At 36.1% G+C, this 66,013-nt stretch overlaps 3 protein-coding genes and 1 non-coding gene across 11 annotated transcripts; all 4 read left to right on the forward strand.

The window, feature by feature from the left end:
* Window positions 1–4,380: 4,380 nt before the first annotated feature.
* On the forward strand, window positions 4,381–7,021 carry LOC110438634 (uncharacterized). Its single transcript, XR_015942509.1, has 5 exons — window positions 4,381–4,547; window positions 4,647–4,792; window positions 4,934–5,127; window positions 5,241–5,405; window positions 6,534–7,021. It is a non-coding gene; the product is annotated as an uncharacterized LOC110438634 (transcript).
* A 3,632-nt stretch (window positions 7,022–10,653) lies between these two features.
* Window positions 10,654–26,011, forward strand: LOC148680255 (uncharacterized). The gene is made up of 3 exons (XM_087245731.2): window positions 10,654–10,703; window positions 11,140–11,283; window positions 22,886–26,011. Exons 2-3 carry the CDS (start codon window positions 11,199–11,201, stop codon window positions 24,184–24,186), a joined length of 1,386 nt encoding a protein of 461 aa, XP_087101857.2. The 5' UTR covers window positions 10,654–10,703; window positions 11,140–11,198; the 3' UTR covers window positions 24,187–26,011.
* On the forward strand, window positions 16,079–22,057 carry LOC148680256 (uncharacterized). Its single transcript, XM_088650017.1, has 2 exons — window positions 16,079–17,400; window positions 17,482–22,057. Exons 1-2 carry the CDS (start codon window positions 16,953–16,955, stop codon window positions 19,848–19,850), a joined length of 2,817 nt encoding a protein of 938 aa, XP_088506143.1. The 5' UTR covers window positions 16,079–16,952; the 3' UTR covers window positions 19,851–22,057.
* A 10,935-nt stretch (window positions 26,012–36,946) lies between the features above and the next one.
* Window positions 36,947–65,159, forward strand: znf1140 (zinc finger protein 1140). 8 transcript variants are annotated; one of them, XR_015481707.2, is made up of 4 exons: window positions 36,947–37,021; window positions 37,463–37,612; window positions 62,093–64,044; window positions 64,517–65,159. XR_015481707.2 is itself a non-coding variant. In XM_088649656.1 (4 exons), exons 3-4 carry the CDS (start codon window positions 55,905–55,907, stop codon window positions 63,097–63,099), a joined length of 1,134 nt encoding a protein of 377 aa, XP_088505782.1. In that variant the 5' UTR covers window positions 36,947–37,021; window positions 37,463–37,612; window positions 55,833–55,904; the 3' UTR covers window positions 63,100–65,159.
* The last annotated feature ends 854 nt before the right edge of the window (window positions 65,160–66,013 follow it).

Here is a 66,013-nt window from a genome sequence, read left to right on the forward strand (position 1 = left end):
AGAATATTATATGGCTATCAGCCAATCAGATTTAAGAACCAGACAGAACTGTTGAATATGGGAAAACATTTTCAATGATAGTGGTGACAATTACACCAAATCTAATAGAATCTCTCCTGATGCTCATGTGAGAATACATATTTTTCTTAGTTAATCATTTCTAAATGATTCTTCTTTATTGTCATACACACATTAACAAGTTTTCAATTCTTTGTTCCCATATAACCATACATATCTCACAGGAAAACCTTTCTGATGATGAAAATGAAGTTGTTACCGATGCTGATGGGAACTTTTCAGAGGTTGATGTGAGAATTAATTTATTTTTCTTTAAAACTCCAAGTGCTGTCTTTTGAAAAAAAAAACAAAAAAAAAAAAAACATACTATGTTTATATTGCAAATATGTGTTTTTGTTATGCACCTTGTCCTATAGGAAAGCTTTTCTGCTGATGAGGGGGATGTTTTCAGCACAGCTTATGAGAACTTTCCAGAGACCCATGTGAGAACATTGTTTATTTATCTAGATTTTCTTGTCTTAAATTTCATTTGAAGCACATTTCTTTACGTGTCAGCAAGTAATTATTCCAATATCATTTTAGATGCTCAGAAACAACAGTGCCGTTTGTGAGGGAAGCACAGAAGAAACAAAGAGGGAAAAAATATCCAAATGCCAAAATCACCTGTTAAGAATCCCTACTGTGCATACTTGCCAACAGTCTCAGGCATACAACATCAAAAGTGGCTTTGAGTGACTTGTTAAATCTTATCAATCTCCACTGTCCTGATTTAACCAATGGCGTACCTGATAGTTTATACAAGTTTATCAAATCCTTTCACTGTGACACTTTTGGAGTCCAGTATATTTGCCCATCCTGCCAATATTTCTTTGGTAATGAAATTCCTACCCATTGTGCTTTATGTGATGTTGTCCCAGGGAACACTGAAAACTTGATAAAATAAAGTCTTTATAAAGATATCTCTTTGAGATCAAATACAGGGTAAATTTAAGGATTACAAATAGCAACTCACAAAGTGTTAAAGACATATTCGATGGCACTATGTACAAATCAATTAGTGCCCTAAATGACCCAAAACTGGCAAATATTTCAGTGTCATGGAATGTTGGTGTTCCAATTTTCAAGTCTTCTCTTTTTCACATCTGGCCACTTCAGATCACAATCAACAAGCTCCCCCCTAATTTGAGGGCAAAGCATGTCATTCTTGGTGGACTGTGGTTTGGGCCTAGAAAGCCAGAAATGAATTCATTTCTAAAGCCATTTGTAAATGAGCTTCAAAGTCTTGAAAACCAAGGGTTGTCTTGTCAGTGGAAGGGAAAAACCACAGTAGTACGTGTTTACAGTTTGCTTTGCATTTGTGACTCTGTGGCTTGTTGTGCTGTACAAAATGTCAAGCAGTTTAATGGTGAGCATGGTTGTAACTGGTGTTACCAAAAGGGTGACATTGTTGAAAAGGGTAATGGGTTTACAAGGGTGTATCCTTTACAGTCAGTGGAGCCAGAGGTGAGGACGCATGAAGAACATACTAAAGATGCTCAGTTAGCTGTTGATTCAGAAACATACATGGAGTAAAAGGCCCATCTCCTCTAATGCTGCTGATGTTTTTTTAACATGGTTACTGGGTTTGCATATGATTACATGCATGGCATATTACTAGGTGTTTGTCGCCAATTGACTACTCTATGGTTTGATACCAGATACCACACAGAGCCTTGGTATATTGGGAGAGAAACTGAACAAGTTGAAAGGAGGTTGCTTGCCATTCAACCACCCGCAAGTATAACAATACCGCCACGTTCAATTTCTTTGCGTAAATATTGGAAAGCTTCTGAATATAGAAACTTCCTCCTATTTTACAGCCTTCCCTGTTTGTTTGGCATCTTGCCCCAAAAATATCTTGACCATTTACCACTACTAGTACGGGCCACATACATTCTCTTTCAAGATTCAATTTCCCCCCAAAACATTGACACAGCTGATGCCCTTCTAAAAGCATTTGTGGGCCGTTTTGAATCTCTATATGCTAAGTGCCATGTGTCTTTTAATGTCCACATACTTGTACATGCAGCAGCATCTGTAAAACATTGGGGTCCTTTATGGAGTCACAGTGCATTCTTATATGAAACTCAGAATGGACACTTACAGAAACTCTTTCATGGCACGCAAGCTGTAGCAGAAAAATTTGTTAACATATTCAACCTTTATCAGCATGTTCCACGACTCATAGCTGCTGTATTTAAAGATGAACAAACACAACAAAACAAAAGTTTTGTTGAAAAAATGTTAGGAGGCAGCAAAATTGTGACAAAAAAATCTTGGTAGGTCTAGTGTTATGTTTCTTGGGTGTCCACATGTACGACAGCCAACGTCAAGAGAGTTTTATCTCCTTCAGTGCAAACAAAGCCTTCAGTTATTACACTTGAGACCTTGGAGCACTTCGAAAGTTTTTAGAGGAACTCAAATTCCAAAAAAGAGGGACTGTAAAATCTGTAAACTTATAAAATGGTTCTTGGTGGATCTCTATTTTAAAAGCCAGCACTTAAAAGATCCAAAATATTTTGTGACAATCAAATAGGACAACGGAAGACTAGAAAATGATGAGATACATGTTTACTTAAATATTTTCTTTTTAAGTTTATTTACTTTTTATTTTTGCTTCTAATGGTATGACATTTTGTTTTTATTGTGCTTACTGAAGTCTAAATGTTTTAAAAAAATATTAAACTTACTTAAAAATATGAAAATGTTAAGTAATTCTGGAGCCACAACAGAGAACAAAAAAAATGATGTACAAGCACATACAATTATGAGGATAATTATTATAGAGGACTGATAAAACCTCATTGGACACTTGCATTTTTAAATTTAAAACATTAATAATAACACATGCAGCAGCAATAATAATAATAATTAATTAATCTTAATAATTATTAAATAATAATAATAATTATTTATTATTATTATTAGTAGTAGTTGTGGTGGTGGTGGTAGGCTATTATAAAATAGACCTAACACCAGACCTCCAAAACTCACTCATAAAAATAGTTAATATGTTACTAAACTTAAATAGCCTATAACCTATGGGCACTGGTTTATTAATAATAAACAAATATTCATCCAGTCTGTTTTGACAAACCAACAATTTTAATTAATGCAGCATTTTGTGCATCTTTAATTTTCTGAATTAAATGTTTTGTCATCTGTTTCATCACATACTGCATGAAATGTATAATAGATAAATGAAATAGAATTAATTGTGTTACTAATGTGGCTAATACTACGCGCAATGGGATCTTTTAATCATCGTGTACGCGCATACTGCAAGAGCGATTTTAAACATCGCTTTTGTAACGGCTCCTCTCCTCCCCTTCACGGCGGTAGTCATCTCTATCTTACGGAAGGTGAGTAAGTTCCCAAAGTAAATATCCAAACTAGACACTATTTGCACACAAATTTCTACCCTTACACAAATAAATATGTGGTGCAACCAGTGATCTATAAAGATGTAGCCAAACTATCCATTTTGTGAACGTCTGAAGCGATTGCTGTTGTATGAGATTGATTTATTTTGCCATAACAAAGGCTGGATACAAACATACACTATATACATACATACTTGTGTGTGTGTGTATAAATCCCTCAAATAACACTAGTACTTCACACAAATATAATATATAAACAATTTGTCAGTGAACACAAAGCTTCCCTGCCTTTGCATAGAATCGTTAATTTTAAAATAAACGTTACAGTACATTCAAATTCATAACATTGCTTATTAATATAACTCGAATTTCGTTAAAACTTTACATCACAAACTGTGATTTTATTATTCTTTTCACATATTTTTTTGTGAGAAAGATTACGTATTTGCTATCATTTGCGTTTGTTTAAGTTTCCTTTGTGACAAATTGTGCCTATGTACTTCAGTTCATTTTTTATTAATTCACACAAATACATAAAGCCTGCTTCTTTCTCCTCAGAACATCCACCTAGAAATTGTTCAGTGTTCTATCTCGAAGAACTGTTTGAGTCATCTCAAATGTAAGTATTTAATTTCTTTAAGTAGCCTAACTGGAAATGATAACGTTAACGTTAGGTAACAGCAGCTCGTAAAGTTAGTTTTAGGTCTGATATTCACCGGACATTTGCGCACAGAATTTAAGGGATCATCTGTGAATTACATCAACAGAACCAAAACGCACAGTAACGAAAAGAAGAAAAAAGCATTTCAGATTCCAGTAAATGGTTAGAGGCCAGAGTGATTTACTACAGACAACAAGGCTAATATTTACCTCTAACTATACAGTACATAGAAGGCAGAAATAGGCAATATCACTTGCATGTCATAAGCATACAGTGCAGTTTCTGTAATTCAAAGGCCTCTTAAAGTAAATATACAAAAACAATATTTGACTTTCATGCTTTCATTCATTTCAGAGCGTATGGGTGTTCCCCAGTGACCTTCTTGCTGTGAACGTGCTACCCACTGCGCCACCATGCAGCCTTCGTATCATGTAATGATTATAAAGGTTTTTATGAATTATGAACAAACACCCCTTCAAGTAAAGGGTTTCCAATCTTTCCTTTTAATACTGCTACTGCTATTAGATGTTTTGTTTTGCTTGCAGGATTCTTGGCATGGAATGATAAATAATAAATTAAAAAAAGAACGAAAGCCTCTTGTTGACAGGAATTTCATCAATGAGCCAGAACAATATTTCAGAAAAGGGAAAAAAAACAAAGCCTGGCTGAAAACGATACTACAATTGTAGATGCAAGTTTAATACACTTGCATTTAAAATGTTCTTCTTAGCACTTTATAACACTTAAAATTTTGAGTTGTGCGTTATGTCTCAGAGTGCTTTTCCCTCTCTTACTTATGACTGCAATTACAACAGTTTTTTCTTTTGCTTAGATGACTACAAAGGATGAATTTAGTATTAACCAGCACATCATCAAGACGAAGGCAGAGTGTGAAAAAACCCCCCGAACATTTTCATGCTCGAGGATAAAATGAAGAGAACTGAGACGGAGAGAGAGGTCTTCATAAAAGAGAGGACCACTCAAGAAGTTCTAAATCGGTACCCTGCCTTGCGCTTGCTGGCAATTGTAAGAAGCTTAATAATATGCTTAACAGTGTATTTCAAGCATTTTAAGATTTTTAGAAGCATCCATGGCAAAATAAGTTTCAATTACATCTTTACCTGATCAGTTTTTTTCAGAAATGAAATCAAAATATAACATAGATGTAGACAGGAGAATACTGACTGGATTTGGGACCAGGGTAGAGAAAATACTCATTGAGGTACAAAGAAGAGGTGTGGCAAATGAAATACTGGCCATGTACAACAATGCACTAAAATCACATGTAGAAGAGGCACATAAAGGTAAGCACTATTATCACTATTATTATTTTAATCTTAGTATGTAGTAACCAAATCATTAATAATTTAATTAGCAGAGTAATCGCAGTTTTGCTTAAATATTGAATTGCCCACAACATTGTAAAGCACGTCAAAAAATGGCTTAATAATATTTAGCTCTAGTGACTGGGCAGGCCATTGGCGATGAACTTCACTTTCATGTTCATCAAACCACTCTGTCAAAATCTTTCTGTGTGCATTAGGGTATATTCATCCTGATACATAGCACCACCTTCAGGATACAATGTTTGACCTGTTGGGTGCACATGGTCCTCCAGAATGGGTCGATAGTCCTTGGCAGTTACCCAGCACCCATCTACCACAAATACGAATGCCATGATATTGCAGCCCAAATCATCACTGATGCTTCATTATAGGCATCAAGAGTCTGGGTGCTACGCTACTTTGGGGCTTCTCCACACCATAACTCACCCTGACTGTGGGAAAGACAGTGAAGGTGGACTCATCAGAGAACAAGGTTTCACGTTGTCCACAGCCCAAGATTTTCACTGCTGTCATCACTGAAACCAGCGTTTGACATTGGCACGAGTGACAAAAGGCTTGGCTATAGCAGCTGGCCATATATATTAACCCTGTGGTGCTCCAGACCAACAGTTTTAGTGTGACAGGAGAGTTGAGCTGCACATTTTATTCTGCAGTGAGTCAGGCAGCTGTGGTTTTGTTTTTTAGATACAATCTAGGTTCGCACTTAGACATCCCTTTCAGACTGCTTCCTCTTGCGTTCACTGCAACTCCTATTGGATGTGGTTCTTCTTGGTGGTTTGCTAATATTAGTCTGATTACTGTGGCTTTTTATCATGACAAATACTTTCAAAGCCATCAAACCTCCAACACTAATTTGGCCAGTGTTTCAGTTTCATTGTCCAATCCCTGTGTGTATAAATAATATAATTGTATAAATGTAGATTTTTATGTGGGTTTCTTCAGTAGTGCCCTGCAGAAATACATCATAAGCCGAAAATGTAACATGCATTTCTTTAAGTCTACCAAATACTAATTTTCTATACTAATTAATTACAATACTAATATATTTTCTATGCTAATTTGTTGGTCTTATGGTCTTTGTTGCAGTTCTTGTGTTGCCATACCTGCTCCACGAAGATCCATCAGGACTTTGTTATAAATGAGGTATGTTTAGTCCCACCCTCCTTGTTAACCCATTATTAGTTAATTATGTTCATCTGTTTGTGTTAATTTCCTACAGTTTATAAACCCCTTGTTTGCTGTCCTGTGCCAGTTTGTCATCACATGTTGTTGATTAAAGTCTTGTCCTGTCATGTTTCCAGTCCTGATCCTTGCCAGCCTGCCCAGTCCAGTTTGTTTGTGTATGTATTTGTTTTGTTTATGTTTTCCCCATCGGGGTAGTTTATTTTGCATTTTTTTTTTATGTTTATTATTTAATAAATTCCCCATTTTCCTGCACTTGAGTCCTTGCTCCTTTTTCCCCATTTCCCCTCACCAACCCTGACACAACTGTTAACATAATTAACATAGAAAACACTCAGCAAGAATGTCCACTTTTGTGTATTTTTGTGTTTACTAACAATAAAAACAATATTTAAGAAGTTGTAAATGCATTTTATGTTAACTGACATCACGTAGTGGGCATTGAAGCTTTTACGGTTCCACTAACCAATGGAATTACAGGTGGGCGTGACTGAATGTGCAGCCCCACCCTAGATTCATTCCCGCCCAGATCTGTAGGCTGCAGACAGGGGCTTCTCCAGGAGACAGGTAAATTTGGTTAGCTCTGGATGGTTGTGATTCTTTCTTGAGTCTGGTGTGAAGAGTCTCTTTAGAATCATGAATGTTACTAAAAGTAATAGAAGTTCAGTTGCCTTGTGGATTAGGCCATCTGTAATGTCCTTTAGCCAGGTTTTCACATCTTCTCGAGCAGTGGGATTTGTAGTCGGTGACATAATGGCTTGCTGGGAGGTGAAGACTGATCCAGATCTTTGTGGTGTTATCAGCAGGGCCAGACGGAATCTGCAGACATTTTTTGCTATTTCTGCAGAGAATTTTGGTAAAAATCTGCGGATTTCTGCGGAATTATTTTGGGAGTATACAGCGGAGGATCATAACTAAAACCTTAATATATTAATATAATATAAATTGCTGAATAAAAACTGAATAAATTCAGATTTACACATTTACTCAAGTGAATAAACAGAATTAATAATGGGCTAGAAATCTGCAGAATTCTGTGGAAAATCAGCGGAAACCGTGTGGCCCTAGTTATCAGCCTATATATTCTCTCTCTCTCTCTCTTACACACACACAGACTCATTTTTAGTATTTGAAGTTGATCAAAACCTTTATTCTAAACATTTTAAGGCAACTTTGAAAAACGTTTTTAGGGTCATTATCACTATTAAAAAAAAGTTTAAGATTTTTAATTCAACAACATAGTTGTTGTATTAATTAGACCTAGGCTGTAAGAAATTGGTCAAGCTCCTGCACTTTTTACAAATAAACTACAAACAGAAAAACAGCAAAGAAACCTTGAATTGTTTCAGCCCTGTCATGGACAAATTCAAAGTAGTATAAGTATATCTTTATTGAAGTGTGATTATAAAATGTGTATTTTCAGAAAGGTCATGTGTCCCTTTACCAACCCAACTTTATAGATTATGAAAAAAGTCTATTTATAAAAATGAATTAATGGACAAAACATTGATTTCCCAATAAAATATGCAATCGTTGCACATTATTTTAGCAAATATTTTATCAAACTTTCAAACAATATTAACTGGCCCTTATTGGTTAATTAAGAAATCACACAAGATGTTTTGCTGAGGTTATTACTAATTTGTTCCTTTTCATAAAATTTGAACATGATTGGAAAAAAAGATGACAGAGTGGACATTGGGATGACAAGATGGACAAAGGCTTTATTTAGTGAACTAAATATGGAGAGAGAAAAAAAAAAAACATTTAAAAAACAACAAGTACAACAAAAAATATTAAAGGGTTCATGTAAAAGGATTGTAAACATTTTCAAGAATTCAACTTCTGTTTTAACTAATACTACAAACCACTGAGCCACCATGCCGCCTCTTCTGTTATCAATTAGGTTTTATCAATATGAAACTAATGGGAAAATAAACAATTATTGTCCTTTAAATAAAATTTGCTAATGAATGTAAATCTTTATATTGTTCATTGTATTAGAGGACTGAAGGGAATGTTGGAGACAACTCAAGTAAAACACCTTAATAATATTTTTTTTTAGATTAAGGTAAATACATAGATTACAGATGTTCACATAAATGTACAAATACTTAGGGCTGTAGTTTTATTTTAAACAGTCAATGAGCTTCATTATATGGACTTTAAAATGTTATCCTTTAAAAATACTGGGACAGATATTGGCAAAAGGTTTGTCTTGTCATGTATCACATCTACTGGTGCAGTATGTAAAACATACATAAAAACATTCACTAATTAGCAATAAAATATTAAATAAATAATTAATTAATTAAATAAATAAATAAATAAATAAAGTGTTAAAGTGTCCACCCTGTCAAGGAGGGATTTGTGACAGGGTGGACAATGACAGAGAGGACATTTTTGGCTAAAGAGAGCATTTATTCAACTCAGGGTGTTCCTGCGGCAGGTAAAGTGTTTCCTAGTGATGGTGAAATTAAGCTTTCTGACCCAGTGAAGCGCTCGACCCAATTTTATCAGAAAAAGGTTTGTTACTCGAAGCTTTCTAAATCAGAGCTCGATGAGGACCTCTTCTGGTTAAAGTAGTGGGAAAGCACTGTGTTGCAATAATGTCAAATGTTCACATCTGACAAACTCATTCATGTAGTAATACAACAACAGTTATTTAAACAAATTACTCAAATTTTGTAGTTTTTACACATAAGGTGTGTTACATTACACCACCGATGACTGTAGTAAAATCCAGGGTATTCAAAACTATTTACATTTGTCATATTCCAACTAGTCTTTCACCCACCCACTCGTTCCAAGCAGGGATCGAACTAGCGATTCCTGCATGGGAGGCAAATGCTCTAGGAGGTGGCTTTGTAAGTGATGCTTTTGGGCTGCACTCGCCAGCTGGCCTCCGTTAAACACGATATGCAGGGGCTTTCTTTAAAGATAGTTGTAAAAAAATACACTAATACACTCTAGTATGGTTCAAAACTTTTTTTACTATAACTTACTATTGTATTTTAATTTATTTACTGGTTTGTGGGACCAGTGCAGTGCTTTGAAACAGTAGAAATAATCGACGCCTAATCTCTTGCTATACACTTTACTAACCCATGAGGGTGTTTAAATCTTTTAATCAAAATTCAAAGCAGTCATGAGAGTATAGGCGAAAATGAAGCTTCAGACGTCACTGATCACGTTATGATAGCAAAAAGAATCAAGCTCCGGTACACTGCTTCATTGCGAGATGTATCGTTTTTTAAAACATGCTTCGAAGCCTCGGCGCACAACGTCACATATAGTGTTTCCCAATTTAAGCTCTTTGTACACAGATTAAAAGCTATTTTTAATCTCTGATTTAAAAAAAAAAAAAAAATTAATATTTCACCATTGTGAACATGTTAAGCTTGACAACATCAATCAATCAATCATTTAAATTGTAGATAGTTACTGTGTGCACATCAGATGTTTTAACCTCCTCTAAAGAAAAGCAAAATGAACATGAGGATGCCAATGAGTACATCAGAGGGTTTCTTAAAGGGGAATGCAAAGTAAGAATATTTCAAATTAAAAATATTTTTTATCTAAGTTTACTTAATTTTTAGACTCACTGAAGTTGTCTGAGCAGTGTGTACGACATGGCAAAATCACATACATTCAATAAAAGAATGATGCAAAAATTTACAAAAACATATTTTAAAACACTACCTGCATGTGTGTGAAGGTTTAACCAACTATATCAAAGCATCAGAGTTTCATTATTTCGCATTATGTTCATATAGGACTGATTCAATCTTGTGGGACATCAAAGACACTTTATAGTGATAATGACCCAGCTAGTGACATAATAGTAATGCGTACTTTTTACTTAAAGGGCACCTTTTTTTACCCCTTTTTCAGGATTTAATATATGTGTGTCTGTGTATGTGAGAAAGTGGAAAACGAGGGAGAAATGTATCAATGAGTCATGACTGCAATAGTAAGTGGTAATAAAAAGCTAAACAAAAAGACTTTTATTTTGGCGTGACGTGTGACGTCATAAGGCTGCGCCGCTCCTACGCTGTGATCGACTGGAAAGAGGTTCGTTTTAAAGCTTTTACATGAATATAAAGCGATTGATTAAAGTTTCAGGTTTTTCATTCTATACTAAATTATGTACCTGCTCTTTATATAACGTAGTACTAATTTACTCACAGTAATAAGGGTTGTTGTTTGATTAAAGCAACAGAAAAGGCTGTAAGTGTTTTAATGAAAGTTTAATTAATTAAATAGCATAATGTCATTCCATTCTAAGTATACATCACTATATATAAGAAAGGAGTACTAGTTTTGTTCAGGTCATTTGTGGCATTTTGTTTCTTGCTCGGACTTACTCTTTTACCTAATTTCTGTTTGTTAATTACTCTCATATAAAGAAACTGTTGAAGCAAGTGTTGAAGAGAAGTTATTTTGTTTCTGTTCATTGTTTTATTAATTTTTAACAGGATATTTTTATTGCGTCGTTCATTTTATACAGGATAAAGTGTCCAGAGAAAAACTCCTGCTGAAGCGACTGATCTCCACACTGTTATAAAGATGGCGTTTATTAAAGAGGAGAGTGAAGATGTAAAGATTGAAGAAACATTTACAGTCAAACAGGAAGATCTGCAGGAACAAACAGGTTGGTTTTCATTCTCAAACACCAACTCAATCATTTGATCCTCATTCGGATGTTTTATTAAGAAGAATACAAAATTAGATCCATTTTGCAGCCCTGAGTGTGCTGCCTAGTTCTCCTAAAAGCACATAAGCACTCATTGAAAGACTGGAATGAGTTTCTTTCGTACTTGTTCTCATGTCTTTTGTCATTTTTTTATGTATTTTTAGTCCCCTATTTTATCTACCTTCTTAAGGTTATTGCTTTTCTTGTTCTCCTACTTTTTGTAAAGCGTCCTTAAGCACTGGCGCTATATTAAATAAATAAAAACAATAAATTAATAAAGTTTAGCTGAGCTGGCGATATTTGACCTACAGTATTCTGATAGAAGATATCTGCTAATACAGTGATAGTGTTGGCTTAGTACTTTCTATTTGCATGTCACGTTAATCACAATTCCCATTTTTTCATCAACTTTATGGTTTTAAACTTGTTTCTAGTAGTTGTTGCTAGTTTTCACAGATATTATCTGAGTAAGAATTACATCATTATTATAATGACTAATTTCCAGGGTTATTGTGTTTGAATAGGGTTTCCGCAGGGTCTTAAAATGTCTTAAATTCTAAAATCTTAAATTTTAGGCCTTAAAAAATCTTAAATTTACTGAAATAATGTGTTGTAGGTCTTAAATCTTGTTTAAACAAGTCTTCATTTTCCTTTGTTTATGTTTTGCTCATTTTTTATTATTTTTTCAAAGAAAGTTTATGTTTGGAAAAGTGTGTGGATACAAGTAAAGCTTGCTTGTTTTTACACAATAATTAAGATCTTTTGTAAAGAATTATCTAAAAAAAATTTTTTTTTATTATTCATTAATTATTGTATTATTAAATGTATTAAATCATAATATTTTTATAGGTACAACAAAAATCTTTTCCATCTGGGGCATTTGAAAAATTCCTTTGCCTTTTGCCCTTTATGAGTCTAAAATTTCAGTCATAATGGTCTTAAAATGTCTTAAATTTAACTTGTTGAAGCCTGCAGAAACCCTGGTTTAAAGTATGTCAAATACGTGGATACCCCCAATTTTAAACATGCTAAATAAAATGGACACTAAAGTAATTAAATATTACAAAACATTGTACAGTATTCTAAACTATATGATGTTGTTGTGGGACGACGTGAGACAAAAACAAATTATAGTGGAACAATAAGGTTTAGCATTGCACTGACTACAACTAGCCAACAAACTAGTCTAAAAATGACTTTTGCTGCTTTAGTAATGGATTATAGCATGTTGATGATATGCTAACATTTAGGTGTAAAGTTTGTCAGAAATTCTCTTAATATTGACCATAGTCTTCACGTACCAGCAGGCGTTGCCATTGGAATCATTTTGCTCGAGACTTTTTTTTTTTCTTTTATAAATTTTTGGATAATTGTTAAGCAGCTTACGCATAGGATAACCATTTTTCAGGGTATACCACAGTTTGGAAAAGTCAAGGTTTTAAAATCTTGTATATGAAAAGTTTTGTTTTTACATTTGAAGTTTTTATAGGACAACAGTATCTCCAGCAGAAAAGATATCCAAATATGCCATTTTAAATTGTAAAGAAATTTGGGTTTCGGAAACTAATGAAGACAGCAGAAGTCAATGATTCTTTTGTATGATTTAGCTGAACATGTTTACTGCTCCAATTTACTTTCAAAGCTTCTCAAAAGAAAATGTATTGTGATCAAAGGAAAAAAGATTTTAGTTTTAACCCATATGTTTAAAAAGAATACATTTTAGAGCAGTAATCACAATACTATGAAATAGTGATATTTTTATTCAAGGTTATCATACTGTCAGAATATTATACTGGCCCGTGCCTAGTGCTGCTTAATGTGGCAAAGTCAAATTTTAAATTTTTATTATTTTTCTTTGTATGAATAGTCATGGATACACTTGTTTGTAGAGCAAGTAGTGTTACCGTTTTCTGCCATTTATTACTCTTCGTCATTTCTCCAATAGTTAATTGAATTGGAAGTGCTAAAACAGTAACGTATGAAATCAGGTCACCATGACATGATTGACAATTGTCGCTGTTTGTCATTGTACTCTGTTTATCCTGAGAGCTAATGCTAAGCGTTTTTAGGGCTTTTCACACTTGAAACTGTTAACCCTGGGTCATTCTAACCCTTGATAAACAGAATCCTAGGATATCCATTATCATGTATCACACTGCTTATGCTACACCCTGGTGTTCATTAACAGATGGTTCACATTCACAAACCCAGTGTTAACATTATTATTTGTATATTTATGTTTTCACTGTCCCTGATTGGACAAACAGCAGGTCACCTTTTTAGATGGCATTTCTACATTTTGTCAGGTATATAAAATGTCGTCATGTAGGTCTTCAGCTAAGCCTCAGGACATGCACAAAGGCAAGAAAACAAAGACAAAAGTACAAATGAATGAAAACGAGTAGCTAAGTATTTCATCTTGCCATCTCCTCATCACTCCAGTTACAGCAAACGTGGCATTAAGCATTTGCACAAGTTCATTCATTTTTTTTCCTTCGGCTTAGTCCCTTTTTTCATCAGGGGTCACGGAAATGTTTTAAAGAGCGGATGTCCTTCCAGCTGCAACCCAGTACTGGGAAACATTTGCTTAGTGTGAATATTAGTGTGAATCGTGCGTACTTGCTATGAACATGCAGGATCTGTCTTAATCAGGTCTTTCAAGAAAGTTACAAATGTTCAAATCCTGTGGAAGATATAAATAAGGGAACACAACATAAGTAATCTAGAGCGATTGCATTTGATCATTTGCATTTAAAGCCACAAGCTCAAAAAAAGCTTGGTTTTCTACTGACCCCAAAAATTCAATATTCTGCAAGGCACAGTACAGATCAAAAGTTTGGACACACCTTCTCATTCAAAGAGTTTTTATTTTCAAGACTATGGAAATTGTAGATTCACACTGAAGGCATCATAACTATGAATTAACACATGTGAAATTATATATATAACAAAAACTGAAAACGTGTCATGTTCTAGCTTCTTCAAAGTACCCACCTTTTGCTTTAATTGCTGCTTCGCACACTCGTTCGATTCATGCCTAGGCATTCTATTGATGAGCTTTAAAAGGTAGTCTCCTGAAATGGTTTTCACTTCACAGGTGTGCCCCATCCGGTTTAATAAGTGGGATTTCTTGCCTTATGAATGGGGTTGGAACCATCAGTTGTGTTGTGCAGAAGTCAGGTGGATACACAGCTGATAGTCCTACTGAACAGACTTTTAAAATGTGTATTATGGCAAGGAAAAAGCAGCTAAGTAAAAAAAAAAAAAAAAAAAAAAAAAAAACGAGTGGCCATCATTACTTTAAGAAATGAAAGTTAGTCAGTCTGAAAAATTGGGAAATCTTTGAAAGTGTCCCCAAGTGTCCCAAAAACTATCAAGCACTATAAAGAAACTGGCTCACATGCGGACCGCCCCAGTAAAGAAAGACCATTGCTGCATCCGAAACCGCCTACTACTCAGTAGGTACTGCATTAGAATTTAAACGTACTACTCGACCGTTAGAAAAATTACATTCTATACAGTATGAATGTGAAAAGTATGAATGGAATTCAGACGTACTACATCCGCCATTTTGTCATGGTCATGTGACCTACCTGCGTCAATTGCGTCGCTTTACTCCCATTCATGAATTCGCTCGCGGGGCATCATGGGATAGTGCAGCGTGCATGGGATGCGCACTCTTGAATCTTGCCAGAAGTAGTAAGTCATCCGGGTAATTTTCGCATACTGATTTTCAAATTCTATGAATTCGGACATACTACTCGGCTCGCATACTGATTTTAGCATACTGTATAGTATGGAAGTATGCGGTTTCGGACGCAGCATAGGAGTCACCTCTGCTGCGGGGGATAAGTTCATCTGAGTCACCAGCCTCAAAAATTGCAGGTTTCGGCAGCTCAGATATTAGAGACCAGGGGGGTATTCCGGAAAGCTGGGTTAACTTACTATCTGCTAAACCCTGAACTCTCGGTTGATTTACACAAAACCTGCTTACTGTATGTTGGTTCCAAAACAGCTGATAAGAGTTAGTTAAATCAACCTCCTGAAGAAAACCGCAGGTTAATGCCCATGCAAGGCGCATACCTGAAGGCATTTTCAGTAGATTGCCGAATTCATGAGTTACCAAAAAAAGTCAAAGTGAGAAAAAAGGGGCAACGCACTTTACAGAGGCGGAGGTTTTAATCACAGATTACACATCTGCATCAATGAAGAAAGAAATATAAATAAGAAATAGGTAAGAAAAGAAAAAATAAATAATAAGAAAATTTGTTAGTTCATTAAATTACACATGCCACCCTACCTTTTATTGTAATGAAAAAATTTACTTCTCTTTAACATGCTTTTTATGTTATGTAACCATTCATGCATTTAATTTTCCTGCCATTAATTTCTTAAGGCCACAATGCGAATGTTTATTGACTAGTATATAAGGCTCATAGAAGTTGTAATCCTTCTATAGCTAGAAGAACTCTGTCCAAAGTCATAATTAAACACAGAAGCATTCTCTGAAAAGTTCATATTTGATTACTGGAGCTGTATTAAACACTCTAGAATATTTTTCTGTCATAAAGCTAATAGAAAGGAGGCTGAGGCTCTTTCTTTGCTCTAGCCGCACGCATCACGTGTTCTTTGTCTCTGTAATCCAGAAACTTTGCAATCATTACTCTTGAGTTGTTTTCGTGTCTGCTACAGTTTTCCACATCTAACCGATCCTGTGGGCTCTTTCTATGGCCTGTGGTTTCCTAAGTGGTTCCATGTCCAACGCCTTAAGCCTGGTTTAAACTTCTGCGTCAAGTGACCGGAGTAACCCACGGTGCATGCAACGCCCGTAGCTGTGCTTTTATACTTCTGCGCGCTGTCTCTGTTGGTCTGCATTAACACTTCCGAAACGCTTGTTGGCAGTGAGGTGTAAATGTTCCTCTGTGTCGAGTTTCTTCGCTGCTGTTTTGCTTTTCCTGAACACTTCCTGAATGTACAAGTGGCTCAAACTCGCTCATTATGAGGCAGGAACTGGCGGACGCGCAAGAACTTTAACTATGAGGTAAACACAAAACAAAACTTTCCATCCGGAGCTCCTTCACGGGACTCCAACTTGTAAACAAGCTTGGAGAAGCACTTTAGCAGCATCTAGACCAGCAGCCTGTAAGTACATTTAAGATTTTGTTTCAGTTGTTGTGTATGGTTTGAGGACTTGTTTCCAGCTGTTTGTGTAAAGTTGTAGGACATTTAAACTTGCTTTCAGTTGTGTATAATACTAGAAGTTGTTTAGCCACTGTTTCCTTGGTTACTATAAGAGCTTGTGTAGCGAACGCAGACGCGGTTTCGCGTCGTCCGCCTCAGTTTCGGCCCTTGTTTTGACTCTCGAGGCGTGTCCAGCTGAATTCAATCAGCTAGTGCTTTGGGGTTATATAAACAACTAGTTCACCGCGGCAGCGGTCGCGGCAGCCTCGTGTGAAGACCGCCTCGTGTGAAGACCGACGAGGGTAAAGACCATCGACTCTACGAGGGTAAAGACCATCGACTCTACCTGCGCGACTCCACCGAGCAAAGACACCGACAAAGCACTTGAGTACTTTACTTTATTGTTTTACTTTACACTTATTTTTTGTTGTCAGTGCACTTTTATTATGTGTTTTCTAATTCCTGTTGTTACTAACACTCGCAAAACACGGGAGGTACGCTGCAGGCGTAATCCTCACAACCTTCGTTCAATACATGTATCTACTATTTCACAACTCTCTCTCTCCGTGGGCCTCTGGAATTGTCAATCAGCTGTTAACAAGGCAGATTTTATTACCTCCATAGCTACATATTCTGACTATAATCTCATGGCTCTAACTGAGACCTGGTTGAGGCCGGAGGACACTGCTACACATGCTACTCTTTCTGCTAATTTCTCTTTTTCCCACACTCCTCGTCAGACAGGGAGAGGAGGTGGGACTGGACTACTAATTTCCAAAGAATGGAAATTTACTCTGATACCGTCCCTGCCAACAATCAGCTCCTTTGAATTCCATGCAGTCACCATTATCCACCCCTTCTACATAAATGTGGTTGTCATCTACCGCCCACCAGGTAAATTAGGTCACTTCCTAGATGAACTGGATGTTCTTCTCTCATCTTTTTCTAATTTTGCCACTCCCTTATTGGTGCTAGGTGACTTCAACATTTACGTTGACAAACCGCAAGCTGCAGACTTTCAGACTTTGCTTGCCTCTTTTGACCTAAAAAGAGCACCTACTTCTGCTACCCACAAATCAGGTAATCAGCTAGACCTTATTTACACACGACACTGCTTCACTGATCAAACAATAGTAACTCCACTACAAATATCTGATCATTTCCTTCTGTCTCTCAACATCCACATTACTCCTGAGCCGCCACACACTCCAACACTGGTTACCTTTCGCAGAAACCTACGATCTCTCTCACCCAATAGACTATCCACCATTGTTTCAGACTCTCTTCCTCCATCTCGCAAACTCACTGCACTTGATTCGAACAGTGCCGCTAATACACTCTGCTCCACACTAGCATCATGTCTAGACCGATTATGTCCTCTTGCATCCAGGCCAGCCCGTGCCAGTCCTCCTGCACCCTGGCTCTCGGATGCTCTCCGTGAGCATCGCTCAAAACTTCGGGCTGCGGAGAGAATTTGGCGGAAAACTAAAAATCCTGCACATCTCTTAACATACCAAACTCTTCTGTCCTCTTTCTCAGCTGAGGTTACTTCTGCAAAGCAGACGTATTACCGTCTGAAAATCAACAATGCCACTAATCCTCGCCTACTTTTTAAAACATTTTCCTCCCTCCTCTATCCTCCTCCTCCACCCGCATCCTCCACACTTACTACTGATGACTTTGCTACATTCTTCTGCACCAAAACTGCAAAAATCAGTGCTCAATTTGCTGCACCTACAACAAACACGCAAGATACAACACCAACACCACACACACTCACCTCTTTTTCTCAGCTCTCTGAGTCTGAGGTGTCCAAACTTATGCTATCTAGCCATGCAACCACCTGTCCACTCGATCCCATTCCCTCTCATCTCTTGCAAGCCATCTCTCCTGCAGTCATACCAACACTGACTCACATAATTAACACATCTCTTGACTCTGGTTTATTCCCCACTACATTTAAGCAGGCTAGGGTAACCCCACTGCTAAAGAAAGCCAACCTGGACCATACGCTACTTGAAAACTACAGACCAGTATCCCTGCTTCCATTCATGGCCAAGATTCTGGAGAAAGTAGTGTTCAATCAAGTCCTGGACTTTCTTACTCAAAACAATCTCATGGACAACAAGCAATCCGGCTTTAAGAAAGGCCACTCAACTGAGACTGCCCTGCTCTCGGTCGTGGAGGATCTCAGACTGGCTAAAGCAGACTCTAAATCATCAGTCCTCATTTTGCTGGACTTGTCAGCTGCTTTTGACACTGTCAACCACCAGATCCTGCTATCTACGCTTGAGTCACTGGGCGTTGCGGGCACTGTTATACAATGGTTCAGATCTTACCTCTCTGACAGGTCATTCAGGGTGTCTTGGAGGGGAGAGGTGTCCAACCTACAGCATCTAAACACTGGGGTACCTCAAGGCTCTGTTCTTGGGCCACTTCTCTTCTCCATCTACACATCATCTCTAGGACCAGTCATCCAGAGACATGGATTCTCCTACCACTGCTATGCTGATGATACCCAGCTATACCTCTCTTTTCATCCTGATGATCCCTCGGTTCCAGCTCGTATCTCAGCCTGCCTGTTGGATATTTCACACTGGATGAAAGATCATCATTTTCAGCTGAACCTCGCAAAAACGGAAATGCTTGTAGTTTCTGCCAACCCGACTCTACACCATAACTTTTCAATCCAGATGGATGGGGCAACCATTACTGCATCCAAAATGGTGAAAAGCCTTGGAGTAACGATTGATGACCAACTAAACTTCTCTGACCACATTTCTAGAACTGCTCGATCGTGCAGATTCACACTCTATAACATCAGAAAGATCCGACCCTTCTTATCTGAACATGCAGCTCAACTCCTTGTTCAAGCTCTTGTTCTCTCCAAACTGGATTACTGCAACTCTCTACTAGCTGGGCTTCCAGCTAACTCTATCAAGCCTCTTCAACTGCTCCAGAATGCAGCAGCACGAGTTGTCTTCAATGAACCTAAACGAGCACATGTCACTCCGCTGCTAGTCCGTTTGCACTGGCTGCCAGTTGCTGCTCGCATCAAATTCAAAACTCTGATGTTTGCCTACAAAGTGACTTCTGGCCTAGCACCTTCTTATCTGCACTCACTTCTGCAGATCTATGTGCCCTCCAGAAACTTGCGTTCTGTGAATGAACGTCGCCTCGTGGTTCCATCCCAAAGAGGGAAAAAATCACTTTCGCGAACGCTCACGCTCAATCTGCCCAGTTGGTGGAATGAACTCCCTAACTGCATCAGAACAGCAGAGTCACTCGCTATTTTCAAGAAACGACTAAAAACTCAACTATTTAGTCTCCACTTCACTTCCTAATCTGCAATTGCCTCTTTGAATATCACACTAACTGTACAAAAAAAAAAAAAAAAAACTACTAACACTTCCCTACTTAGACTTTACAGACCTGAAACTTGCCTTTAGTACTTATTCATTGTTGCTCTTAGTTGTGCAAATTGCTTCCTTGTCCTCATTTGTAAGTCGCTTTGGATAAAAGCGTCTGCTAAATGACTAAATGTAAATGTAAACAATCGCTTCATTGGGCTAGCGCCGCCGGTCCCGCCCAGACTCGTAAGAGCTACCAAGCCGACCAATCACAGACCTTGCGATACGCATTGTTGCGACGTGAAATTTTTTAAGAGGTGCACGTCAGTGATGCCGACGGCCACGGCGAAGGGCTTTGCGTCAACGCCGTAGCATACGCCGGCGTTTGACGCAGAAGTATAAATCAGCCTTTAGGTAACCAGAATGTACATACATCATTGCCTTCCTGTTTTTCTGGTAGACCAAGAATCCTTAAGTTGGAGTGTCGACTGCGATTTTCCAAGTTAGTGCGGTAATTTTCTTTTTCGAGAGCGGTTGTCATTGATTGAAGAGCGGAGACAGAATCTTCAGTTTGCAAGATGCGTTCCTGTGTCTGTATTAGTCTTCCGAAACATTCTGCCACCTGGTATTGATATCCTTTACTGCTGAGAGGACAGTTTCATTACTGCCATTACTTCACGCTTCTTCCATGCTTTCGGAGTCAGATGTAATCTCTGTAGTTTCATTTTTTTCGCCTTTTGCTTTGCTGGTTTAGGTGACATCTTAAGCAGTGTTCTGTCTAGAGTAAGTTGAGATCGAGTGTTAAATAACACAGAGATAAATTTAGGGTTTTTAAAAAATATATTACTCGTGCGTCTCTTCAGCAAGGCGCCATAACAGGAAGTCGGTTGTCTTGTCTTGCTTCATTTAAGATTTACCTCAGATTTTGACAGACAGTTTCATATGATCTGGCGAGATGCTGCACGCACAGACTGTTCTGATTAGCTGTGAGTTTTGATTGATTCATCCAGGTGTAATTATGTAAAGGTGAAGTCTGACAATAGGAATAATAATAATAATAATTTGGAAAAAAAATTTTTTAACCAGTGCTGTCTCTGCCGTGCTGTAGCTATAAAGTTAGTTCTGCTACTGTTATTTTATACAGGGTAGGCTGCTTAATTTATTTTATTATAACAATAATTTGCGGGAAAAATTTGCAGGATTTTAAGGGTAATTTAATCCAAATGATTGATTTTGGTTAATAATTGTTTATTTCGTGCAGATTATTAAAGCAGAGAACATTTGTTCTCAAAAAGGCTCAATTAATCCTTGTGTATTGTTCAAATTGACTACTCTTTTAGCCTGCACGATAACAGAAAAATAAAATGATAATCACGATTATTTTAATCAATATGTTAATCACGATTAAAAATTATTATTCATTTATATGCGTGTGTGTGTATGGATATATACCTGGGTATTTGTCACCCGGGAGGAGCTTGGAGTAGAGCAGCTGCTCTTCCACATCAAGAGAAGTCAGCTGAGGTGGCTCGGGCATCTGTTTCGGATGCCTCCAGGACACCTACCTAGAAAAAGTCTGGAGTTCTCACCTAAGACTGCTGCCCCGAATGAAGCGCGGGAGCTCCCGAGCAAGTGTGTATGTGTGTGAATAAGAGAGAGCATAATGCTGTGTGTCGCTTGCTTGGTCCTGTGTGTGTGTGTGTTTATAAAGACAGCTTGTTACAGTTGTGTGTTCATACAGACAGCCACCCCCCAATATAAAACTGTGTATGCAATGTGATGCACAGAGATATTTAATTGAACCGAATCAATGGCATGATAATCGTAACCGAACCATAAGACCAGTGTAGGTTCACTCCTCTAATTTCTACATTAGAAGCATTTCCAACACAGCCGAGTAACATCCTATCTTACTGTGGCTCAACACCAAATCTACGGCAAACACATTGAGAAAAAGTCATAAGCAGAAGGTGACAGGACTTGAGAGACTGGGTGAAAAAATTGCATGATGATTTCAGGACAGCACTCTTTCTTTCGCACGCCACATAATGCTGCCCTCTTTAACTCTTCTCTTCCTTTATACTCTCACCCAGTTCCTTTTTGCCATCCCATGGGTGGAGACCAATTAAACAATGTTGACTGTCGTCTCACAGAAAAAACCAACAATCATAAATGCATGATTATATGCTGTCATGGATTTGCAATATAAAAAAGTAGGCCAATGAAGAAATAGAGGCCAATGAAGAAAAATCAGCCATGAATATAACGAAAAGGAAGTAAATTTGCCGAGAGTGTATTGAGTTTTTTTTTTTTTTATTTCAAAGCATTTTCCCAGAATGTCAAAATAAGATGTCCCCAAATACCAGTCTGTTTGCTGAAACACCAAGAAAGTTTTGGCCAAATTAAGTCTCTAAATCATTCCAGAATAAATAAAATTGACCCAACCACATACAAAAGGAAAGGTGCACATTCCAGCCTCTATGCAGATGCTGTACAGGTATGTTTTATGTCTGCGAGGCAAATATTCAGCTTTTTGGTCAGCTGTTACCCCAGAACTTTGTTTTTTTTTTCCGACACGTTTACCAGCCAGGCACAGAATAACCAAGTATTCCCTGTCTGCTTTACAAATTTTAGAAAAAACATTCTGTTGTATTTATGAATATATACAAATAAAAAGAGGCCATTTACAGCTTTCAAATCTGTGTCTTATCAATATGACTAAAATGACTTTCATGATCAATTATGTAAGAAACTCTAAAACTGGACGGACACAGTTTCAATTTACTATAACTTCCCTATTAAGCGGCTTTGACACAATTTACATTGTAAAAGCACTAGATAAACAAAAATAAATTGAATATGCTTAAATGTGCACTTGTTAATGGACCGAACAAAATATGATGTTTTATTTACATTTAATGTGCATCAAAATTACAGTGTGTGTAGCCAATATTTCCAGTGTCTTTTCACTTTTCAACTTTTAATGAGTTTTTAAGATTTAATGAAAACTAATGTTTTATTTATTTCAGACCTAATTGAAGAGAATGAGAGGAGTAAAGAGGAGGAACATCATGTCAAAATTGAGGAAAAAACTAATTTAGAGACTGATGGTATTTTGAAAAGGAGAGACAAGAATCCTTTCACATGCACTCAGTGTGGAAAGATTTTGGCAAGTAAAAGCAAACTTAAGATTCACATGATGAACCACACTGGAGAGAAACCATTCACATGCACTCAGTGTGGGAAGAGTTTCAGCCAATCATCACACCTTAATCAACACAAGAGGATCCACACTGGAGAGAAACCATTTACATGCCCTCAGTGTGGAAAGAGTTTCAGCCGATCAACATCCCTTAATCTACACACGATGAGCCACACTGGAAAGAAACCATTCACATGCCCTCAATGTGGGAAGAGTTTTAGCCGATCATCATCCCTTAATCTACACATGATGAGCCACACTGGAGAGAAACCATTCACATGCACTCAGTGTGGGAAGAGGTTTAACTGCTCATCACACCTTAATAAACACATGAGGATCCACACTGGAGAGAAACCTTTCACATGCACTCAGTGTGGAAAGAGTTTCATCCAATCATCATCCCTCAATAAACACATGATGATCCACACGGGAGAGAAACCATTCACTTGCACTCAGTGTGGTAAAAGTTTCAGCCAATCATCACACTTTAATCAACACTTAAGGATCCACACTGGAGGGAAACCATTCACGTGCACTCAGTGTGGGAAGAGTTTCAGCCGGTTACTGTTCCTTAATAAACACATGATGATCCACACTGGAGAGAAACCATTCACATGCACTCAGTGTGGGAAGAGTTTCAGCCAATCATCACACTTTAATCTACACATGAGGATCCACACTGGAGAGAAACCATTCACATGCAGTCAGTGTGGGAAGAGTTTTAGCCAATCATCAAACTGTAATAAACACATGAGGATCCACACTGGAGAGAAACCGTTCACATGCACTCAGTGTGGGAAGAGTTTCAGCCACTTATCACACCTTAATCAACACAAGAGGATCCACACTGGAGAGAAACCATTCACATGCACTCAGTGTGGGAAGAGTTTCAGCCAATCATCATCCCTTAATCAACACATGATGATCCACACTGGAGAGAAGCCATTCACATGCACTCAGTGTGAGAAGAGTTTTAACAGCTCATCGTACCTTAATCTACACATGAGGGTCCACACTGGAGAGAAACCATTCACATGCACTCAGTGTGGGAAGAGTTTCAGCCGATCATCATCCCTTAATTTACACATGTTGAGCCACACTGGAGAGAAATCATTCACTTGCACTTAAGCCGCGGTCACACTGGACTTTTCTCCCCATAGACTTCCATTCATACATATGTGAATGCATCAGAACGGAAATGCAAGTTTGTGGGTCAAGTTTTGCAGACCTGCGAAATCGCATCACTTGACTGTGTGAGACCAATCAAAGATCAAAACATGACCTCTCTGGACAGAAATGTAAAATATGGACCAATCGCTCACTTTTTTAATGTCTAATCATCTTTTTTTAATCCCGCCCCTTTTTGCAGCGCCAAACAACAGAATTTCGCATGCTCAAACTCTAGTGTGACCACAGGTGTGGGATGAGTTTCAGCAACTCTTTGGAGCTTAAAGGGCATCTATGGTTAAAAATCTACTTTTCAAGCTGTTTGGAAATATGTGTGAGGGTATAGTGTATAGACCGTCATATTGAAGGGATATAAACAAACCCAGTCCTTTTTTTCCAATTTAACAACATAAAAACAGTGGAGCAATTGGCGCAGTTTTCAGAGCGACCGCAACTTGACGTAGGAGTATGGTCCCACCCACCAATATTGATTGACAGGCGCATCACCATATCCTCAGTTTGTTGTTTCATGTTCGCCATTTTCAGCATGTGAGTCAAAGCGGTATCACTAAAGGATCACCCTCCACATTATCTCTCTCTAATTGGAATTATTGTTTGTACCTTTAGGTATGTTTGCAAACGTGTGTACTTTTCATTGTGTCTATCTTAAACTTCAGCCGTTCACATTTTTTGCACTCACAGAAGCTCCCTATGATCTTGACTAGGTGCAGTTGTAAGGTGCATGCGTGTTGCCTCGTGGTGTCTCTTCATTGGAAATAAAATCATTAACTTTCACTTAGTGTGGGAAGAGTTTCAAGCGATCAGCAAACCTTACTGGAGTTAGCGTAACTTACTTACTGGGGTAATCGTACTGGATCAGTTAACACATTCGAAAACAGAAGAGGATTCACACTGGAGAGAAACTATACGGATCTGATCAATGTCTACAGAGTTTTCTCATTCAGCGCAGCTTAAGAAACACATGGAAAAATAGTTGCACACATGACATGAATGCATCAAAACATTTTCTCATGTGCAAAGGATGAATAGTAATTGAAAAGGCTGAGTGACGGTATACTGTTTTCCAACACTCCTACACTGCAGTAGGTGGGGTTGTAAATGTGTGCAAGTGATTGTACAGGTGCGGATACATCTGTACTCTACTCTCCAGTGTATTCATGTAGCTAGTGTTGTTTTGGATGATGTTCTCTCTGACTCCCTGAATGAGAAACAAATCACTGGGAAGACACCGCACATCAAAGAAGGTGGAGCTCCAGGATGGGTTAGTTTGCTGTATACCATGGCCTTAAGTTTAGAAAGCCAATTCAACTGTCCTGTGTTGCAGCTTTTATTATTAAAGTTTCTTTACTTTTAGCTTCAGGATTATATCTAGTTTACTACTTTTACTTTTTTGAGTAGAATACAAACTTAATGCATGTTTTATGATTTAGGCAAAGCGACAGGTATTAAGTTTTACAATATTAATACACTGTGGTGAATCCTGATTGGATGCCTGCATTACCCATCAATGGGTATATAAAAGTTGTTATGCTAGCTACCCCAGGACGCTGTGGCTACTCACGAGTCCTCATGTCTCAGACCTGCCATCTCAATGACTCTTTAACCTTATGGTTTTGTTTTGCATTACTTGTATCATGTAGTCAATGTGTTGTTATGATTATAACCTAAGTTTTTTATCTTGTTTATTATCCCCAGATATTTGTTGGTTGCTTTGATTGATTGTTCTATGAGTTACATTTATAATAAATAATTTGTATTTAGGCTATTTTGTTGGCTCATCTCTCTTTTATGGTGCGACTCAAACAAGCGGGTAATAAAACTTAGCAAAATGTGTCTGGTTGTATGCGAGATCTTAAGCTTTCAGTCATGACCATAGGTGAGAGTAGGTACTTAGATTGAGTGGTAAATTGAGAACATTGCCATTCGTCTCAGCTCCTTCATCACAATAGACAATTACATCAACTGCATTACTGCTGCCGCTGCACAGATCCATCTTTAAATCTCACATTCCATTCCTCATGGAAAAAAAGAAACGCAGATACTTGAACTCCATTTGGGGTCATGGCTTTCCTCCAAACTGGAGATGGCCACCTTTTTTCCAGCCAAGCACCATGGTTTCTGATTAAGTCCCAATCCCAATTCTATTTTTGTACCCCTACCCCTTCCTCTTGGTCTGTACAACGAGGGTTAAAGGGAAGGGCTTCAAAATTTACCCTTAAGAATTGGGACAGCACCTGCACACGTTATAGTATGTCATTGCCATCTCTTGCTTCATATGAGATCAGTCGATTGTGACTACTGTAGTTTTTCCAGTTGTGTAATTTTTTGGTATTTATCTTCAGGATATCACTGGGGCATGTTTCAGAATGGAGGTTAAGTGAAAACCAGAGTATTTTAACCCTGAAATGAGAGAGACTCTGGGATTTCCGTTTTAAAATGGCAGGTTTATCAAACTCGAGAAAGCAGGGTAAGTCAACCCTGTTTCTGAAAGAGAGGTAACTTTAACTCGGAGTAAGTTACTGTGGTAACTTACTCTGTGAACCTAACCTGGTTGGGAGTTTCTGTTGGTCTCTTCCCCTTTTATAAAGACGAAGCATTATTTCTCGCTTTCTATTTTAATGCTCATTTTGGAGATGCGCATAAAAACGGTTGATGGAAACGGGATGAAGTACATAACATTTGAAAATACGTATAAAAACATGTGCATCAATGAGTAGGATAAACTTTTATTCGATAGAAAAAAGGCACCTAAACTAGGATAAAAACACTTACTGAACAAATTACATTATGTGCTTTAAATAAAAGTTTTTTTTATAAGAGATCATATGATGATAAAAATGTGTGTGAATGGACGAATCAGCAGTCTATAACACACTTTAACACATCTTAAATGTTGTTTTGCTCATTCATTCTAAAAAGCCTTAACCGTTTTAGTATTATTAAATTATTGATGACCTCCAGAGCTTCTGTAGCGTGTCAAGAGCATCTGTTCTCCGTGTCTCATGGCTTCAAACGCCCCCATGTGTTCATTGTGTGTCAGCATTGTCTTCTAAGGTGCAAGTACATTTATTAAATATAGAAAAGATTGACGCAGCTTCTTCTACTGCAGTAAATTCTGCTTTAACTGTTGATATTTGGTGCCCGTTTAATCAGGAAGTGATGATTTTGTTCTTTTTCACTCGTTGGATGGAAAGACTGCCTTATTTGCATATCTTTTATGCAATAATCCAGTTTTGCGCATAATTTTAATTAATATATATGGATGGAAACATGGCCATTGCCTACATTTCAGTCACAAAGAACAAAGTCACGTACGAGAATGGCTTGTCATTTTTTAATAAATAAAGCTTAAATTCACTGACCTTAAACAGCGGGCCTAGATTAATTAGGATCAGTATTCTTTCTAAAAACTATTGTTTAGTTCTGCTTGCATTCTAAATGTCATATCACTTGATCAATAACAAAGGCAGTGCACTTTTTTTTTTCACTATTTCGAATGAACTTGGCCATTCATATGAAGTATAATACTAGTTACTATATAAGTTAACACTAAAAGTTGCAAATCAGGCAACCCCCAAACAAAACAACATTAATAACACAAAAATAAAAGGAGAGAAAAAACTGCCAACTAGCACATTGGTCCATGACTATTCTTTGAGTGTGGTACATAGTCATCCCTGCCTCTCACGCAGCATTCAAAATATAACAGATAACTAAAATACAGATGTTAAAATTCTACATTCATGATATAAGTGAATTACAACAAGGTCTTAAAACAAAACAGGGAGGCCTGTTAATCCAATGTCATTATCTATTTGTTTAGGCCTAGCTCAGCATAAACTCAATTAAACAATACGTCATTTAATAAAAAAGATAGAACAATGTCCAAAAGTAAGAATTCGAAAAGGTCAAAATGTAGAACATTAATAATAATTCCCCATTAGACATTTTAAATGTCTTCTAGCCGACATTGTAGTAGTAATAGTTGTGGTTGTGGCTGTAGTAGAAGCATAGTAGTTGTAATATTAGTAACTTTCTGTAGTAGTAGTTGGTGTATAGTACTTGTGATTTAATATTATTGTCAGTTATTATTACTGTTGTCCTTTCTTTCTTTTTACTGTCATTATTACTATCATGCATTACTAAGCATTGTTGTTACTCCTTACCACTGACTGGTTTCTTTCTATCTGTTTTTATTTATATCTGTGATATCTGCTTCATTTATTGACTGTTATTGTCCCTTATGTATGTACTCTGACCTGTCCACCATGGTACCTTTACATGCACACACACGCGCACCTACCAGTACCTGACTATATTGTTGTTGTTTTGTTTGTTTGTTTGTTTGTTTGTTGTTTCTTTGTATTTGTACAATCCCAATTTATGTACCTTTTTGCATAATCTCATTAAAAAAAGCTATTCAAAACATGAAAAAAAAAAAGTGATGTATTAACTCATGAACATCATATTACTGGACTATTATTAGCGATGTATTAATGCATGAGTGCTATTTTGTTATAAGTTTATAATTAGTGATAAGCATTATAATGTTATTGCTTTGTTATTAATGAAATGATGCATTAATGTGTGAGAATAATGCATGAGCATTATTCTAATTATGGTAGTAAATGATGACGGAAAGTGTAATAACACTGTTAACCCTTACTGTAGATTATGCAGTAAATAACTGTAAAATAGCCAGTGTTTTGCTGTATTAAAAAGAAACAGTATTTTACTGTAAAAGGAGCAGGATTTGTATGAAATTTTGTAGTGCAAAGAATAAATTACAGTAATTTACTTTATGTACCCATTACAGATAGTTACTGTGATAATAAATGGTAAATTACTGCTCAACCATTATTACCCCATGTACTGCTTTATGTTGCTATATATATATATATATATATATATATATATATATATATATATATATATATATATATATATATATACTGTTCAGTTTTGGTATGTGTATGGTCAGTATTGAGGAGAAAGTGAGACAATGCATTGATGATAAGCTAAATTTCTCTGCAGCCATCTCTGTGTTTTCTTTGGTTCCTTTTATGTTTTTAACATTGAGTATCAGGAGTCAACCAATGTCAATGTCACAGAGCTAATTAAAAGGTAAAGATATCGACGAGATGCATTTAAAGGCAAAAATATTCACACAGAGCAACCAAATTATCACAATCATTTTTATAACTTTGTTTACTTTTCTATAATTAATTTAATTTGCCTAGTTTAGTCAATAGTTAAGCTTTTAAATTGCACTTTAAGCTGAATATTAGTATTTTGCTAATTAACTAGTAAAAATGTGTTATTTAAAAAATATGTTAAACAGCACGTACATACATTTTCGCAGAGACTCAATGAATTTGTTTGGAAAACTTCAAATGAAGTTAGTAAAAATGGCATTAACAGTATAGTATAAAGACTTTCCTAAATAAATGTATTAATCAGGTTATTTGTTTTTTATTATTATTATTACTACAGGTTTGGAACAACATGAGGATCAGATTATTTATTTATTTTTTATGTTTTTGCTTTGGATGACGTTTGTATATTGTTTGTATATTATTGTTTTTATTCAATGATATGTGCATGATTGTGATAAATGTAGGCAATTCCTTTGAAAATATGCTATGTACCAAGGATGTCAAACTCCTGGAGGGCCGCAGCCCAGCAGAATTTAGTTCCAGCCCTGCTTCAACACACTACCTTTAGATTTAGTTTGATCAGGTGTGTTTAATTAGTATAACTGCACTGCTACTCTGTAGATTGTGCAGTAAATAACTGCAAAATAGCCAGTGTTTTGCTGTAATAAAAGAAAACATTTATTATTTATTAACACATTATTTTACTGTGAAAGGAGTAGACTTTGTATGAAATTGTGTAGTGCAAAGAATTAATTCCAATAAATTCTCTGATGGTTTATGTTGCTATTTATAGAGACGAGCATTTTAAAGGCAGAAAATAATGATTTAGGCATCCCCATACACTCCCACAGGCTGTCTGTCTTATTCTAAACACAAAGGTGTTAGAAATAGTTTTCAGAAAATGCTGGCCCTTTAAGGGAGCCAGGTGTTTGATTTGTTTACTGCTGAGTGCGCTCTATTCTCTGTCCATCAATTCAGATGTAGAGTCTGATATGTTTTAGGCTTTAAATAAGAATCTATAATGAGTAAGTAAAATGTGTTCAAATGTTTTTGAGGGTTTCTAAAATAAGGCTGTGTTTTAAGTTATATTGTTGTTATCTTGAACTGTGTACTTGAAAGCTACATTGTTAGCTAGTTAGCCTCTCCTCATATAACTTCTTACATTACTTTTGTTTAAGTATTTATTGGATATTGCATACTGCCATAATGTACAGATGCTAACAGTTGTATGTATCTTTCTGGCAACTAAGCGAAAATTAAATTCCTTCATCTCAGTAAGGTAACTTGTGCACATCGTCACAGGGAATCACAAAAACATGATACACATAGCCATCCACACACAAAAGCTCCACTGTCCGGTCCCAGGTTGTGAGTTTGTTGCTAAGTATTTTTCAGAGCAGTGTTTCCACCTATGAATTTATATTAGAAACATTAATAAAGTTTGTTGTCATGAGATAATTATAACAATAAAAGATTGGATCCTTTGGTTTTTCGGTGTTGCCAACTTTATTTTTTATAATTACTTTAAACTTTTTATTGAGATTTAACACAGTTTTTAATTATTTAAAACTTTTAAATAATTATGTTGTGTTTTTTGCTGTTCATTTGCTGATCTACCTTCCTGCAGATTTTAGTTGCTATTCATTTCAAACACACCTAAACCAATTAATTAGGACCTGAACACCAGGTGATAATTACAGGCAGGTGTGTTTGATATTGGTAGCAACTGAAATCTGCAGGAAGGTAGATATCCAGGAACAGGACTGAGCACCACTGCTGTATACCATGGGGGTCAAACTCCAAGTTCCTGGAGAACTGCAGGGCAGCAGAGTTTAGTACCCACCCTGCTTCAACATTACCTGTAGATTTCTAACAAGCCTTAATTAGTTTGATCAGGTGTGTTTAATTAGAGTTACAGCTTAAAGTCCCGGTCACACTGCACTTTTCTCCCTATAGACTTCCATTCATACACATGTGAGTACTGCAGACCTGGAATGATAGCTCATGCGACAAATTTCATAATTCGCAGCATTGGAAAGTTCAAGCTTGGAGAACGCTGACGTGCGAAATCACATCATGTGATTGCTTGATACCAATCAAAGATCAGAACATGACCTCTCTGGCTTGCTTTTTCAATCTCTAATTATTTTGTTTAATTCCACTACTCGCTTTGTTTAATTCCACTTCGCAGTGCAGTATGACAGAATTTTGCTTGCTCAAATGTTAGTGTGACTGCAGCCTTACTGTGCAGACCTGTAATATGCAAGACAATATTTATATCTGCTGATTTCTTAATTTTGTTATACTTTTTCTGTTATTTATTTGTTTCGTGCCAAAACAATAAAATAAATTTGTCTGAAAAATGTTATGCCTTCTATTTTTAAATAACAGCTAAGAATACTGATTAATTTTAGTAACACTACAATAACTATATATGACATACTATTAATGTGTATGCAGTATAATGCTGTGATTTGTAACACTACAATACAGTAATTAACTGTACATAGTTTCCAGTTAGTTACCACTGCTGCTCTATTACAGTAATTAACTGGCAACACTGTTGCCAGCCACTCACTGTAATGGTTCAGTTACAGTAAATAACTGGCAACACTGTTGCCAGCCACTCACTGTAATGGTTCAGTTACAGTAATTAACTGGCAACACTGTTGCCAGTTACTTACTGTAACCAAACTTTTACAGTGAGTGGCTGGCAACAGTGTTGCCAGTGTTCTACTGTAAAAAACCCCGGTAAGGTCTAACAGTGAACTAGAAAATATTTTTTGTAAAACTTTTCAATTTGCTTGGTCGGCTAATGTTAATCTAATCAAAAAACGTTGTATAACATCTATAACAAATAAATATCATAAGTGTTGTGTTGAAGTTAACGTTACTGTAATGGTTATTGATTTTAATAAACTCATAAAAATACTTACTTTGCAATTGTTGTCCAGAAATTAATTTGCAACGAAATCTGTTGTTATTACAGTAAGAATCATGGATGGTATAAGGGCTTTGATTGGCCATAGCGTTTGTTGTAAAATAGAAAAAAAAATAGAATAAAATATTACAGTAATTCTCCATATCTTCTGATATATATATATATATATATATATATATATATATATATATATATATATATATATATATATATATATATATATATGAAGAGTTCAGATGCAAAAACCTTTAAATGCCATGTGTTCTAAAATTTAGCGAGCTCCGGTGTGTATGTTCAGTAAATCCACTTTTATGGAAAAAAATAGGTTCTTTGCATTGCCTTTACAGTGACATACCGACAAAAACATTGGAGGCGAAGAAAAAAGGCTCATTTTAGAAAGAAAAGGTTTTTTGCATCTGAAGGCTATATATATTTTGAAAAAGCAGTCCATGTCAAATCCTCAGCGATGTGTACTCCAATAAACTTGAAATTGCTAACTCTCTCCACTGGCATCCTGTTGATTATGATGGGGGTGTGTTCTCTCTTCTCTCTCCTGAAATCCACCACTAGCTCCTTGGTTTTGCTGATGTTGAGTTTGGAACTATGTGAACGTTATTACACATTCAGCTATAACATTGCTAATGTGAAACACTAAGGCAATGCCACATAAGTGTGTAGGAAAATGGGAAAAATTGAAAAATTAAGTCAAGTGCAGGCCAGAAAATAATGACGTAGTAACTAGTGCTTTGGTTAATGTTCACAAAACTGAAACACTTTAGATTTGCAGAAAATTTAAACTTAACTGAGAGAATCATTAACAGTTTATTGCAATTGTTTAAATTATATATATATATTTTCACCCAGTTGAAAACCACGAGTCAGACAGCAAGAACTGACCAATCAGGCTTTGTATGGAATATATATTTCGTCTAATTACCTCAGACAAACTCAGAACACCCAAACACGGCAGTGCTTTTTCATACTATCGATGTCGGTGGTATGCAGGTCTTTTGTGTTCAAAAAAAAAAAGTGAATGATGGGAGAATTTTAAGTTTTGGGTGAACTCTTTGGGCTCTATTTTGACGGTCCATGCGCAAAACGCAGGGCGCAAATGCTTTCAGGGCGTGTTAGGACGCGTTTTTGCTAATTTAAGAAAGGAAAATCTGCCTTGCGCTTCGGCGCATGGTCTAAAAGGGTTGAGTTTATTTTCTTAATGAGTTATAGGCGTGTTTTTACTTAAATGTACATTTACATGTATTTATGTGTGTATTATATCATCTTTGCATCAAATATATGATATTTATCTAACAATTGTTTCTATTTTGTACTTTTCTGTTTGTATGTTGTAAAAAATGTTTTCTAACTCTTTATTTGTCCACATTTTGTTCAATACTTGTTTCTGTATCTGAATGTTATTTGCATTGATTATTGCATTGGTCTAAAAGGGTTGAGTTTATTTTCTTAATGAGTTATAGGCGTGTTTTAAGAATAAACCAATTACAGTCTTATCTCCCATTCCCTTTAAAAGTCAACTGCGTCGCGCCAAGAGCGCATTCGCTATTTACAGGACGCAAAGTAAGTCTAAGTGGAAAAAATGAGCATTTCACAAGCAAACAGTTAACAGTTTTTTTAACAGAAAACTGTTAAACAGAGCATCTACTGCATGAGAATGAGAGATAATGGATCACTTTCGCTCTTGGATAGGGAAACCTTTACAGACAGACATCAATTAGTCTATAAATAAATACTTTTGTTTGTTAAGCTCAAATATTCGTTTCAAAACTATTTCTAAATTCAGTTTTAATTTCCAGCAAACGAATAAATGAATAATAATAACAAAATGTGCTCAAAAACCTGAGTTATATCCTAAAACACATGCTTTGCCCCATATGGTCTAAAACCTGACAGGTGAGCAAATCTAAGCTTGTTTTTAATAAAACAAATATACATATGGATATAATAAATAATTATGCTAATAATAATAACATTATACAAAAGCAAATTGTTATGAATGAACTGAAAAAGCCTCTTGAGATGAAGACAAAAGCTGTGGTTTTTCATATTTATGTAGGCTGGAAAATAATATGTTTTGTAATATTTTAATCCTTTATATTTATATCCTATATCTATTCTTATTATATCCTATATATATATATCCTTAATATTTACATTTTTCATATGTAAAGATATTTGCCTATTGCTCTCTTGTGCGTATTAAGCAGTGCTTAAGCGAGACGCAACTCTGCGCCGGAGTTTAGACCGGGTTAGTTTTGGTCTAATAAAAAATCTATAGTTTTAAAAATAGCAACAGGCCAGCGGTCCGCCTCAGATTGCCTTCCTTTTTAGACCAGAACGCCTATGGGCGCACAAATGAGCGCTAATGCATTTGCTATTTAAACAGTGTAGCGCAAAGCCTCAAAACGACTCTTGCGCCAAGCTGAAACTACCAAAAGACTACTGCGTCATGCCTTGCGCCACACTGTGCCGGGTGTATTATAGGGGCCTTTATGTCTTGAATATGTTAAGCTGCTGTGATCAACCCATTGTAATGTTTTTCAGTGAATGTTAAATTACTGAAAGAGCTGCAGTTTATTCTGTATTTTATAGATATATTTTATACGATTTAGAAGTAACTTCAAAGTGAAGTAATTAGCAATCTGATTTCTTTTTACATGAAGTGATGAATTACTATCTATTTATATTTTACCACTGTAATCTATACATTTTTAAGTAACTTACCCAACACTATATATTCATATACACTACCGTTCAAATGTTTGGGGTCAGTTTTTTTTTTTTTTTTTTTTAGAAAACTATTCTGTTCATCAAGTCGGCATTTAAAAATGTAAAAAAAAAAATCTTAAATTGTTAAATATTTATTTAAAATTGTAAATAACTGCTTTCTTATTGTATGTAGTTTCAAATGAAATTATTACTCTAGTCGTTACTGCTTTTATTACTATTAACATTATTAATAATAATTATTAATATTAGAGTGATTTCTGAAGGATCGTGTGACTGAAGACTGGAGTAATGAAGCTAAAAATTCATCTTTAAAATCACTGGAATAAATGATTAAATTAAATAATAAACTACTTTTGAACAGTTATTTTATAGTGCAATAAAATTTCACAATTTTACAATTTGTACTGTATTTTTGATTAAATAAATGCAGCCTTGGTGAGCAGAGGAAGCTTATTTTAAAACATACAAGAATCAGACTGGGCAATGCAGTGGCACAGTAGGTAGTGCTGTCGCCTCACAGCAAGAAAGTTGTTGGGTCGCTGGTTCAATCCCACATTTCTCAGACATTCACAGACATTTCTGTGTGGAGTTTGCATGTTCTCCCTGCATTCGCATGGATTGTCTCTGGGTGCTCTGGTTTCCCCCACAGTCCAAAGACATGTGGTACAGGTGAATTGGGTAGGCTAAATTGTCCATAGTGTATGAGTGTGTGTGTGGATGTTTCCCGGAGATGGGTTGCGGCTGGAAGAGCCTCCACTGTGTAAAAATGTGCTGGATAAGTTGGTGATTCATTCTGCTGTGGTGACCCTGGATTAATAAAGGGACTAAGCCAACATAAAAGAATCAGACTGACCCCAAACTTTGACCTGTAATGTGTGTGTGTGTGTGTGTATAAACTTAAATGTACATTTACATGTATGTGTGTATTATATCATCTTTGCATCAAATATATGATATTTATCTAACAATTGTTTCTATTTTGTACTTTTCTGTTTGTATGTTGTAAAAAAATTTCTAACTCTTTATTTGTCCACATTTTGTTCAATAATTGTTTCTGTATCTGAATGTTATTTGCATTGATTAAAGTATTATTTGATTGTAATTTTTGTTGTGTGATTTACTCAGTTAATATATGTGGTCAGCCACATGAGGGCCACAGAACAGAACACAGAATACTAATTTTGAATACAAGACCCATATCTGGGCCACATAAAAAAAGGTATTACTTGGCTCAAGCTTGGTGGAGTTGTGGCACTACTTTGGTTCAGTTCTGGCTAAAAGGATGTGGGCCAGTTCTAAGCCGGTGAACGCTGACTGTTGATTTGGGCCAGATCAGGGGCAAAGGGAATTTGCTGACTGGGAATTGTCAGTGCACCAACAAACTAGCCTACACTATGGCTAATTTAGTTTATCTATACTGCATGTCTTTGGTCTGTGGGGAAACCGAGGATTTACCCACCTAGTGAAACTAAAACATTTAGGCCACCTATTTCATCCATTTTTTTTTAAGATTTAAGATCTTGTGTCTCCAGAATGTGTCTGTAAATTTTTAGCTTAAAACACCCATCAGATAATTGTTATACCTTTAGAATGTTGTGATTTTCTGCTTTAAACAATAGTGGGTTAAAATTGTTTTTCAAAATTCTGCTAAATGATTGGATTAAAAGTTTTAATCAACTTCAGATACTGAATGTATGTGTATGTGTGAGAGAGAGAAAGAGAGAGCAGATTTGTTGTGTAAAGTGTAAAACGAGAAAGAAATGTATCAATAAGTCATGACTGCAACAGTAAATGGCAAAAAAGCTAAACAAAAAAGACTTTTATTTTGGCGTGGCGTGTGACGTCATAAGGCTGCGCCACTCCAGCGCCGTGATTCAACTGGAGAAAGGTTTGTTTGAAAGCTTTTACTAGAGTATAAACCGATCGATTTAAGGTTTGTTTTAAAACTTTACACAGATGTAAACCGATTGTTTAAAGTTTAAGGTTTTTCATCCGATGCTAATTTATGTACCTGCTGTTGACAATATTATTTTAACTCTTTTTACAACGCAGTACTAGTTTACTCACATTAATAAGGACTATTGTTTGAAACAGAAAAGTGTGTAATAAGTGTGTGTTTTACTAAAGGTTTTATTTATTACATAGTATGTCATTCCATTCTAAGTATACATTACTTTATAAGAAATGGAGTACTAGTTTAAATCAGCTCATTTGTGACTATTGTTTCTTGCTCAGACTTACCTGATTTCTTTTTGTTAATTACTCTCATATAAAGAAACTGTTGAAGCAAGTGTTAAAGAAGTTATTTTGTTTCTGTTTATTGTTTTATTTATTTTAAACCGAACATTTTTATTGTTTTGTTCATTTTAAACAGGATAAAGTGTCCAAACGCAGAGAAAAACTCCTGCTGAAGCGACTGATCTCCACACTGTTATAAAGATGGCGTTTATTAAAGAGGAGAGTGAAGATGTGAAGATTGAAGAAACATTCACAGTCAAACAGGAAGATCTGCAGGAACAAACAGGTTGGTTTTCATTCTCAAACATTAACTCAGTCATTTGATCCTCATTCAGATATGTTTTAATAATAAGAATACTAAATTAAATTAAATGTGCTGCCTAGTTCACCTAAATGCACATAAGCACTCACTGAATGACAGGAATGAGTTTCTTTCATGTTATTTGTTCTCATGTCTTTTGTCATTCTTTTATGTATTATTAGTCTCCCATTTTCTCTACCTTTTTAATGTTGCTGCTTTTCTTGTTCTCCTACTGTTTGTAAAGCTTCCTTAAGCACTGGCGATATATAAAATAAATAACAAATTTAACTGAGCTGACGATATTTAACCTACAGTAATTAGAAGATATCTGCTATTACAGTGATAGTGTTGGCTTAGTACTTTCTATTTGCATATGTCACGATCACAATTTCAACTTTTTTTTTTTCATTAACTTCTTTATGGGTTTAAACTTGATTCTAGTAGATGTTACTATTTCTCACAGATACTATTTGAGTTAGAATTGCATCATTATAACTAATTACCAGGGCTTGTGTTTAAACAGGGTTTTCCGCAGGGTCTTAAAATGTCTTAAATTCCAAAATCAAAATATTAGGCTTTAAAAAGGTTTAGATTTAATGAAATATTGTGTTTTAGGTCTTAAATTTTATTTTTTTTTTTAACAAGTCTTCACTTTCCTTTGTTCATCTTCTGCTACCCAATCTAACCAAAACTCATACAATTACCAACAATCCAACTCAATAGAACTTTAAACTTTTTATTCAGAAAGGTCATTTTAACTCTATCATAATGGTTTAATTATTTTTCTTATAATAACACTTGTTTAAACATGCTACATGTATTTGCTGCTGAGGACATCGACCTGGACAGATTGTTGTGCTTAGATCTAGTTTGTTATAGATTGTAAATCTTTTAAAACATTTGTTCATTTTTTAAATTATTTTAAAGATAGTTTATGTTGTAAAAAAGTTTATGGATAGTTTATGTTGTAAAAAAAGTGTATGGATAAAAGTAAAGCTTGCTTTTTTGCACAATATTTAGGATCTTTTGCTAAGAAATATCTAAATATTTTAATTTATTATTATTAATTTATTGTTGTATTATTAATTATAATAAATTATAATTTTTTTTTGATAGGGCAAATAGAAATCTTTTCCATCTGGGCCATTTGAAAAATTCTTTAGCCCTTAATGAGTCTAAAATTTCATTCATAATGGTCTTAAAAAGTTTAACATTTAACTGCAGAAACCCTGGTTTAAAGTGTCAAATAATGTGGATGCCCCAATTTTAAATATGCTAAATGAAATGGACACTAAAATAATTAATTATTATAAAACATTGTACAGTATTCTAAACTATATGATATTGCTGTGGGACAACACGAGACAAGCAAACAAATTATAGTGGAACAATAACGTTTAGCATTGCACTGACTACAACTGGCAAACAAACTAGTCTAAATGACTTTTGCTGATTAAGAAATGGATTACAGCATGCTGATGAAATGCAAACATTTGAGTGTGAAGTTAATCAGAAATTCTCTGAATATTGACAATATTTTTTATGTACCAGCAGGCGGTGCTATTGGAATCTTTTTGCTTGAGACTTTTTTTTTAAAGAATGAATTTTTAGATCCCAAAAACAGTGTTATGCTGCCTAAGTTTGAAATAATAACCATTTTCAAGGTATAAAATTGCCAAAATGTTGTGCTATATCGTTCTTACTGTATATGTAAGTTTTTTTTTTTAATGTATTAATTTGAAATAATTAACGCATTTAAAAAAAATGTACGCAGTTAACGCAGTTGCAGTTTTTTTTTCCTGTTGTGGTCAACGTGTGTTTAATGTGCAAAGAAATATGGACAAGACCAAGGAAGCTCTTTTTAAAGGCAAGTTTCAGTATAAAACAATTAATGTCACATCGCCAGACTCTGCAGTTTCATGCAATTTTGGGTGTTTCATTTTTAACTTTCGACTTCTGTTTTAATGGAATTTGATACCGCATGGCGAACAGAAAGAAAAACCTCCACATTTCATGACTCTGTGGTCCTTTAAGGTACTCAAAAATCTCAGTTTACATGGTAGACTCTCAATAAGAGTATTATCTTAATCATATTAAAATCGGAGTATTGATGTACATGTAAATAAAGTGCCAGATGAAGTCAAAAGCTGTCAAAGACAGCGCATTCCTCTGCCTTTCAGCATGTGCCCTCCAATGTTTCATTAAGTTTGACGTGTTTCCCCATTAAATGCATATGTCTGCCTCACGTTGTTGTGTCAGAATCCTTGTGAAATACAGCCATACTTTAGAACGCTTAGTTTAAGCAAATTTGGTAAACGAGCGTTGTGAGTGAGAGCTGCACAATTAATCGTTAAAAGATTGTGATCTCGATTCGACCCCCTAGGCGATCTTAATCCAGCATTTCTACGATTCTGCCAATTATATTTTCAAGTTCAAGAGAGAAGAAAAGGCGGCTGCATGAGTCTTTTCATTGTTTTACACACATTGCTCAGTGACATTGACACCTTAATGATGTTGAATGAGTCACATACTGTATTTATAAGGAATAATTCACCTAAAAATGTAACTTTTGTTTTAATGTAATAATGTTTTCGCGATCGGGAAATCACACGTGACGTGAGCTGCTGACCGTGAGCTGTTATCACAGAGAGGGCAGGCGCGCGCGCTCTACTTAGTGATAGATGCGCATGCGTCTACTTTAGTGAACAGAACCTGCATATGTTGCGAGTAACGGGTAATACAGTTGTAAATAATATTCTGTTTGTGGCACAGAGTGATCGTTTGGGAGCCACGTGCAAAGTATGAACAAGCACTTAGCAGTCAAAATGAAACCGAAAGTGTGCACTTCATTTAAATGATCATATCGCATTTTAGAGGTATGATTACGACAAGCATTTGATATGTTTTTTCTTTCATAGCGAACACACAGTTGTGCATGAAAATAAATGTTTACAATATCAGTATAACTACGCTAGACTATATAGTGTTGAATATAATCTGATAATGGCAAATGTCTGATTTTACCAGTGAATTAAATTGTCTAATTTGACAGATTGCAAGCATATATCTCAAACATAATAATTCAACATAAGAATTATTGTAAGAATAGATTAATATAGAATAGAATTATTTATAGAAAAAACCAGTAGACCTACACATAATATTATTATCGAGGTTGTGCCATATGTTTGTTTTTACCATACCTTTATTTTACATCTAAGGAATCGTGAAAAAATCGTGATCTTTATTTTAAGCAAAATAATTGAGATTCTCATTTTAGCCAGAATCGTGCAGCTCTTGTGTGTGTGTGTGTGTGTGTGTGTGTGTGTGTGTGTGTGTGTGTGTGTGTGTGTGTGTGTGTGTTTTTACGTGCGTTTCTTTAGCAAGAAACCTGCCTAAACGACATTGTCCATAGCCACTAAATAAAAAATTTACGAATTGCCATCAGATTGCATTGCACTCTCAGCTCACATCATTCTAAAGAAAAGGTCCACATTGTCCCCCGATAATGTCAACATACAGGACTGTTTTAGTAACTGGATGAATGTAAAGGAGAACTAAGCAAAATTGTTCTACTTTATAATTAATGTTCTCAACTCACAGCAATACAACTTTACGATGAGTACAATTGTTTGTATTTAATACTTTATTTTTTATTATAATTTTCCATATCTGCAATGCCTGTATTTTGGCATTTTTTTTTTTTTTTTTTTTGAAAAATAACTTGAAAATAATTTTTTTCTTTATTGGCTTGTTTTTTTTATTCTTTATTGATTGTTTTGAAATTGAAATGGCACTAACATGCCTGTGTTTTTATTTCTGTAATTAATATGGCTGTCAAGTCAGGATCTTGATGGTTTTTATGTGGTATAATGTTTAGATTAGAAGTTAAACAAAAATTCTAATAATTATATTTTAAATTTAAATAGTTTTTGTCTTGCGTTTAAATTAATTTTACATTTGAATAGCCAAAATAACAAAAGTTTCAGTCTTTTAAATGTGATTAATCGCAATTAATTAAAAAAAAAGTTTGATTTTAATTAGTAATTTTTAAAAAATCAATTGACAGCTCTAGTTTTAAGTTTTTCAGGACATCAGTATCTCCAGCAAAAAAATAAAAATAAATTAATTAAATAAAATATATGGAGAGGTCATTTTAAATAGTAAAGAAATCTGTTTTAGAAATATCACGTACCAGCAGGCACCGCCATTGAGACTTCTTTTTTCTAAAGAATGAATTTTTAGGTCCTAAAAACTGTTATATTGATGATTTTTTCAAGGTATTCCACAGTTGGAACTCGAGGGAGTTCATTATCTGTTTAATTGAATTTGAGTTTTCAAGTACCGTTTTTTTTCAACCCCATCAAAATAAAAGGCTCCCCGTGCATGGCTTCCATCCTCTGCAAGAATCTCATAAGTGTTGCACCACTCACCGTAGGACTGTCAGAGCTTGGTTTACTTTTTTTAGCAAGATTTAGTTCGGGTGTTTTCGGGTAAAGACACAAATTGCCCAGGCTGTGTATCAATTTCAGAAATTAGATTTCTCCTTTCATAGCTGTGTATTGCGACTACAATTTCTTCTTTTTCGTCTAGTCTGTGCAGCTGTTTTAGCAAACACGTTTAAGTTATCAAATAGCTATCAATATCACTCGTCTTTAAACTCAGCATACAGGGAAGCTTGAAAAAAAAAAAAACGAATTAAACGAAAGCTCTTTAGCTCATAACTTTTGCAACATCTTTGAGTTAGTTCCTGAACATTAACTTATCCCCGGGTCCGAGCAAACTTTAAGAGCTACAGCAAAAGCGACTTGCTAAGACGCTATCTTGGCCTCTTCCCTATCGATGCAATCTCTGTTGCTCATGCGCATTTGAACATGTGTATTCTCGTGCACACGCACGTTGCGGCGGGTCAAAGATGGAATTATGCCAAAATACGGTTTACAAACTAAAAGTACGACAGACAAAACAAATACCTATGTATACACATTATTATGTCACAAGGTAGCCTGTCAACTCCTATTATAAAAAGATTTGAGTCGCTGCCAGGATTTTATTTAAAATAATAGCTGATAGACATTTCTAATATTATCTTAATAACTTCATTACTTCACACGTCTAAAATGTGTTTATAATGGCAAAATGCATGACGTTAATGCACTATTAAATAAAACATTTCTACACAGTTTTTCCACATAAAAATATTAATTTATATAGACACGTTATAGTGCTTTACCATTTCAGTGGTACAGTACTATACCATTTATATTACAGTATTTAAAACTTTTATGAAAATACATGCTACAGGTAGAAAATATTTTAGTTGACTTAGTTTTATTAATTACATTGAAACTGAAAAAAAAAACACCCATTTATATTTCTTTATCACAAAATAAACAGATATGTATAACTGTATGACTTAATAAATGATTATCAAGGACCTGTTTATGTTCCTTTATTGCAGAAAAAGCATAAATGTTTTTAAAACTTTCAAAAAAAGAATTATATTTAGAATGATTTCTAATCTCAGTGCAGTGGTTAGCACGTTCGCCTCACAGCAAGAAGGTCAATGGTTCAAGCCTCGGCTGGGTCAGTTGGCATTTCTGTGTGGAGTTTGCATGTTCTCCGGGTGCTGCGGTTTCCTCCACAAGTCCAAAGACATGCGGTACAGGTGAAATGGGTAAACTAAATTGTCCGTAATGTACGAGAGTGTGTATGGATGTTTTCCAGGGCATCCACTGCGTAAAAACATATGCTGTATAAGTTGGCGGTTCATTCTATTGTGGCAATATCAGTGCAGATATCGACATCTGAGGAGTCAATGCGGATGTTTTATGACTGAGTGATCCACCTGTAAGGATAAATTGAAGAGAATCATATAAAAATATAATCATATAGAATCAGGGGCGGCCTAGGACAAAAATTCAGCCCTGGCACTGTAGCCACACCAGCCCACATTACCACACCGACACAGCCCCACCCATGGACACATCCACACATTATATTAGTGTACAGATGGTGAAATAATATACGCAGTACCAAATGTAATAGATATTAAAACATTTAAATGTATGTGACTGGAACAAAAACAATCTCTTTATAAAAAATGTATACATACAGTAAAAACTTAATTAAAAAATGTTTGTCTGCTATTATATGATAGAAGTAACCTTTGAATGTGTCTCACGCGCTCACACACACACACACACAGAGAGCTTTACACACAAATGGACACGCAGCACTAGCAACACTTTGGCGTACTTTTATTTACAAAAAACTATACATGTCATTTTCTGCAATGTTGTTCTTTATTGCCACTCTTTTATTATATTTGTATGGCTATCTGGGTTACTTGTTCCTCACTCTTGCCTTACTGTCATTTTGTCCATGCTTCTTGCTGGTCACTGTACTTGATTGTATTGTCAGCAGGCGTCGCAGCAATTCACTCTTCTCTGCCACTCTGTCAATTACAACATCTGTATCTAGGGACATAAGAATTTCCTTTTCAGTTGCCATCAACATAAATGCCTCCAAGTGATCATTGGATATGGTGCTCCTGAGTCGATTTTTTACAAATTTGAGTGTGGAGAAGCTTCTCTCACAAGCAACCTGGGTGACAGACAGGGTGAGTAGGAACTTGTACCCGAGGCCTATGACATTGTAAACATCTGTTAACAAGTTGTATCGCTGTAAAAGCTGATAACAACAAACAGCAATGTTCTTACACGTTGAACAACTTTTATTCATGATCTATCTGTTCTTCATCAGTTCCATCCACGGGTATCTCTCTCACAAGCTTGGTTGTATACTCCTCAACTGCAGACTTCTTCAGTTTCTCCCAATGACCAACGAGGCAAGTCAGCTCATACTGTAAAGTGTATACAGTAGCTCGGTTGTCAAACTTTAGTAAGCATCTGCTTAGTTCTGTGAGTGACGTCTTGGGCAGTCCATTTTCTCTGATCTCTGAGAATAGTCTAGGGTCCAGATAAGCAAGGTCTGCAAACATTGTGCCATGTGTCAGAAAGTGTTGATGGATGCTTTCAGTGACTGTATCCATGATGTCATGGTGTACCTTAGTCTTGTAAGCCATTTCCACGTCCCTTTCCACCTCATCCTGAGCCAACTCCCCTGGCATTGTCTTTTCCTTGTCCTTTTCTTTGCCAGCTCAGTTTGCACTTCCAGCTCAGTGTCTTCATCCTGTTCCTGTAGCTTGGCATTAGCCCACTGCACAAAGATGTCTGCTGCACTTTTCACAGAGTCAAAGTTTCTAGCATTCTTTTGCAGAGCTTTTTGAGTTTCCACAACCATCCGATGTGATGTCAGAATGTCCAATCCACTGGTTTGTAGGTATTTTGAGAGAGGAGATGTTTGCTCTGATACACACAAAATGTTTGGGCAGTAAGTATGGTTTCATACTTGAGTAGGGCCTCCTTAAACCCTCTGGCTTTGACACGTACATTTGGCTTTTGACTTGCCATCTCTTCAATATTTGTCAAAGTGAGAACCACATCCACAAATAATGCGTTTTGTCGGTTGCCAAAAAATCCAAAGACCTTCTTCAGAGCAGCATCCTTGGCACACCAGCGTGTCTCTCCTATAGAAGAGAGCCATCTGTGGTGAGGGTCCTGACTCTTTCTCCCAGACATTCATTCTTTGATAGGATTCTCAAATGAAAACTGCTAGGTCATTTTGTAGTGAGAATAGTGATGCACTTTCTATAACTACTCCTGTGGTTTCTCCCATCACAAGGTTCAGGGTATGTGCATAACACCACACATGTACTTGGTTTGGAGAGTGTGAAGAAAGCAAGGCAGAGAAGCCATTGTACTGGCCTTGCATATTTGCAGCTCCATCTGTAGAATTTCCAATACAATTACTCATGTCCAGCTGTAGTGTATCAATGACTTCTTTCACTAACTGACTAAAGTACCTCCCAGACGACGCCTCACAACTGACAACAGCAACAAGTCGCTCATGGACAACATCATTCACATAGCGGAGAATGACTGAACATTGGTCTTTTAATAGTAAGTAAGTAAATGATTTATATTAGCTTTGCTGGCTCTCAAGAAGTACGCTTCTGCACAATTTCTGTGGACAAAACTTTGTTGGTGCTCTTCAATTCTCTGATGTATATGCCTCCAATCTCTCATTCCTACAATAAATGGATTGCCACTATCACAGGGCTTGGCATAAGCAAGACAAACTGAACAAAACAGCTTTTGCCTCCTCTCAGAGTACGTCAGCCACTTCCGATTTGTGCCATCCTCACAATGAAATACTTTCTTCACAACTGCATTTTTGGATGTTTGTCTGGGATGGTACGTGAAAAACAGGTCATGGTCTGTAGGTTTAGGCTGTGTAAACCAGTCAACATCTGGGGCCACTTCTGTGTGCTCTGCTTCTCCTGCAAGCTCTGCCTCTCCTGTCTGCTCTACCTCTACATGCAATTATGAAATAATTATAGGTGACCTAATGAATAAATAATGACCTAAAATAATTATGACCTAATGTACGGTTAAGTTCAAATGTAACTATGTAGACAATTACTATTATTGTCCTGTGTCACCTCTACTTTAGTTAATTACAAACCCAAAGTATAGTGTGTAACTGTTTTGTTTTTCCTACCTCTACCACACTCCTCCCTGTTTCTGCTAGGCCTACTGTAGCATCTTTACTCATACCACTGGTATTGGCAGAGCAGCTTCCAGCAACATCCTAGTTAATAAACACAGTATAGAATGAAAATATTGCAGAAAATGTTTTCTAAGTGACTGCTCTCAACATTGGAATACACATTAGTTTTTACAGATGCTAGGACACCATTTCTCAATTGGGTCACTTTTACAAAACTCTTCACACAAATCTCCAAACAGATTTTCAGCGTGGCAAAACAGTTCATTTCGCATTCAAAATGCACTACAACTACCACGACACTTTATTCAGGTCTCAAACTTATTCTTCCAGAACACTAGTGTCGTAAATTCGACGACTAATCAATTAGAAATTATCAGACCGGAGGTTTTGAATATCAGAAAATAGACTTTATTCTCCATAATAAAGCCGAGAAAGAGCAGAGCAGACCCCAGAGCATTCTGAAGTCTCTCCTGGACACCTTCTGAAGTCTCTCCTGCACCTTCTAAAGTATCTGTGTTTGTTACAATTTTTATACAGGATTATTTGACACACCCCTAAGTCTCTTTTTAACTCTTGACCATTTTTGAATAGGTTTTTAGTCTAAGGGGTCCTGCTATTCTTTGCTCTCAGCCCACTAGCTCATGTCAGCAGAGATGTTACAGGTCTATGTCAGCAAAGTATAGATGCAACTTATGCAAAGGAACTAAGTGTTTACATACATTGTTATGATAGGATAATAACTTGATAATATGTTACTCATTCTAACTTCTGACACATATAGCTTCATAGAAGTATTTAACCTATATAATCAGTGCTTTACATATTCAGTTATTCTACACAATCAGTCACTCAGCCTTCTCCTAGTGTTGCTTCTTTAGTGCAGGCACTCTCATCTTACACAGACATATCACTGTATTTTTAACACACGCTGGCATGTTTGCTGCAAACACTACATACATTTTGTGAAGAGAAAATTGACTGCTTTACACTTAGAAAATACTTCACACTGAGAGAATAGAAATCTTCTTCAATCCCTCCTCTTAAGACTTTAGTCTTAATATTATTGTCTTTTAACCCCAAAGTGCAATTTCATAATCCAGTTCTCTTAATTACCTCTATCTAGTGACTGATATTAGCCACATAGCTGTTATCAATTGACCAGATTATGCCACCGTACTTTGACAGAAGTCCAGCCAAACATCTTCCCAGTTGATTTGAAGGAAGTAAAAGACTGTACTCTGTTTTTCTCTTAACACATCAAAGACAATAAAGTTTTAAGCATAAGTATTCAGTTGGTTCAGTGCTAGCTGCTAGTTTTCACACTCATGTAGAATATACTGAAGTGATATTATGTATAGGTACCATGAAAGCAATATGCAAACAAATTCAATATGCAAACATAAAAAGCATCAAATGTTGATGTTGATCTTGATCTTTGCTCATCCTTGTTTCTCTTCTTGTAAGCTATCAGCATCTTCATTAAACTTTGAAAAGATGTTGATGGAGATGTGTGGTTAAGAGTCTGAGTTCTGAAATCTGTAGTTGTGCGTTCATCATCCCTTGACTTGTGGCACTGCTGTATGTGGTACTCAGGCACATTATCAGAATCACTCTTTTCTTTGCTCTGATAACCTCTTGCTTCCACACGTTGCACTTAGTAGTTTAGAGCTTTGGAATATTTAGGCTTCCTGTTTCCGGTCAGCTTTCCCTTGCTGGAGTTGTTCCCTTTCGCTCCTTTGAGGCATTGGTACCTCATCAATGGCATCCCCTTTGGCAGCTGTTGGATTTGCCCACATCCAGATATGGTCCTTTTCTCCTGAGCTCTCCAGAGCATCCTCAGATAGACTCAATCACCTAGACCAATTGGACCTTGTATCACTGCTCTCTCACATGGCTCTTTTCTGGTTTCCTGCACAGATATCGCTTTGCACATGGCAATTAATTGTTTCTTCATAAAAGTCCCTACTGCATTAGACATCTTTGCAAACCATTCCAAGAGGTTATGTGCAAGGTTATAGGTGAGATTATATGCCAGGTTTTATGCAAAGTTTCATGTGGTTTCTTGCAAGGGTCATGCGGTTTCTTGCAAGGTTTCTTTCAAGGGTCGACCCAATAGAAGTTCATGCGATGCAGTGTTAGATGCCTGTTTCTGTCAGTTTCCATGCCATCACTCACCAATGCACTTGTTAGCAAATTAATCCCATTAAGTTTATTATTTTCACATATTTCATTGAGCGTTGGTCTTGATGGATCATCTTCATCTCTTTCAGCCATTTCTGGTAATTGAGCATAATACAATTATTCTCTCTTTTGCTTTATTCACAATTTTTCATACTTCTTTAGATGTTTTTATTTATTGATCATTCATTAACTTCATGAATACTTTATGAATGCAAACCCTTTATGAACTTATTTCTGAAGGCATTTCAAAATTTAGGAAATACTTCTCTTGTCACAGATGTAATAACTATCCCTGCTTCATAATCTGCTCCTGATGCTACCTCTAATCATCTACTCATCGTAGTTTCTCAACTGTGCTTGTTTACAGAATATTTCTCTATCCAGTCAACACCAAAAACAGTCATCATATCTCACTGTTTGGAGCAATGGTCTACACTCAAGTCTTTTAATTGAACTAGAGCTCTGTGAAGCTGTAGATAACTCAATCATCCACATATTGTGACAGTGTCCATCCTAAGATCTTCTCCCTAAATATTAACTTTTTCTGCATTCTGGTGTATACAGTATTTGCTATTCATCAAGCTACACAAGTACAAACAAGTTTCTACCCTCCTCTGGTAGTTACCTAAAATAAGCTCAATAGAAATCAAACCACTTAATATATTTACCATCCAAAAGAACATATCTCCACATACAATATGAACTTCAGCTGGAAAATCTTCTCCTATTGATTGCTCTTAAATCATATTATCAACATTAAGCCTCTTTTATCTGTCTTGATTAACCATTTATTTTAATTATCAAATTAACTTCAATTAAATAATTATTAGTTACTTATAATTTATTACTACTTTAAATTTAAATTTAAATAGACATGTCTAGGACAGATTGCATATTACATTATAGATGTTTCTATTAGTGCTCTTATATTTTTACACTTTTCAATAGAGTTTTATACCTATTTCATCATTTAGTGGTTTTATTTCTGGACAGATCTGCATCTAATCCATTTTAACCCTCACTGTGCTGGCTGATTTTATCTGCATTTCAGTCCTGTAATGACAATCATTTAGTTGGAACTTGACACTTTTTTCTTTGCTAATTTATTTTCTGATCTATATATAAATTCCTTTTTTATCTTTGAGTTATTTTCTTTTGGCTCATAATTATTTCCTAAGGCACTCCCATTAAACTAGTTGTTCATACAATTTTGATGCACTTTTTTATCAACTGACTAAAACTTACTGTATGTTTTGTAAATTTCTTTTTGCTCTGTTTTAACTATTATTCCTTAATATTTTCTTCTAATTATTCTTCACATATGTTTTCATGTAAAACAATATTTTTTTTCTTAAACACTTTTCTCTTTCAATTTGTTTTATAGTAATTTAAAAGTATTACTTTTTGACCTTACCATATCTTATGAATTTATTTCAATTGTTATTTCAATCTTCCCTTTAACTGTATCATTTTTGTAATCATTTTTCTAAATTTGAATCTCTTTCCAGTTTTCAATATTCAATCTTGATTTAGGCCATTCATAACATGATTATGCTAAGATATTTCCTTTACTTAATTTTAATTTAAATACTTAGTTATATTCTTATTTATTCTCCAAATTATTTATTGCCTTATCAAAAGCTTTTTCTTTTTCTTTAGTTACCACCCTGCATTGTAATTTATCATTCTATGTTTAAGGAACTTTTATTAAGCCTACTGAAACTTAAACTCAAATTATTTACCATTCATCATAATATATAATTTCATCATTTAAAGTTTCACCTTAAAATTACCTTATAACACTTTTTCTAACTTAAAAATTACCATGATAATAATTTCTCTCAAATTGACAGGAGTCTGATTTGATACAAGAATGGGTAGCTAAACTTTTGTTCTTAATTTTCCTTCTGTAATGCTTGAACTTAATTTGGACTTTAGGAGCTACTTTGAGATGGACTGTCAGACTATCCCCCCTCGCAACCTGAGACAACTATAGCTCACAGATTGGTGCAACAGTCTTTTCTATGTTGTCCTGAAATTGCTTCATATCAGGGCACAGTGTTTCCCCCTCTCTCTTTGGGCTGGCTTCTTTCTTTGACTCAGCTGATGTAAAGTTCTGGTGGAGCGTTTTCTCTTTTTGATCAGTTCATCAGTCTCTTGTTAGTGTCTCTTTTGAATGTCTCTGAACACATGTAGCTTTTTCAGTCCTCAGTAAATCCTGGGCAAAAAGTTCATGTCACAAGTGTCCACAGCCATTTTGCTCTGTGTTTTTCAAACACCTTTCCATTTGCCAGTGTACTCAGAGATGTCTGGTAGGTACAAGACTACAGTCCCCCAAAGTTCATCCCTACGTCCTCTTAATTAATATATTTAGAATTTAGCTCATGACTCTTTTTTCCCCCATTTTTTCCTTCATCAAATAAAGACTCCTTTTATCCATTTTTTTTATTAATTAATTAATTAATTAATCTATTTTTGTTTGCTGTTTAACAACTTATTTTTTCTATTTCTCAATCATTTTTATCATATGTAAATATGCTTAATTTTCTATTTGTTAAATGTTCTTATAATTAATTTCTTTGGCTTCAGATTGTGCTTCACTTATATTAATTAATTTATTCTAGTGCTTCCTCACTAGTTACATTACATCTTACATTATGTAATTTCTCTAACATTTCCATACCTGTTTTAATTCAACAGTACTATATGGTGGCCTAATTTCTAATATACCTGTTCAAAATCCTTACTGCAATAGCTTCAAGTTCATAGTGCTATTTTAACTCTACATGTTTGTTTACTTTAAGCATTTTTCCTATCTGAAATGCAATTTTTAATTCTCAATTACCTTTTAAGTACATAAAATATTAACTATATAATTTTTGAACTCACTATTATGTTCTTTCATTTCTCCTCAGTGTCTATGCTTTACATCTGACTCACTGCTTTTACTACAAATAGCTGTTGGCTCAGATGACAGTCTGTAGCTGACTTTAAAACAGATGACAACAGTCAACTTACTCCACAACAATTTTTTATTGCACTTAAACATAATTTTATCTTTTAAAGCCAAATTTTATTTTCTTTAAAATGTTAATGTTTTTTCTAATTTTTATTTTTATCTCTTTAATATATATTTTTAAATATCTTCTCTTTTTATTCTATTAAACAATGTTTGGACTTCTTTTTTCTCCATTTTCCTATGCTTCTTTTCCTTTTCAAAAATTAGCATTTTTGTCTCTTAGATTTTCCTAATTAATTTCTTTAAACTTATTTTCCTTAAACATTTGATCATTAACTCTTCCATTAATAAATATTCATTCAATATTTCCTCTTCTCTAGTTTTTTCTTTACTCAAATTATTGACTTATCTATTTTTGATTCATACTGATTTAGTAAATTTATTTCCTTATTAATATATCTATTTATTTCCATATATAGTTAGTTCTATGCTTAAATTTTTTATTTCTTAATATTTATTAGTATAGCTTCTAGTTGCATTTTTGTTAACACTTTTTATTTATTAAATCTTATTCTATCATTAATATTTTCTTATTTCATTTATCTTATTACATTACTTTATATTTCTATTTATTTAATACCTTATAATATATCTTTACTCTTTAGCTTCTATCTGTCCTGTGAAACTTTTGTTTTTAAATAGACAGATTCTTACCACTCCTGAAGCAGACCTTCTTCCAGACTGTCGACATGTCAGGAATTTCAGTCACCTCTCTGCCTAGTTCATACTTAAAAACACTTCAAACACACAGAGATTATTCAGAAAAATGTTTAACTAGTATATATTCTTCTTTTCAGTCTGTGTCTTTCAAATGCAATATGATAACAATTAATTTTATGAGGCTTAAACCTCCTCTGTATCACAATCTCTTACCTTAACTGCATCACTCTCTATCTTATTGTTCTTAAATCACACAACATATGCAGTCCTTCTTTTATATTATAATATAAAATGATAAATCTTTTAAACTCACTCTTATTGCAACCATACTTTTTAACACAATCATACTTCTCACTCATCCTAACCTCATCTCTTACACTGTGTAACCTGAACCTCACCTCTATTCTAGTCTCTCTAGATCAAAGGTGAAGGCTTCTAAGCACCCCAGCAACACAGACAAATACACAAATACTTACAATTACATAAATACACCTCACTCTTCTTGAGTGACCTGTCCGAACAGCCTCTAACCACAGAATTCTCCACTACACTCCTCTTGAGTGACCTATTACTTCTGCTCCCGTCTTTACTGTTCTTCAGTAAAAATAGCACTTCACAGGATTTTTGCCATTTTTCCCCCAGCCTCCTGCATAATAATATTTATTATTATTAAAACAGAACGGGTACTCCGAGGTCTTTGCGCGCTTCTCTCTATACTTTATTAATCTGCTTTAATCTCTTAACTGTCACCACACTTTAAGAACTTCCTTTTAAAACTTATAAATGCTCTATGCATATTCTTCATAATATTAAAAATTTCCCAAACATGAGTAACAGTTACTAGTTAACGTTTATCCTATCCATCAAGGCCCTCTTAGGAAAACACAGATCATTTGCATGCAAATTGTTATTTTCTTCTGGTATTCAAAACCCCATTGTTTTCCTTTTATATCTTTACTTTTACTTTTTTAGTTTTACTTGTAGTTCGTTATAGCTGGAGAAACAGTTCAAGTGACTTTTTACCGTTACAAGCAGGTCCTTGGTAGAAAAAACACAAACGTATAAGCTTAAAATTGCTTACCGTTTTTTATCGTGGCCACATATTTGTGTTTTTCCTCCAAGCCCCAGCATGTCCAGTGTCACTCGATCGTCTCTTCTCAGCCCCACGTTGGGCGCCATTTGTCGTAAATTCGACGACTAATCAATTAGAAATTATCAGACCGGAGGTTTTGAATATCAGAAAATAGACTTTATTCTCCATAATAAAGCCGAGAAAGAGCAGAGCAGACCCCAGAGCATTCTGAAGTCTCTCCTGGACACCTTCTGAAGTCTCTCCTGCACCTTCTAAAGTATCTGTGTTTGTTACAATTTTTATACAGGATTATTTGACACACCCCTAAGTCTCTTTTTAACTCTTGACCATTTTTGAATAGGTTTTTAGTCTAAGGGGTCCTGCTATTCTTGGCTCTCAGCCCACTAGCTCATGTCAGCAGAGATGTTACAGGTCTATGTCAGCAAAGTATAGATGCAACTTATGCAAAGGAACTAAGTGTTTACATACATTGTTATGATAGGATAATAACTTAATAATATGTTACTCATTCTAACTTCTGACACATATAGCTTCATAGAAGTATTTAACCTATATAATCAGTGCTTTACATATTCAGTTATTCTACACAATCAGTCACTCAGCCTTCTCCTAGTGTTGCTTCTTTAGTGCAGGCACTCTCATCTTACACAGACATATCACTGTATTTTTAACGCACGCTGGCATGTTTGCTGCAAACACTACATACATTTTGTGAAGAGAAAATTGACTGCTTTACACTTAGAAAATACTTCACACTGAGAGAATAGAAATCTTCTTCACTAGCAAAGGTTGACAGCCGACAAACACACTTTGACACTCACAAAAAATGAGCTAAAAAACACTAACAACATACAGCATTACACAGTGATTTCTTGTGTAAAACAAGGAAACATCTCTGTTTATAATTGCAATATATATTGTTTATAACTGCAATATATGAATCAGACATGATGTAGAATTCCCCAATGTTTTATGTTGTTTATTTATTTATTTATGTATTTATTTTGCACTAAGGAATTCCAAAATACAAGAATTTGTATACACACCAACCACTGATACAGATACAGTAGTAATGCTAGTCCGACTGGTTAAACTGCATTTTTGAAATTTGCTGTCTTATTCAGTTTTGCATTGTTCTTGTTTTGAACAGAAGTTTAACAGTTTTGAAAACCGTATGTAAGCATGTGCAAAATGTCCTGTATGTCCAAAGACTTTTGTCAGTTGTTGTGTCTGAGTAAGAAAAGAATTGATGAAATTTGAGACATGTAATCATTGAATGCATTTTGTGCCAAAACAATGAGAATTGATCCATATTTCAGCCCACATAGACTTCTGTTGTGCTCACTGAGTCAAGAGTTTTGCAAAAGTGTCCTATATAGAGAAATGTGTCCTAGCATATGTAAAAAAACTTTACTACACTTAAGTAATAACAGTAGCACAAAAGGCAATACAATATATAACAAAAAAGCAGAAATATTTGTGTGTACTAGCAGATTTGTAAATTTTTTTAATCCTTCATGATATATAGCTTTTTGTGATATAAAGTATGCTTAAGTGTTGCTAGTGCTGCATCTCCATTTGTGTGTGTGTGTGTGACACATTCACAGGCTACTCCTATCATAAGGGTTAATTTATCGTTAATTAGCCACAGTCTTAAAAAGGCTTACATGAGCTTTTATTTTGAAGTGTTTCTGGCAATCAGCCAGTTTATTCTTATTTGTTTCGGGACCGCACACACACACACACACACACACACCAACCTACATGGATACCCCGAAGTGATGTTTAGCACTTGCATGCTTAGTACTTGTTGGAAACTTTGTGGGAAAAAAAATAAAGAATTCTGGATTGATTGCAGCTTGTTGCCGCTGACCAGACATCCGTGGTGAACTAGCCCCCACTGACAACCCCTAATTGGTTTGTGGTTTCTATATCAGTTTACTGTACACAGTATTAAGAAACTGTCAGCATTTGTGTCAGGGTGTGTTTCTCTTGAGGCTGTATTCCTACCTCCATGACACTTGACTCTGCTGCAGCAGTCAGGCTATCTGCACTGCCCCTGGGTCCAGAAACATTCTAGTTTTGAATAGATGAACACAGGAGTCAGGAAAGGAAGAACGAAAGCAAGCCAAATGTCTGACTATTGCACAGATATACTACAATATTGCCTGTAAAATAAGTCTATGTTGCACCTACATACTGTGACATATGCATGTATTTAATGTTTTACTTTAAAGACTAGCTATGTATTTAGAGTTGACTACAAATTCCTACAGTGCTATGGCTATAGCTGTTCTGTGTATACCCTAAATTCCACGTTATCTGCTTATAATGATATTTTAAAATGTATGGGAGTTCCACGCTGAGTTAACTGTTAAACACAGTGTAGGTTACTGTCAAAAACTGTCAGAAGTAGCGTGAATGACATTAATTATTATATTTTAGAATAATTAAGGGGGTCAGTCACACCCCAGAAGTGCCACTCGGCGACACACAGCGTCGTGCCGCACAACGCCATGCATTTTAGAATTCTAATTTCTAAATAAAAGTTTCTAAGGTACACAAGTCGGCAGCTGTCATGTGAATATGCTTTATTTTCTATTCTCTTCTTACCTCAGACATCCCAAGTCTCCCGAAAGTTGTGGGAGTATCCCTGAAATGCATAGACACTCCCGGATGCACACAAATGAATGATAATCTCCCGGAAATCGCGCGTCTCCTGCCCGGTCCCTAAATATGTTGCACACGCCTCTCTCCACTGCATCCTTACTAGCTCTTCAGGTACGTCACGCGCAACTCACCTCCACCGCTCTTCAGGTATGTCACGCACAACTCACCCCCACTGCTCTTTAAGTACGTCTCACGCGCACACGCTCCCCTTCACAAATACGTCGCTCACTACTCAAACACTAAAGACTGATTTATACTTCTGCGTCAAACGCCGGCGTATGCTACGGCGCTGACGCAAAGTCCTTCGCCGTGACCGTTGGCGTGGCTGACGTGCACCTCTCGAAATATGTAATTACACGTCACAACAACGCATAGCGCAAGCTCTGTGATTGGTCGGCTTGGTAGCGCTGATGAGTCTGGGCGGGACCGAGAGCTGCGCGAATGGCGCAAACGATTGTTTACAAGTGTGGAGTCCCGTGTAGGAGCTCCGGATGGAAAGTTTTGTTTTGTGTTTACCTCATAGTTAAAGTTGTTGCACGTCCGCCGGTTCCTGCCTCAAAATGAGTGTGATTTGAGTCACTTGTACAACCAGGAAGTGTTCAGGAAAAGCAAAACAGAAGCAAAGAAACTCGACACAGAGGAACATTTACACCACACTGCCAACTAGCATTTCGGAAGTGTTAATGCAGACCAACAGAGACAGCGCGCAGAAGTATAAATGCACAGCTGCGCGCGTTGCCTGCACCGTGAGTTACGCCGGTCACTTGACACAGAAATATAAACCAGGCTTAATCCGCTACCTCCTGCAAATCAACTCTGTATCCCCGGGAAATGACTTTCCAACTTGGTATGTCTGTTACCTCCTCTACCGCGCTACTGTCCTCCGATGCATTTACACCTCCTCTCGTGAATATTTCGGTTAATTTCATGAATTTGGCAGCATCTGACTTTAGAGCCCTTTTCTTGCTCTCTCTGACCTTTACTGCCTTCACTTTTTTTACGGTCCATATTTGACATTAACGTTAGCTTGTGTTGCATTTACGGTTTGACTATCTTGCCAGATTTTGATTACATCAGCGTAATCCACAGCCTCTGATTGGGTCGGCCCATCTCGAGACCGGCCGGTCATCGCCGATTGGTCCAAATGCTTAATATGTATCATTATTATAATTATCAATCATCATTATTAGTAGTATTATTATTATTGACATCAACAGCAGATTAATATTCACATCTTGGAAGAGATAAAAGCTGCCAGCATGCAAAAACAATAGATATGAAATTTTTTTTTTTTTTTAAAAACCTGACCGGCCCACATTTTAAAACTGCTCCAGCCCTTCTGGCATTTGCCAGAATTGCCAGATGGCCAGTCCGCCCCTGTATAGAATCATATAAATCATGTAAAAATCATATAAATTTTGTATTCCACATATCTCTTGTGTACATGTATTTTTTATTGTCTTTTGTTAACATTCAAATTAATTTACAACTGTTGTATGGCAGTTCCTATAAAGATACATTTATAAAATAATGTTAAGTAACACCTTAACAAATTATATAGAGCAGGTCACCTGCAAACTGCCCTGTTGCTTTTCAGATCAACACCATAAAACAGAGCTGGTAAAATATTCATGGTTTTCATTATTGTCTAAACAAATTAATTTAGATACTAAATTATGAAAATCTTGTTATATCAGATAATATTTCGATAAATATTTACATGGATTTAACATGAACTGATGGTGAACAATGATATTTACATAAGCTTTTTGAATGTTAATATACTCTTAAAGGGATATTTTAATGTATCCCTTTTTATTAATAGCTTAATTAATGTTTACTTACACTTACACATGGTCTCCCACTAAAGCTAAGCAGGGCTGCGCCCAGTCAGTACCTGGATGGGAGACCACATGGGAATGCTAGGTTGCTGCCGGAAGTGGTGTTAGTGAGGCCAGCAGGGGGCGCCCAACCTGCGGTCTGTGTGGGTCCTAATGCCCCAGTATAGTGACGGGGATGCTATACTGCTCAGTGAGCGCCGTCTTTCTGATGAGACGTTAAACCGAGGTCCCGACTCTCTGTGGTCGTTAAAAATCCCAGGATGTCCTTCGAAAAGAGTAGGGGTTTAACCCCGGCATCCTGGCCAAATCTGCCCACTGGCCTCTGTCCATCATGGCCTCCTAACCATCCCCATATTCCAATTGGTTTCATCTCTGTCTCCTCTCCACCAATCAGCTGGTGTGCGGTCAAAATGGCTGCCGTCGCGTCATCCAGGTAGATGCTGCACACTGGTGGTGGATGAGGAGATCCCCCCCCCATTGTGTAAAACGCTTTGAGTGCCCAGAAAAGCGCTATATAAATGTAAGGAATTATTATTATTATTTATTATTATTATTACTTATTTGTGGGTTAGATAACATGACCAAACAATAACCAACATGTTTATTCAGTAATAGTGAATCTTAGTTATTCTAAACTTATTTATATTGTAATGTTAGTTACTGCATTAGTTAACATGAACAAATAATGAACAATGACCCAGATTCAGTGCTACACAATGTTCAACTTGCATGTTATTCATGTTTGTGGACTCTTTACCAACACAATTTATCACAAACAAAGCATTAGTTATTGGAATTAGGATTCTTTTAGTACATTGTACACTACTTTGACATTAATAAACTGTGTTACTAGCGTTTGCTAAGTCTTAACTAGCATGGTTTATCAGTAACAAACCATCTGTTAAGGGACTAACAAACTTTATTGTAATGTGTACATCACTCCAACATTGTGTTACTAACATTTGTAAACTCTTTACTGATTTGAATTTCACAAAGCTCTTGTTTTAAAAAAATTTTCTTCAATTTTTTTTCTTTTTTTTATTCTGGCAATGTTCTCCCTGTTATGTAACGTAGTAAAGGATCTGAAAGAGATGTGTAAATGGTTTTCACTGATTTGAGATACAGCAAAATCATTAATCACTGCTTTGCAATAAACCCACAGATGTTAGTAACACATCAATTATAATGTTGGGTTAGTTGTAAGTCAGCTTAAAGTTTACAAATGTAACACTTGTTGAAGTAGTGTTCATTTTACAAAAAGCTTCCTAATTCCCTTAACTAATGCTTTGCTAGTGATCAATCATATTAGAAAAGAGTCTACAAACATGAATAACACGCCAGTTGAAGATTGTGAAGTGTTGAACCTGAACTATTGTTCATTATTTGTTCATGTTAACTGCATTAAGTAACATATGTATAAGTTTACGTTAACAGCGATTTAGTATTAATGAATAAATGTGTTGTTCATTGTGTCATGTCATTTAATCAAAGAAAAAATACATTAGTCTGTGAAAGTTAACATTAGTTAATTATGTTAAGCTGTTAATGTAAAGAAATACTTTTTAATTGATGCATATGTTTATTTAACATTAGTAAAGATTAATTAAAGCTTAACGTATGTGTTGTTCATGGTAAATTCGTGCTAACTAATGTATGAACTGACGTTATCTAATGCAAACTTTCTGTAATTGTTACCCTATTTAATCTCATGAATAAATTAATTTACTGTCAACAAGCTAGCGGCCGCTAAACTGTTTGCTTTATCTCAAAAACACACGGATGACATCGAGGGGCCTGTGTGCAGGATATATCAGATACATATGACGATAGTTTTTAACAACATTCACCCAATAATTAAAAACAACACATTTAATAACATCGCGAGTGAAACATACCTACAGCATGTGTCCGTACGTGAAGCATCTGTCACAGAGAGCGAAAGTGTGCCCGTATGCGCATATGCGGCTGAGTGCTGTTTTGATTGCGCATGTCCGGCTGAGATTGCATCACTCTGAATGCGCATGTCCGGCTGAGATTGCACCGGCCTGAGACTGCATCATGTCTGCATCCAGACCCTTTTTGCAATTTGCAGCAGTTTTGAGAGCAATTTAAAAATCCAGCTGCTTGTGCGTGCACGGCTATTTGTAGCCATTATCTTAAACTTGATGTGCTGATGTTAAGTACATTTTGAATGTTACAGGAAGCCTTCAATGCATTAACTTTTTCTTGCAAGCAACAATTGGCAGTAAGCGCATATTCTCTCTCTCTCTCTCTCTCTCTCTGTCTTGCGTGCACGAAGCACATATTTCAATGTATTGTGACAAATATTTAACTTAACATTTATAGGCCTAATTAATGGCCGATTTTAAAATCTGTAATTTCCTGTCCGCCTTGTTTCTTGCTTTGTTGCAAGCCGTAGTTTTTGATTGTTATGTTTAAATTATTATATAATTGATCTCAAAAATCAAATGCTACTCACTCACTGTGAACATTGCTGTGTCTCATTTCAGTGCTCTTTCATCGTTGTTAAAATGGTAGCACACAACATAATCGATGCATCTGTGCACGACCTTCAGAGTTTTATGACAGTAACGTGCACGGGCAGTTATCTAGATTATTTCTACTGAACTCAGATTAGTTAGATCAAATGATCTTCAACTTGCTGTTATGGAGCCAATTTAAGCGTGGACATTTTGTTCAACTCATTGAAGTCAAGATTTTGACTGTAATCCTCGCTTTTTTAAGCCACTTTTATGAAACAGCCCCTATGGTTATAAAAGTATACTGGGTGTTCATTAACAGACGTTTCACATCAGTAAACATTATTATTTGTATATTTACGTTGTCACTGTCCTTGATTTGACAAACAGCTGGTAACCTTTTTGGCATTTCTGCATCTTGTCGGATATGTGACCACATAGGTCTTAAGCTAAGCCTCAGGAAATGCACAAAGGCAAGAAAACAAAGACAAAAGTACAACTAAATGAAAACGAGTAGCCAATTATGTCATCTGGAGTGATGAGGAGATGGCAAGTTTATAGCAAATGTGGCAATAAGCGTTTGTATAGGTTTCATTCATTCATTTTCCTTCAGCTTAGTCCCTTTATTCATCAGTGGCAACTACAACGGAATGAACCACCAACTTATCCAGCATACGTTTTAAAGGAAAGATGCCCTTCCAGCTGCAACCCAGTACTGGGAAACATTTGCATAAGTTATATACAATAATGCAAAATCATAAATATAAGTGTGAATTTTGCGTACTTGCTATGAACATGCAGGATTTGACTCAATCGGTTATTCCAACCAATTTTTAAAGCTGTTTAATCGAGTAAAAGATACAAATTAGGGAACATGACACTAGTAATCTAGAGCGAGTGCATTGATAAATTGCATTTAAAGCCACAAGCACAAAAAGAGCTTGGTTTTATGCTGAGCCCCCAAATTAAATTTTCTGCAAGGTAAATGATCTGGTTTTGAGCTGAAACCTCAGACACATTCTGAGCAAACATCTTGTAAATAAAAGTTCATAATAGGAACTCTTTTAAGGGATAGTTGACGCAGAAATGAAAATAGCCTCACCATTTACTCTCTCCCTTGTGTGGTTTCAAGAGTTCACACTTAGCTCATGATTTATACATAGCTTGTTTGGCATGCTATCCCGAAAGAGAGCCCGAGCTCAAGGGATTCTCGAGCCCAGGGCTCCCCCCTTTTGCAGGGCGAGGGGAGATCAAGCTCATGTCGATCTTAAACTCCCCCGCTGCTGAGGCCAAGGCGAACTTCCTGAGAGTAAGACGTTATAAAAAAGGTTTAGGCTTATTTTATCTATAATATAGAGCACATTTGGATGGCGGAAGGAAACTAGGAAACCCGGGGCAAACCCACGCGGAAACGGGGAGAACATGCAAACTTCGCACAAAAATACCAGATGGCTCAGCGAGGACCAAACGGCATAGGTATTATTGCTGTGAGGCAACAGTGCTAGTCACTGAGCCACCGTGCCATCCATTCTGGATAAAGGAGGAAAAAGGGGAGGAGGGAGGTTTCTTCCAGATGGAGATAGTTGTAGAAAGGAAATGAGGATATATAAAGTGACTTGTGATTCCTTTGATTGGAGGATCATCATTGGCTAATGTGGACCAGCTGGTCAATCATGAGCACATGCTCCTCTCGAAATTAGTTTAAAATTAAACTTCATTTTAAACCTTTGAGTTTCTTGATTTTGTTGAACACAAACAAAGAAGTAAGGAAATGTTTAAAAGCACATGATGGAGAGAAAATGGTCGGGTCATTTAAATTTGTGAAACATCCATTTCATGCTTGTCGCTTTGTGCCTTCATACTAAAGTTTTTTTTTTTTTTTTTAAGACCTGATGGTGCTGAAAGAAGAGACTCATCAATGGAATGAAATGGAAGAGAAACATCAGTTTGAGAAACCTCAAGAAATAACAACTGATGAAAAACCTACACTGACTAAAAAGGCTTCACGCGGAAGACCTCGGAAATCCAAATCTGGGTGTAATTTTAGCTGTAAACATTGTGGAAAGAATTTTGCTTATAGACAAAACATTATAAACCACATGAGAATTCACACTGGAGAGAGGCCGTACACATGCCAACAGTGTGGAAAAAGCTTCTATCATGCAGGAAACTTTGCAGTGCACAGGAGAATTCACACTGGAGAGAGGAAGTACACATGCCAACAGTGTGGAAAAAGCTGCTCTAATGCAGGAAACTTTGCAGTGCACATGAGAATTCACACTGGGGAGAGGCCCTACACATGCCAACAGTGTGGAAAAAGCTTCACTCATGCAGGAAACTGTGCAGCCCACACGAGAATTCACACTGGGGAAAAGCCTTACTCTTGCCCTCAGTGTGGAAAGAGTTTTAGGCAAAAGGGCAACCTTGAAACCCACATGAAAACTCACAAAGGAGAGAGAAGTTTTACTTGCACACAGTGTGGGAAACGTTTTCTTAAAAAACAAAACTTTAACAACCACATGAGGATTCACACTGGAGAAAAATCTTACTTTTGCACAGAGTGTGGTAAAGGTTACATATGTAAAAGCACACTCAAACAACACATGATAACTCACACTGGAGAGAAGCCGTTTACATGTGCTCAGTGTGGAAAGAGCTTAACAACCAAAGCTAGCCTCAAGAACCACATGGAAGGTCACACTGGAACCATAGTGTTCACATGTTATCAGTGTGGAAAGAGTCTCACACGCAAAGACTCCGTTAGGAACCACATGAAGATTCACTCAGGAGAGGGTCGATTAAGGTGCAGTAAGTGTGGAAAGGGCTTTAAACATAAAAGAAGCCTCAGCACTCACATGAAACTTCACAATAGAGAACAAAGTTCTCAAAATTGAGGCCTTCGTGTAAACACAAACATGGGTACTGCATCTGAAAAGGTGTAAACCAAATGATCTACTGGAACTCAAGAGTTGTGACCCACCCACAGCAGTTGGGTATTCTATGGGGGGTTACATCCTTTGTTATAAAGTAGTGTCTCACAGACTGTACTTTGGGTTAAGTTACTTGAAGAAGACCTGTTAACAATCACTGTTGAGGAACTGCACTATTCATTGTCTTCAGTAAAGTCTTCTCCTCGTAAGAACTTTGGTCTTTGGCAGATACAGAAAAGATCAGGGCCTGGTATGTGGACGTTTTATGATCTGTTCACATGTTGATTGGTCAGTTTGAATGTCTCAGTATTTGGGCTTTAGTCACATGGTCAAGAAAGATACAAAATAGGTGTAAAACTCTGCTCTGTTTCTTTTCCTGGGCTCTCTTTTTTTTGTCTCTGTGCTCTCCTGCTCTGCTCCTCTCCTGGGGCCTGTTTCAGTAAGGAGGTTCAAACAACTCGGAGTTTAAACTTGAACTCGGTTTCGGTTTCAGTATAGCTGATCTGAGTTAGATCAATCAACTTTGAGTAGACCAACTCAGAGTTAAGCGCGCACACTGTGACTATAAAAAGACATTATCAATGGAGCACAGATATTACGAGTGACTATGGCAACATCTTAAAAAAAAGAGATCAGCATTTCTTTTTCCGGCTGAATTTGATCTGCTCATGCAAAGTTATAGCAAATATGAGTGTATATATTTAAAAAGAAGCAACCATCAGTGAAACAGACAGTTAGCGTGAGAAAACAGCTGCTCAAGTTAATGGGTAATTTTTAATTTAAAGTATTTAAATATTTAAGTATAATAAAATAAGTAATGTAATGTGTGACGTTTCATAAAATGTTTCTAAACTTTTATACACATCAGTTTTAATTGATTTAACAGTGCACTTGTGTGTCTGCCTTTTTATTGATCAAGTGATAGAGGTTGATATAACATTTAGAAGGTAAGCAGTGCTAAAAATACTTTTTAAAAAGAATAGTAATCCCATTAATCTAGTAACAGTACATGTCAAAGTTTAAGCTAATTATTTATGAAAAAAGGACAAGCCATTCTCGTATGTGACTTTGTTCTGTGTGTGACAAAAATGTAGGCAATATCTATGTTTCCATCCAAATATATTACATAAATTTGTGCAAAACTGGAGTAATTAATAATATACACTAATACTGAAACAGTTAAGGCATTTTAGAATGACCAAAACAACATTTTAAGATGTTCTACTGTGTGTTCAGTCTGCTGGTTTATCCATTCACACACTTTTTCATCATCATCTCTAACAAACCTTTTTTTAATGTACATACTGTAATTTGTTAAGTGTTTCCTTCGTAGTTCATGCGCATCTTATCAAATAAAAGTTGAACCTATTCAGTTATGCACATGTTTTATTATGCATATTTTCAAAAGTTATGTAAATCATGACGTTTCCATCAATCGTTTTTATGCACATCTCCAAAATGAGCTCTAAAACAGGTGTGCGGAGACGTAAGGCTAAGGCGAGAAATACAGCTTTATCTTTAAAAAAGGGGAGGAGACCGACAGAAACTCTGAGTTTAGAAAATAAAACCTGCTCCGGACCAGGTTAGATTCAGAGTAAGTTACCACGGTAACTGACTCTTAGTTAAAGTTACCTTTCTTTCAGAAATAGGCTTGACTTAACCTGCTTTCTCGAGTTTAACAAACCTGCCATTTTGAAACGGAAAACCCAGAGTTTCTCTCATTTCAGGGTTAAAATACTCTGAGTTTTCACTTAACCTCCTTTCTGAAACAGGCCCCTCATCTAGACTCCATCTTCTCTGACTCCACTGCAATCAGGCTAACTTCTGGGCCTGCTCTCTTTGTCTCTCTATTCCTCCCCCTGTGTCTCTCCTTCTACCTCTGGAAACTTTAATTTTACATTTAAGCTGGGTACAGTTTATATCAAATGTTTTATCATTTTATGTTTTATCATTTTACAGTTATTTTGTAATTAATTCAGTTGTAACCTTAGAGAATTATTGTCATTAAATCATTTCATTTTCAAGTATTTGTGAATTACTTTTGATTTAACCTCAACATTTTATTTTTCCATATTGCAATACAATACAGTCACATAATATCAATGCTCTCCCACATTTATAGCTATTTACACTGCCCTTATTTCCGTTTTTGGCATAAGATTGCAGAGGAATGGTTTGACTAGAAATGCAGTTTTTTTTACAATCATTCTGATAACCTTTTAGTCTCTCGGCAGAACTACAGTTCGAACCGCTGTGGTTAAAACCCATTCTTGCAAGCGTACCAGTGCAAGTGAAAGCGAATCACTAAAGGGCAAGTTGGCTATATTAACACCCATTCATCTTCACACCAAAAAAATTGATGATGCTGATGAGCAAAAGTTAATTGAGGGAAACACAAACGAGGTACCTCCACTCACAGTACTGCAAAAGATTTCCAGTGAAAAAAAACCTTGAAAACAGAATGGACACACATCCTTTTCTGGATTGCATGAAAATCCTAGAAGAACAAGACCTTAACCATGAGTCAGTCATCTAAACCATTATTATCTGCAGTTTGTGGCACTTTCCCCATTCATCACTCCCATGTACACAACTGATCAGCGACAACTTTTAAAAACTTCCAAAATAAGGCATTCTTTGCTTATACCTGGAACAGGAACAGTTGTTGCTAATCCAAGGAATGTTAAGCATGTACTGTACTATGCCCTTTGTTCTTCTGCAACATCAACAACAGGGCCAACAGTTGTTCCAGTTGCTAAAATGCTCTCATCTGACCAGAGCACACCATCTATGCAGCACTGGCTAACATGTCTTTCACAGGACTTTCTTAAAAATGTTTTAAAAAACACCTACAGCCGGACAAAATTGAAACCGATTT

This window comes from Danio rerio, chromosome 4, assembly GCF_052040795.2.
Source record: "Danio rerio strain M-AB ecotype USA chromosome 4, GRCz13ab, whole genome shotgun sequence".
In the NCBI taxonomy this organism is placed as follows: domain Eukaryota; kingdom Metazoa; phylum Chordata; class Actinopteri; order Cypriniformes; family Danionidae; genus Danio; species Danio rerio.

Coding starts and splice junctions, on each gene's coding strand:
- LOC148680255 (XM_087245731.2), top strand. CDS start 11,199: ATGGCGTTTATTAAAGAGGAGAGTGAAGATGTAAAGATTGAAGAAACA. Junction 11,284..22,885: donor AGATCTGCAGGAACAAACAG/GTTGGTTTTCAT, acceptor TATTTATTTCAG/ACCTAATTGAAGAGAATGAG.
- LOC148680256 (XM_088650017.1), top strand. CDS start 16,953: ATGTGTTTTCTAATTCCTGTTGTTACTAACACTCGCAAAACACGGGAG. Junction 17,401..17,481: donor TGTCATCTACCGCCCACCAG/GTAAATTAGGTC, acceptor TATTGGTGCTAG/GTGACTTCAACATTTACGTT.
- znf1140 (XM_088649656.1), top strand. CDS start 55,905: ATGATAATCTCCCGGAAATCGCGCGTCTCCTGCCCGGTCCCTAAATAT. Junction 56,032..62,092: donor TCACCTCCACCGCTCTTCAG/GTATGTCACGCA, acceptor TTTTTTTTTAAG/ACCTGATGGTGCTGAAAGAA.